This window comes from Jaculus jaculus, chromosome 13 (assembly GCF_020740685.1).
Source record: "Jaculus jaculus isolate mJacJac1 chromosome 13, mJacJac1.mat.Y.cur, whole genome shotgun sequence".
Classification (NCBI taxonomy): domain Eukaryota; kingdom Metazoa; phylum Chordata; class Mammalia; order Rodentia; family Dipodidae; genus Jaculus; species Jaculus jaculus.
In genome coordinates, this window is record NC_059114.1 from 62,777,788 (window position 1) to 62,849,876 (window position 72,089).

Sequence of the window (72,089 nt, forward strand, 5' to 3'; positions counted from 1 at the left end):
TTACTTTCTGAAGTTTTGTGTATACTGTACTTTTTTTTTCCTTTCTTAGCATTTTTTTTCATTGAAAAACATCTTAAGAAACACAGACAACTGGCTTACTAGCAACAAACCAAATGCATTGATTTCATATTTCAAAACTGTTTAATTTATATTCTCTTCCTGGTCTTGCTTTAAAACTGAAAATGATCTTGATGCTCCTTGTCATGGCATAAATTATTCTTGGACCCTCTTCTTCCCACTTGCCTGCCTCACTGGCTTAAGTGCCTTCTGGCACTTGACTCTAAGCCATGATCATACAGCCAGAATTTGTCAAGTAGCCAGTATTTCTCTTCTCCCATTTTGCTAGTAACAGCATCTTCATTTCCATATATGCCACAGACAGAATGAGAACAGCTTAGAGCCAAGCATGCTTCAAAATAACATATGGCAGGCCCATACCATCAATGCACAAAAGTGTACTTGTTGACTCTAATACAGTCCTTGAAATAATTTAGTGCAAATTACCAAAAGGGGTGACTTAAAAGAACTCCGAAGGACAATGTTATTGGGTTAGCATGCAATGAAATGTCCTTGAAATTAGAAATTGTATCTTCTTTCTGTATTCTTTAACACACCTAACATAGCACTTCTTATATTTTAAGAAAAAGAAAAAAATAGGAGGATTTGATGAACTGAATTTATAATAACTGATATGTCATACTCTATTTCATATTTAAAAAGTTATGACTCAAGTCACTTTTTTGTTTTTTTTTAATTTTTAAATTTTTATTAACATTTTCCATGATTATAAAAAAAAATATCCCATGGTAATTCCCTCCCTCCCCACCCCCACACTTTCCCCTTTGAAATTCCATTCTCCATCATATTACCTCCCCATTACAATCATTGTACTTACATATATACAATATCAACCTATTAAGTATCCACCTCCCTTCCTTTCTCTTCCCTTTATGTCTCCTTTTTAACTTACTGGCCTCTGTTACCAAGTATTTTCAAGTCATTTCTAATTTCTTACCAATATACAAGCAAATTACTATGCCAAACTCGTCTTATGAAAACTCACATAGAACCTGAGTTTATATTGATTTCTAGTAAAAATGAATATACTTAAACTTTAAAAAATTAAAAAAATAAACTACTGGGTTTGATTGTTTCACCCCATTTCCCAAACATTTTAACGAACTATTACTTTTATTTACTTTTCAATGATGGGAGTCTGGTTATATTGTGTTTGGAAAAAAAAAAAGAAGTCATTAGTGCATGTACAATTCAAAACAGTCCTCTCTCCTGACAGATCCCATAGTCACAACAAACCTAACACTGCAGGTAGTTCTGTCTGCGGTTGTGCTAGAGGGAGAGTAAATTGATGATTCACTTTAAGGAAAAATAACTAGCTTTAGGCAAAAAATAAATAAATAAATAAATAAATAAAACAAAATTTAGGACAATAAATGAAAGAAGTATATATCATGCCCAGAAATCATTAGTGACTCTGCAAAAAGCTATAAATTCCATACAAGATGGCTAGCCATCTAAGCTTTCATCTAAGCCTTCTTTTTCTGAAGAAGTGTTTGTAAATATAGAACAATGAAATCCCCCAAAACATCAATAGTGTCAAACTGATCAGAACAGATCATCCACATGAAAACTCAGTGGGCATGGTTTAACTGTAATCAGTTACACACTATAGACTGAGCTGGCTACATATTCTATGAGTGACATTCAGAAAAATTAATGTATCTGATAAAGTTTTGAATTTGTGAAAAGAAATCAGCAGAACTGGCCTAGGGAGATTAGCTTAGTGGGTAAAGGCTATTGCTTGCAAAGGCTACCGGTGTGGATTGACTCCCAATAGTCATGTGAATCCAGATGCACAAAGCAGTAAATGTGTCTAGTGTTTGTTTGTAACAGTAGGAGGCCCTGACATGTCGCTCTGTCTCTCATTTTATGTCTCTTACTCCTCTTTCCTTCTCTCTCTCTAGTAAATGTTAACAAAAATAAATCTGCAGAACTGTACGTGAGGTATAAGAAGCAATGATGTCTGGTGATAACAGAGATACACATACATCAATAAGAATCAGAATCACTTTTTCATATTTTATGAGAGAGAAAGAATTGGTGCACTGGGCCTACAGTTACTGCAGTCAAACTCCAGATGCATGTGTCACCTTTGTGCATGTGTGACCTTCTGCTCATACGTCTGGCTTACCTGGAGAGTTGAACATGGGTCTTTAACCTTTGCAGGCAAGAGCTTTCACTACTTAGCTATCACTGCAACCCCAGAATCATTTTTATAGTACTACAAACTTTATCAATAAGGTATTACAAAAAAAATCATAAAAGAATATTGATACATTCTTTTGAATGCTCATGAGTATGATTATGTTCTGGCTTGCAAGAGCACCAGAGTTAAATTTTCTTGGTTAGGTTGAACTCAAATGGGCACTCATGTTGTTGGTAAGAATGCAAAATAAATTGGTGCCATGGAAAATATTGTGTTGTAGTCACCATGAACTAACTCAGCCATAACTTCCATGCCCTAGTTAACAGTCTATCCCCTGAATCATGAACCAAAGTAAGCCTCTTTTCCCTTAAGATGCTACTGTCAGATATTTGATCACGGCCACATAAAAGTAATTAATGCATTCATCTAACAAACAATAACAGCACTCTGCATGTAAAACAAACAACATACCCTACTTGTTACATTTATAGAAAAACAAAAGTATAGAAATTTAAGCAAACATTCATGGTCACATATAACAATACACAATATTAAAGCACAAACTAAAATCATGCTTATAATAAATTTTAACAAATTAATATTACAGTTGCTTTAAATTTGCTCAACTTCATGGTTTCCTTCTACTTCATATGAACTAAAACAAGTAAGTTGAATACAGACAGACAGGCAGCAGCAGCAACAGATTTGCTTGATTCATTTAAGAGCCATTATTTGGCAAAGGCATGGGCATGAGTTTTACCTGAGTACTACTATAAATAACAAAGCTGCATATGACACACAATCACTTGTTTGAAGCTTTATTGCTATAGTAGAGGGAAAGGTGATGAATGCATCTTTAAAGACTATATGCATTTTAATTCCAACACAATATACCAACCCTGGAGAAGTCACCTAGGCCTATTCAGAAAGAGCAGAACTGTCAGAAGCAAAATATTTATGGCATAAGGACAACAGTGAGGCAGACTGTGGCTCACCTCGTGACATTTTAACAGCAGCTCATCATAATTATAGATGTAAAAGGTGCTTGGTCAGTTAATTCTGTAAATTATTGGCAGAAATGCCCCAAATCATTCACCTATCTCTCCCTCTGGTGACCTGATGTTTTATATTTTCTATCTATCATTTTGATAGGCAATCACAAATTCCATTTTAAGCTAAAAATCTTTCTAATTTCCCATAGCCTACCTCATCTTATACACACACACACACACAGAGAGAGAGAAAGAGAGAGAGAGAGAGAACTCCACATCCCAATCACACATCATCTCTGGATTTTTAAAGATGTTAAAAATAATAGCTGCTGAAAGTTGATATTTACACTTTAAGGCATATTAATTATACTTTAAGACATATTAATTTTGGAATTATAGCAATTTTTTAGAACTCTTTGGCCTTCTGTTTGTACTATTCACATAGACCTCTGCCATTGCTGAGAAGTTTTCTCCTTTTTGAAAACATACTCAATGGGCTCTTCTTAACAGGACATGACAACCCATGAGAAGGACCAGAATTATGAAGCTGACACAATCCATGCTGGCCCAAAGCTTCTGAGCAGTAGAAGAGAGAAGGGAAATTAATAATAATCTCGTGCCTTAAACTCACTGGCCTTTCATTGCCAGAGACAGAGGCAGATGAAGCTGGAGCACAGAATCCTAAACTGTACTGAATACATGTGAGAAGCACAGCCAGTGTCCATTTTGAATAAAATGTCTGGGGAAGGTGTACACGATGATGTTCATTTTGTTGAAGTCAAACAAGTTTTCTTATTTCCAATCTTCAGTTGGAAAGGGAAGTTTTTATTGAAAAGGAGGTAACAGACACTGTTACTGCATGTGAAATAATATGCTTCCTGATGCAATGAGTTTGTAGTGATTCAAAAACTTCATTCAATATCTCTGATTTCAAAGTTGATCACTTGAAACATACCTATGGAATCCAATAAAGACAGTCATAAATGCAAATGCTTAATATTTTTTATTATATGATGAAGGTCTTACATAAAAGAGAAAAATAATAAATAATATAATTTATGTAAAGTTACATTAAATAGTATTCAAAATATTATATATATTTGTTAAAATTTGATTCTTTTTTTGATTTTTCATTTGATCTGTATTATTTGACATTGCAGAGAAAGAGAAAACTATGATTTTCAAGGTAGTCAAAAACCAAACAATATTCTAGTCATCAGACCAGGATTCTTTGAAAGTGACTTTTTTTTTTGAAGCTTCATTGCTCTAAGAGGAAAAGGTGATGAATGCATCTTTAAAGACTATATGCATTTTAATTCCAACACAATATACCAACCCAGGAGAAGTCACACAGGGTATCCCCCATGGTAAAGGGTGACTTACTACACTAACACACCTTATAAAGTCAGAAAAATATACAATAATTACCCTTCCAAGCTGTATTCACTCAGATTGATTCCAGTTAATAAAATTGTACTTCTCATCCAAGTTTATTACAGCGAAGTACTTCACTTAACCCAAAATCCAGTTAGTTTCTCCCATTTCTCTCTCTCTCTCTCTTTCTCACCTTAAGCATATGTTGCAAAGTTAATTTCCAAATATGTGTTGCCATTGTCTCTCTGAGTACATTGTGTATTTCCTTCTAGAGTTTTCATCTTCACAAACTCAGCATGTCTAAACTCAAAATCAGCACTATAAAATCAGTGGTTTCACCTGTCTTAATTTCTGTGCTTAATTTCTGTGCTTAATTTCCTTATATCTTGTGCAAAACCCTGTGATTTAGTTTGACCTCTATGTCCTATTACTCTCTAACACTGCTTGCATCCTCCCTGGTCACATGTGCACATTAATCATTTTCTTTTTATTCTAAATTGCACCACTTGCTGCATGTCCTTGTTGAGTAGGTCTGCGGTAATGGCAGCAGTCAGACACATTTCACATAAATGCTCAAAACTACATTAAACTATGGCTTGCAGGTGCCGTCCCCATACTCACCAGTAGCCAAATACTCCCAAAGGCATTATCAATTGCCTATGTCTGTAGGTTTCACATCCTGTCCCATCCTTCTCCAATCAGATTTTGTCCACGCACTCTACTTTATGGTTTCTTCATTTCTGCTGCATTCAAAGTTCATATTTTCCTCCAAATTTTCACTTCTCCTGTGTTCATCCCACAAGAGCACTTAGCCACTCTAAGATGTGACTTCTTAGAAGATGAGAGTTCTTAGAAGTTGTAAGCAATACTGTGTCCTCAAGAAAATCTAAACAAATTATAGATGATATCATTAACAATCCAAGAATGTGGAAGAGGACCTTGCTGGATCCTAAGCAGATGGAGAGACTACAGCATACCAAAATGATTAAGAAGCTGAATTAAATCCCAGAGCCCACACAGTGCTAAGAAATTTAAATTAATTATTTTAATTACATGATCGATACTGTTTTGTCTCCATAGATGAAATGGTAAACATAAAGTTGGAAGAACCATTGCCCACCACCCCATGTTCTAAGAAACACCATTGTCTGCAGGAGAAGAAAGTAACCCTTTGATAGGGTTGCAATGTCATTTACAGTTGAATTTGTTGACTGTTCCAATCTTCAGAATACAGGAAACTTAAAGTGTAGAAGAGAGGGCCATGAAGAACAGAACAGCCTAGAAGTGGTAGGCTGCCCCAGAAGTACACAGGAGGAAGCTGATATACCCTTAGGGCCTTCCAAAGTGAATAGTGATTTTACTATGCACATCTCTTGTTCCAGCCTTGATCATATGCCCCGGGGTCCTTTTTTCCCTGTATTCTTCTCTCCATACCTTCTCTGTCGCTTTTCATGTTGAGATGTTTATAGGTGTTTCTTGTGAAAGGTATTTGAAAAGTGTAAGAATTATGTGCAGAACGAGCTCAGCTCTTCAGAGGAAAGGTGCCATAAAAACTAATACATAAATAATAAATCAACTCAACAGATGTTAGCTTTTCCTGTCAAACAGCAACTTTAAAGTCCTGATTCAGAATCTCTGACAGAATAAATAAACTAAAAGTGAAACTCAATTTGTCTACCTTACCCAAGGACAAAAGATAAAAAACTTGGATCAAAGAGAATTATCTATATATCCTATCAAATGGAATGGGACAAGAAGAACCATTCATATCTTCAAAGCAGCTTTAATAATAAAGAGCAACATGCAGAACACGTCCATTTCTACTTCAATATCTGTGCAGCAAATAGAAATTAATAATTCCACACCATATTAATCTTTTGATGCAATTTTAGCAATAATTTAAAACATGCTTTAAAGCAAATAGACACTGAGTATTAGCCAAGAAATATTCAAATGTAAGTAATGAAGCTGGGTAGAGGGACTCACACCTGCATTCCACCAATTGGGAGGGTACATAGGAGGAGAATTGTAGCTAGTTTGAAGCCAGTGTGTTACCTAGTGAGTTCCTGAGTAGCTTGAGATCCATAAGAAGATCCTATATTAAAAATAAATAAGAGAATGGCTATTCATCCAGGTTACATTTTCTATCAGAATGTGTATTCAACACAACCAGAAAAACTGTGAAATATACTGCCAATCTTGCTGAAGTAATTGTCTCTGCATCACAGTGTTCTCATCCACTGTGCCAAAGCCCCTCACTTTGCTATTCTACATGCATGGTATGGTGTTATATGTGGTGTGTGCACATGTGTGTGTGCAAATGTACATACAACATGCACATGTGTGCTGGGGTCAGAGGAGAACTTCATGTGCCCTTCTCTGTTCATCTGCATACTACCTTGAAATGGGATGTAACCCTCAACTCAGTGCTGGCATTTTTATCATGGTGACCCAATGATTCTGTCATCTTGAATTTTTGTACGTTAAGGAGTGACTTCCTCACCACATATTTACATACTTATATGCATTATGTCATGCACACATTTTTGTAGTGTGTATGTGAGATCCTTGGCAGAAATAGTCAAGAAGGACATGGGCAAAAGCTACAATTTAAAATTAGTATTTTTTGATCTTATAAATTTGTTGCTTAGAATATCATATGTGTGTTAAAATATGTATATTTTAAGAGACAGTAAAAATACAAATTGTCATCCTAAAGGGAAAAGCTTTGACTTTTATGGAATATAGACACTCCCTTATTAAGATATTGCAGACTGGGGATTTCTTCTTGCATATAGGTGAAGAACCACATCTTCTGGTGCCCTATGTAACATTGTAAGCATCAGGAAGCAGCAAACAAAACAAGAGCAAGCACTCACATAACAAGTCAATCCAAAGCAAGTAAAATTATTGCCTAGAGAGGGATTATGGGTAAGCAGACACCTGGGTCCTATTTCAACATATTGCACTATTAAAAAAGTAAGATAAAAACTTTTAAAACCTTCCAGCCAACTTAGTAGAATTTACTCATTAGTTAAACATGTGGACATGTATGAGTTTTAAAATCACTGAAAATTAAAGAGTTGTAGTGATAGTTGGTTTATAGGTAATTTGCATATAAATTGGTATTGCATCTATATCCATTATGGGTAGAGAACATATTAGCCATGAGCTAAAAGTATCGCACAAAAATTTGGAAACACGTTGCAAAGGTTCCCATATTTTAATAGCTGGAAATATTTATTTTCAACACTTACAAATAGAAAATAAATTGAAAACATAGAATTGAACTGACCATACAACATTAGTGAAATAGACTAGACAAAGAGTAGGAAGAAGCAATGATATAATAATTTGATTGAATATTATTAAGCTACATTCTATTCAGAAGAAACTGCAAAGAAAAATTATGACTTCATTAGGTTATTTTATTGTTTGCTTTAATGTCATATAATTATAGATCTATTTTCTTATGTTGAAATCTAAGATAAATAATTAATGAGTTTTTTTTTTTTTTTTTTTGAGGTAGGATTTCACTTTAGCCCAGGCTGACCTGGAATTTACTATGTAGTTTCAGAGTGGCCTCAAACTCATGGTGATCCTCCTATGTCTGCCTTCTGAGCACTGGGATTAAAGGTTTGCACCACCACACCTGGCAGTTAATGAGTTTTAATTAATAAGCATAATGATTTTATATGAAAGGAAAGGATATAAAATATAAGGAAACACTTAAGGTCAATGGGAACTATGTACTATGATAATTTAATTGAAAGTATCAAAATGTATTTGCGTCTATACAAAAGAAAATAAGGTTGAGGAGGGCTGGTGAGATGGGTTAGTGCTTAAGGTACTAGCCTTTGAAGCTTAAGGACCCAAATTTTATTTCCCAGTACCCACGCAAGCCAGATGAATAAGGTTGCGCATATGTCTGGAGTTAGTATGCAGTGGTTAGAAGCTTTGGCAATGTCATTCTCTCTTCTCTCTTCTCCCTCTCTCTCTCTCTCTCTCTCTCTCTCTCTCTCTCTCACTTAAAAACAATAGAAAAAAAAGAGAGATAAATAGGTTTAGGAAGATAGTTCAGTGGATTAAATGCTTTCTACCCAAGCATGTGTATCTGAGTTCAGATCCTGTGTAAAACCGAATGTACTATCACAAGCGTCTGAATACCAGTGCAACTACAGCAAGATGGAAAGTGAAGAGAGGACACTCTGAAAGCTCATAGGCCAGCTAGCTTGGCAAACTCAGTAGCGAGCAAGAAAAGAGCTTGCCTTAAACAAGGCAGAAAGTAAAGCCTAAGGCCTAAAGTAGTCTTCTGGCCTCCAGATGCACATCATGGCACCAGTGTGCCTACAGACATACATTAACACAAGCACGCACACACACACACACACACAGAGAAACACATAAACATAAGCATTGATTTTTGGCTCACTTCACTAAAACAATTCAATAACAATATAATGTAATCATCCAACTCACTGTCCACATTTTCATGGCTTCTTGTGTTTTGACACTAAACAGACTCCATTAGAGATAAAACTGATGTGCTAGCTTTGGCAGCACATATACTAAAATTGGAACAATACAGACATAAAACTGACTCCATGTCAGAACGAAGGCATAAATGGAAAATCACAGTGCCATTTAACGCAAGGAGGCTTTTAAAAATTAATGGAATCGTGGCAAAGGGTCAGAGAGTCCAACATCAAAGGTGATCTTCAGACTGATACTATGTGGACTAAAGCATCTGGAGAAAAATGGCTAAGATTAATTCAGATGCACTAAACGTGGATCACGTAGTACTTTAAATGAAGCCATTACTACATCTGGCCTAACAATTATTACAGCAATGCTGAAATAAGAAACCATCATAGTTATCTCAATTAAACTACATTCTTTAAAGCATGGAGAAAATGCCAGTTAAAAAAGGCACATGAACACATACAGAGAGAGAGAGAGAGAGAGAGAGAGAGAGAGAGAGAGAGAGAGAGAGTAGGAGAGGAAGCAGGAGACATGGTGGTAGAAAACACCAAGTGAAGTGGAGAAATATAGTCTATGAAAAAACTGCAATATATGTGTGACTACAAACGTGTGCATAAGCTTGGCACTCTACTTGACTGGCCAAAACAGAAAGCCCTTAAGTATTTGACTGAAATTTTCTATTGATTCAGAAACAGAGTTCAGAATTCTCTTCATATATATCACCAATATCTTTAATTGCTAATAAACATGGGATGGAAATACAATTATTAAGAAAGCTTTGGGTTAGTAGTGAGATGTGTATTATTTTATATTGTGAAAATTGAGATTTCTAAATTCTAATTAGGAATTTCAGAAAATGTCACAAGATATATCAAATAAATCACTATAAAAATTTTAAAATATTTATGAAATGTTTCAGAGATTATATTTTAAAACTTCATACAGAAAATTCAAGTGGAAAGGTCTCTATAACTATGTGGATGTGTGCTCCTGAAATGGATGCATAAAAAGTTATTTTAATTATGTCATTGAATTACAATTTAATGTCATTATTTAAATTTCACCTTACATATCTAAAGGAACTAAATTATTTTATTATGAAACAGATATTAGCTTGTATGTTAAAGTGTATTTTATTATTAAAAATCTAAATCAAAGCATTTATTAATAATTCTGTTACAAGTTTTTATTCATCTAAGATATAGTTTTTCTACCACATTGTAACCTTGTGACTTCTATGAAAACTGAATTCCGCCTTGATGACTTTCAAATTATTCAAAGTTATCAATAGTAAAATGAACATTTCCCAATAAGGAATCTAATTTAGCTACTGAAGAAAAATAACCCCTAATAAATGCATAAGGGTTTTATAAATTCACAACTTGAAGACAGGTGCAGAATATATCTCAACAGAATAAAGATGTGTGCGTGTGTGTGTGTGTGTGTGTGTGTGTGCATGTGTGTGTGTGTGTGTGTGTGTGTGACAGATCTAGAGCTGCCATTACGCTAAAGTAGGAAAAACTAAAAGAATGTCCTCAAAAGTCAAGAATGAAATAAATTCTTTCTGTGTCTTTCTCCCTCTTTCTCTTTCTCTCTTATCAGAGTGCTCGCAGTCTTATCTAGAGCAGTAAGATAAGAGAACAAAATAAAGGGAATACAAACAGGACAAGAAGAAGTCAAACTATCCCAGTTGGCAGATGACATAAATGACATGAAGCTATATTTAAAAGATCTTAAAGACCCCACAAGAGAAACTCTTAGATCTGAAAAACAATTTGAACAAAGTAGTAGCTTTTCCCTATGCTAATAATAAACTAGCCAAAAACTAAATAAGTAAATAATCCTATTCAATTTTGTGTGTGTGTGTGTGTGTGTGTGTGTGTGTGTGTGTGTGTGTGTGTGTGGTGTGTCCATCCTAAGGAATAAATATAACTGAGGTGAAAAACCTCTATAATAATAAGTGAATTTGAAAAGACGCTAAAAATGAAAAGTTGTACCATGTTTATGGTTTGACAAAATTAATATTATAGGGCTGGAGAGATGGCTTAGCAGTTAAGTCACTTGCCTGCAAAGCCAAAGGAGCCAAGTTCAATTCCCTAGAGCCCTTTTAAGCCAGATACATAAGGTGGCATATGAGTCCGGTGTTTGCGATGGCTAGAGGTGCTGGTACACACATCCCCCCTCTCTTTCACCTGCCCCTCTCTCTCAAATAAATAAGAATGAAAATGCAAATATATTTGAAAAAATAATATTGTAAAAGTACCTAATAGCTATAATCATTCTACAGGTTCAACATAGTCTCCATCCAAATTCCAAGAACATTTTTCACAAAACTAAAAACTAAAATTCATATGAAATTCTAAACATAAATAATGCTGAACATATTATATTTGACAAAGATGTCAAAAATATTCATTAGGAATAAAACAAGAAATGGTTATAGGAAATCTGAATAGCCACATGTAAATTAATGCAACTTCTCCCTCTTTACAAAAGTCAGTTCAAGTTGGGCATGGTGGCACATGCCTTTAATCCCAGCACTCCAGAGGCAAAGGTAGGAGTACTGCCATGAGTTTGAGGCCATCCTGAGACTACATACTGAATCCAGGTCAGCCTGGGCTGGAGCGAGACCCTACCTTGAAAAACCAAAAAAAAAAAAAAAAAAAAAAAAAAAAAAAAAAAAAATCAGATTAAGTCAAATACTGTAATATTACACCTCAAATTTTGACATCTAGAGGAAATTACAGGGAACATAATTCAAAATATACATTAAAGCAGCTACTATTTGGGAAATTAAAAAGTTCTTCAGAGAAAAGGGAACAATCAACAGTGTGAAGAGACAGTCTCCTTTTGCTGCTGCACATCAGACAGAAACTAATGTCCACTATCTTCAAAGAACTCCAAAAATTAGACACCAGAAAAACATAACATTGAAGTAAAAAAAAGGAGCTAATAATTGAGTTGTTTCTCAAAGGAAGTAAATCAAATGGACATAAATATGTTAAAACATGTAAAATTTGTTGAACATCTTTAGCCATTAAGGAAACACAAATTAAAACTTCATTAAACCTCATCCCATTCAGAATGGCTATCATGAAACAAAAATGGTTTTTAAAAAAAATGCTGGTCAGGACACAGTGAAACACAATGCTGCTGGTGAGATTGTAAACTGGTTCAACCATCATGAAATTAGTATACAGTTTGCATGTTCCTTAAAAATCAAAAGCTTCACTTACCGTACAATCCAGCTATAACACTCCTGTGCTATATGTCTAAAAAAAAATCTAAGATAGCATAATGCAGAAATATTTGCATAGGAATGTTTTGTATTAAACCATGCACAATTGCCAAGATACTAAACCATTCTACCAGTCCACCTTCAGATAACTGGATACAAAAATATTCTGATAAACACAATAGAATTTTATTCATCTATAAAGAAGAATGAAAATGGAAAAAAAGATAAAGAAAAATGGATGGAACTGGAGAACACCTTGTTTAATGAATAATTTAGACTCATAAGACAAATATTTCATGTTTTCTCTCCTATGTGAAATCTATACGTGTGTGTGTGTGTGTGTGTGTGTGTGTGTGTGTGTGTGTGTATGTTTATGTGTCCATGCATGTGTTCAGGATGGGAATGTAGAATGGAACCATGAGAGGTGAACAATAGACCTAAAAGGAGTCAGGAATAGATTTGGGTAAAGGAGTATATATGATATACAAACAGAAGGAGAAACTTTTAGGGCAAATAAATAGAGTAGATGAAGGAGAATCACAGTGAGTTTGAGGCCAGCCTGAGACTACAAAGTGAATTCCAGGTCAGCTTAGACTAGAGTGAGACCCTTCCTTGAAAAACCAAATTAGAAATAAAAAACAGTAGCAAAACAACACATACAACCAGGTCCATACACCTCTTCAATTGGAAAGGAGGCTAGTTCCCAGATGGTTGGCCCATATAGTGCTGGAAAGCACTACATGAGCTGCTGGGGGTAAAGGGTCAATGCAGTTTTCAGCAGACCAGGGGCACTGCTATGCAAAAGCAACCAGCCTGACAAGATGTACATACCTGTGCAATGGTGGCATGCAGCCTAGGTGGATAATCAATGGCTTTCTGATTGGCTAAAAGATCTTCCCAGTGTAAAGAAATCCATAGCTGGAACTGGGAACTGAGTCAGAATCCAAGTTTATGGAATCCAATTAGAAGATACCACCAGCTTTAGGACAAAAGAGAGACTACACCCATCAAAATCTCTCTAAATTAGCAATGCTTATTCTCTTAAACCAATGCTGACCTTCCTCTCCACTGAAGAAGCTGTTTCCCCTTTTTCAAGAGGCAGTGAAAACCAAGGACACCAAAATCTATCAAGACAAGAAAAGAAAGCTGACTCCCTGGCAGATGAACCACCCTCACACATCAGCTAGGGCCCAGGTGAAACTACAGAGAAAATTGAGATTAGCAAGAATGCTGCTTTCATGGTGAGCCCAACAACCTGCACTGGGGTGATGGAGACAGATATTGAGGAAACCCAAAATGCACTAAAGTATAAATCCATAAGTTTCTGAGGGCTCAACACTAAAGTAGACTTAAAACACAACCCCCGAAGCTCAAGGGATTTTGTATAAGAGGGAGGGGAAAGTTTCTAAGAGCCACAGAGTAGGAGAGAATATCCAGAGGCATTGTAGCTCCCCTACACAGCGACTGACTGCTGCTCTCACTTCCTTCTAACCCACAACCTCATGGTGAATACCAGCAATCTCACCTAGGTGGGCTTTAATTGGAATGGGGGCAGGGAGGGAGAAAATGATCGTACCAACACTTGATGTGGCCATATAAAGTTTCTACTTAATAAAAACAAAACAAAAAAATGTCAAAATTAAACTCATAACTTTGTCAAATAATTGATTCTTTTTAATTTATAAAACCTATGTGACTAAACAGATCAAATCTAAATTATTTCCAAAATGCAAAGTTGTTGAAAGTGAACACAGGAAGTATACTCCCAGCATTTGGAGTGGAAGTGAGGATTACAGAAGAATGAAACCCAATGTATACTCTCCATACTATGTCCATATGGACAGCATTGTCCATACTTGCTGACCTCAGGATCTGCCTTGGTCTAGGTCCTACTGCCTAATTACTAGAATAAAACAGGTCTAGAATCTTAAAAGTGAGATCCTACTGTCCATGTATGATATGGGAAGAATAGCCTCACCAGCCAGGTTATATTTGATATGTATTATGTTCTAATATAATTAATTTTAATATGTATTTAAAATTTATGTCCTGATGAGCTTTTTACAGCACAGTTGCTAAGATATCACATTCATCTTAATAACTGAAAGAAAAATTCTTTAGGTAAGGGTGCAAATATTTTGATCTCAAGGAAGGTTAGCTAACAAAAACGATATGTAATTGGTCTCAACAATTCATGGTTGTCATATTTTTCTTGACAAATAGCCTAAGGTATTTACGTTCCTTTTTCTTAAAGTTCAATATGAAACATTTCTCACTAATGTGTCAAGATTATTTCACCAGAGAAATGTTTCTTTCTCCAAATAAAAAGAAAAATTCTCAAGAGTAGCTCTTTCTTTCCCTGCTCCGTTTTCATTACATTTTCAAAAGCAGGTGTCATATTTAGAGAGTTGAAGTCATGATGTCATGAGGTGACTGGCAAACATTCAAAGAAGAGTGGTAGGGAAGGAAAAAGCCTGCTCCACCAAGGGTGTCAGCAGCGATCCTGTGAGGCACCGCACTTGCATTCCTTCTGTTCCAAGATGAACCTTGATGAGGAGCTCTGGTACTTACAACCAAACAAAACCTTAACTAATAATCCATCTCAAAGCTATGATGAAGCATTATCTCATCTTTGAAGCACAGGAGTCCTAATATCATTCCTGTATAAAGTACAAATGTATCAGTACTGAAAATTCCTCTGTCCTTTAAATTTTTATTTATTTATTTATTTATTTGAGAGCGACAGACACAGAAAGAAAGACAGATAGAGGGAGAGAGAGAGAATGGTCGCGCCAGGGCTACAAGCCTTGCAAACGAACTCCAGATGCGTGTGCCCCCTTGTGCATCTGGCTAACGTGGGACCTGGGGAACCGAGCCTTGAACCAGGGTCCTTAGGCTTCACAGGCAAGCGCTTAACCGCTAAGCCATCTCTCCAGCCCCTTTCTGTCCTTTAAAATTACCTTAGTGGGGTCATTATTATTCAGGTGATGTGTTCTTATGACAGATGAAGGAGGGCAAAAAAATCATATCAATATAAAAGAGGGACTAGTTAGAAGGAGGAAAGGGTTCAGTGAAAGGGAATGGAGGAGAAAGAACAAGGGGATGGCGAGATTATGAGAAGGCTACATTGTGTATGTGTGTGGAGGTTGACAATAAAAAGTTGTAAAAATAATAATTTAGGGCTGGAGAGATGCCAGCAGTAAGAGATACTTCCTTACAAAGTCTGATGGCCTGGGTTTAATTCCTCAGTTGCCAAGTAAAGCCATATGTATGAAGTGGCACATGTGTCTGCAGTTTATTTACAGTGGCAAGAAGGCCTTGCTTGCCCATAGTGATTCACTCTGTCTCTCTGTCAAATAAATAAAATATTTTAAAATAATAATTTAGAGATTTCTCAAGTATTATTTTGTGTTCTTTTTGGTTTTTGATAACGTGATATTTTAATTTGCAATAAATAAATTGGCACCCACATACATAACCCTAAGTTGATCTTAACTGAATAGGTTCAGGTGTGAGTTTAAGAGAATCTGTTGTGATAAAACATTGTATTAACTGGAATGTGTTCATTTTTAATAAATGGGAAAGTCTCACTCAATGTGGTTCAACTGCTAAGGGAACATACGATGCCAGCACGCATTCCATAGGTAGAGCCTTATCTTAAGCTTCAAGCCCTAGCTCTGCCTCATTCTCTTGGCTTTGCTCTAAGAGCTGCCATTGTCCTTGTCCTGGGAGCATATGGTTGTAAAGTTCCATGTTTCATATATACCAATCCCAGACACCAGTCCAGAAAGCTCCTGTAGATTTTTCATTAGATAAAAGTTCAACACCAGCTCATATAATAATTAGTCTTAGTAGTGGGCAAAGAAACTATAAATAGGATGATTTGGCTGAGAATAATGAAGACTCACACCCAGGGACTTAAAGCAGGACCAACCTACCTTGAAACATATGTATTCATAGGACAATAAACTCGTGGACAAAAGTAAGGCAGCCTTATCAATGAAGAAAAATTAATTTGGAAAGAATAAAGTATTATCACAATCTGAATATACAGCTAAAAGAATAAGGAAAATTTCTGAATGTGGCAATGGCATCAACATGCATTACAAGCCTGTCATGGCAAAGCCATTTTGTTTTTCAGATATTTGTCCTTGTTTTATCAGCTTACTTTTCAAAACAACACAAATTTATTTAATTTCACTGTTCTTAGACTGTGCTTATGAAGCAAAATTTAATAAGGAGAGATACTTATTTATGATTAACCATTTGTTACTGGGCAACTTCATCTTCTAAACAACATAATAATCTATGTATGTTCACAGAAACAGGAGGGGTCACCAGACCTACCTAAGGGGACAAGTGTTAGGGTAGTATGAGTGAAAAGCAGGGTAACTGTCACCTATTCAGTGATGAGAAGTGAGCACACCTACGAAGTTCAGAGAAGTGATCTGGTGGCTAAGCAGAGGTTTGATACCAAAGCAGAAGTTTAGATCAATAGCAAGCACACTGCCTCTGAGCTGTCTTATGAGGATTTTTTGGAAAAAATGCTGGGAAGATCTAGGCTTGTTCAACTCATTCAATATTAAAGAATAACCTATCGTTCAGGGAATATTATATATGTGGTAAGAGATCTAGAAAACAGGGAAATCTTTGGTCATATGCAGATATATTACTTAAGACAATTATGATATTCATAGACTTAAGAATTTCATGGAGAGAAAATTTTGTAATTGTATGTAGTTTAAGTTGAATTGGATTGAATTTGCATAATTATGACAAAATCTGTGGACAAAATCTGTAGTATAGTATTCTCTATAGGACAGATGGAGAAAAAGACACATTCAAGACAAACCAAAGAAAGATTTGTAGGTTTAGAAGATTTGGAGGACTCAGTTTTTAAGGACCCTAACTTGAGACTATTTTGAAAGTGTATATGTTTAGAGGATGCTAGATAATATAGCACTGGAAAGAATAATGGTATTTTCCCATATGAAAGCAGTTAATAAGCAATACAGAGGGCTGGTAAGGAAATTATGGAAGTTGTAACTTATTTGTAATGAGGTGAGGATAGAAAGTGTGAAAAATTAGATAGGTTATTTAGACATACTCTTACTAAATATATGCATGAGACAAGAGATAAATTACTTCATCAAGGGAAATACTAAAATAGGATAAATATGTTTATATGGTGGGGAAGATGCAAGGAAGAAAGAGTGTTAAAAGAATACTGAAAAAAATAAATAGTGATAGGAGTTCTCATAAAAGACAGTGACGGAAATCCAAGCAAAGTTTAATAGACACAGAAAAGAGCAGCCTTCTTTCATCATGATAATCCTTATTTCTGTCTGTTTCAGAGCTGGAAAATACAGGGTGCTGAAATAAGTAAGATGTTATTTGATACATGGTCAACATATGCTTTTTCAATAACTCATTATATGATAGTGATTGAAGCTCTCTTGCACAATTTTAAAAATAGTTTTCAGTGTCCACGAAAACACTCCTATAAAAGAGATATTTTTCTGGGTTTGTATTTAAACAGTGACCTTGTCCAAAGAATTAGTATATGAATGTTTCCTCAGTAATACCATCATCTGCAGGATGACTGTGAAAACGTATTTCATTTGTGAGAAAAAGCAGTATAAATATTCCAGAAACTAGTATGTTGTTCAAAAAGAAAAGCTTTCATTTCATTGAACTCAGAATCATGAAGCTTAAGTATTGTCAATATTTTTGAAATTATGTGCTTCTCAATAAAAAATAGTCAGACAAATGGCTGACTTATAGCCATGAGGGTCAATAAATAGCTAAATCACATTGAGAAGATAGTTATCATAGCATTGAGAGATTAGATTATAAAACTGCAATGCCAAACATTAAATCTTTGTGTTTTAATTCCTTTTTTATGAGTCATAGGTTCGCTATTAGCTCAGCTACCCTTAAACTGCTGTCTTTGTCTCCCAGATGTTTGGGTGACAGGTATGCACTACCTCACCCAGATTTGAACCATTTTAAAGATATTGGAAACTTTAATATACTATACATTTAATATACTATACATTTAGTATTTTATATTAATTTAATATACTATACATTGGTCATATTCCTATCAGATTATTCTCTTTTGTCCCAGCCCCCTCCCTGCACTTATTACCTGTTCACCACTGAGGGTCATCCTTAGTGGGTAAGAGGGTAATTACTGTGCACCAGTTGGGGTTAGTATCAGGAAGGCAATGCCCCACAGTACATCTGCCCACTCTGTGGCTCATACATTTATTCTGACTTCTCTTCTGCTATGTTCCCTGAGCCAAGGACAGTGTGTTAGACATCTACCTTAGTGCTGAGTTCTTGATAGCCTCTTACCTTTTGCTTGATGAGTTGTGAGTCTGCTAGGTGTCTACTGTCATCTCCATAGACATGGTTCTCTGCTATGGGAGAGAACCCTTGTATTTAACTCACCACTTACTCTACAATGTTTTATGGGCTCTTGTGGGTGTGGTGGACATGACACATCCAGTGCTAGGCACTCAGCTTTCTCTTCTTGTTCTTTTGATGAATGCTGGGTCTCCCTGGTATTCCCCACCATCGGTAAAAAGTAAGCTCCCTAGAAAGAGTGTGAGGACTTGAATTAAAGGGGATAAACATATATATTTAGAATGCTTTGGATGGGCATAACCTCTCCATTTAGCCAAAGAGCACGGGAAGCTTCCTTGTAGGATTTTTCAAGCCACAGGCATTTTACTCAGTTTTCAGTACCAGGAATGAACTCCCTCCCAACAAGGGTCCTCCTGTCCAAACAGAGAATAGTTTGTTATCTGCATACCTTATGTGTCACTATTATACTCATGGATACAATTTGTCGAGTCTTTTTTTAAAACAAATTATATGCTTTCATAATGATAAAAATAATAGTATTACTCATTTTACAAAATCATTTCAAGCAAACACTCATGCAAATGAATGTGCGGCACCAGGGCCTATCAAGAATATATCAAGAATTTTATCAGTATTTACATGTATTATAAAATGCATTTGATCTGGTTCAAAATTATTTCTCTCAGCACATAGTAAATTTCCTCACTAGAGATATTCAAAAATCAGCTAGAAAATAAAATTAGCAAACTAGATATTTTATAGAATTCATTGAACTTGAAGGTTTTGGTATTTTCAAGATGTCCAAGGCAATGACAGGAAAGAATACAATAATGATATTTGTTCAAGGTAACTTTTAAGTAAATAAAAGTCTAGTCTCCAGAACACCTACCTGACCAAAGTACACATACTTCAGTTAAAAAAAACCCTCACCATAGGTTCTCCCTCCCTCCCTCCCTCTCTCTCTCTCTCTCTCTCTCTCTCTCTCTCTCTCTCTCTCTCTCTCTCTTTCTGTGTGTGTGTGTGTGTGTATGTGTGTGTGTGTGTGTGTGTATGTATCTGAGGTGTGTGCTATGGCAAATACCACTGAAAAGAACTTAAGTAGCAGGGGCCGATTATTAAAATCAAACTGACAGTTCATTGTGCATCTGGGTGACCTACAGACCAAGAGCCACTGGAAATATGGAAATTCAGCAATGAGTATGTAGTGAGCTCTATGGGACCCATAGACAGAGATAGAATGAGATATGTATTCCAAGTTCATGGTATTTTGATAATGCATCCTTTTGAACATAGCAACAAGAAAGGGAGACCTTTACTAACTCTGCTTTGGAATGTCAGTGTGGTGCTTAAGGGATTCACTGAACTCCTTATCCTGTTGAACTTTTAACCTTCATTGATCTAAAATTCTTGTTTTAAGATAAAAAAGAGAGGGAGATGCCATTTCCTCACAACTTCCTCAAGGAGAAATAGACACGCCATCATAAATTATTGATTCTATGTCTTTTAAAATGAAAAAAAATCATATTTCCCCAATGTGTGTAGCCTTATTATAGTTTATCTTTTCTTCACATGCTAGCTAAGAATTGTCATACTGCAATGAGAGTAAAACTCATACTCAAAAGCAATGGAGCTATAAGGGTGGATCAAAGATATACTGTAATGACAGTTAAGTATGATAAGATTCAAAAGTGTCTGACTCACTCTAATGAAAATGGCCACTTGCACATGGTGCAGCCCTTACGATCTAGTTGCTGGGCAAAACCATCTGACTAAAAGCAGCTAAAAGTACTCATTTCAGTTTATAGTTTCAAGGGTAAGTTTCATCATAGCAGGGAAACTGACAGGGCTGAGCAGGAAGCCTGGCTCACATGTCCAGAGCAGTAGAAAGTAATCTGACTGAGCTATGTGTACTAAGTGGGGACTTCAAGACTCACCCCAGTGAACAGCACCTCCAGCAAGGCTCTGCCTCCCAAAGCCCCTACTAGCTTCCCAAATTTCATACAACTGGGGACCAAGTATGAAGCAAACAAGTGAAGGTATGGGGATTGGGTCAAGTAGGAATAAATCAGTTTCTATATTAAGATGGAACACTTACTTTGCTCCTTTTCCATGAGTTTTAATTTTTGTGTGTAAATTAAGGTATACAATATGATGTTGTAAGATAGACACATTGCAAAATGAAATAATGTAAGACATGCATCATATGTCAGCCACTTCCTACTCAGCCTGTTCATGGATGTCAGCCACAGCTATGAGTTACTCATTTTAGACAAATCTGGAGCCCACTGCATTAATGTCAACTCTAATTTCTCTTTCACTCCCTCATTTTCTTCCCCCACCCAATCCAAGTAATCACTGCTTAAGTTTTTTTTTTCTATTATTTTTTCAAAAATGTTAGTTACAAATTATGTTTCTTCGTGGTATTTCATGCACACTTTGTTTGGGTCAGTCTTCCTCCTCTGATTCCCTTTCCCTACTACCAGCTTCCTGATGCCATTCATGATCCATTTTCTTCCCAACCCTCTTCCATTAAAAGCTCTTTTTCCCTTCTTGTGGGTCTCTATCTAGTTTTATACCCTATACCTACACTGTCCCCCACATAACTACAAATATGTACAAATTAGAAACTAGGGTCTGCATTTCAGAAAAAAGAAGCACAGTATTTATTTTTCTGAGCTTGAATTACCTTATTTGACATATTTTTAGTTCCATCCATTTTCCAAAAAAATTCAAATATATGCCAATGTATATATGTGCCACTTTTTATAGATTCCAAATATAAGTGAGATCATGGAATATTTCTTTCAGCTTGAAATATTTTTTTAGCTTGTTTCACCTAGGCAAAAATGTCTTTCAGTCATATCCTTATGGTGGCAAATGGCAAGATGTCTTCTCTAGCAAAGTGAAATATTTCTCTCTCTCTCTCTCTCTCTCTCTCTTTCTCTCTCTCCCTGTGTGTGTGTGTGTGTATGTGAATTTTCTTTATCCATATATCAACTGTTGGACATAGAAGTTTTATTTTCAATATATTGTTCTTGTGAGTAATGCTGCAATAAGTATGGGAAGCCAGATAGGTTTTTAAAGTGTTGATTTCTTCTTCTGAGCATTTGCCACAAGAGATTATGAGGTCTTACAGTTATTCCATTTGTAAACCCTTTAGAAATCCTCATGCTGTTTCACATAATGACTATACCAATCTACATTTCCACCAATAATATACAAACGCTTTCTTTTCTTTACACTCTCAGCAACACTTGTTATATCCTGTGGGATTTTTTAATGATCTCTACCCTAACACATGTGAGGTGCTGTCCTCCTGTGGTTTTGATTTCTACCTCCTTGATGATTAGTAATATTAAGGCATTTTTTTTCTTTTTTATTATGATTAACAACATATTTTGTAGGAATACATCATGTGTTGGTACTCTATTTTCCCTAGTCCCTGTCCCCATTTCACTGGGGACCCTCCTCAGTGGGGTTGCAGGTATTCCCCATGGATTGGATGCTTTGTGGGAGCAGTAGTAAGTTGGTTTTGTTGAGGTGGAGGGAATGCCTCTGGGCATGATGTCTCATCCTATGGCTCTTAACAATTCCCTGAGCCATGGTGGGTGAGATCTATTGAAGCATATTTTTAACCTCGCAAAACACATATGGTTTTGAATAAGTCAATGTTCTTATTACTACCTCAAATATATAACATACATACATATATATATATATATATATATATATATATATATATATATAGACTTTAAAACAATTCAAAGAATAGAGTGTTTTCAAATTAAAGAATTTCCTAAATCATTTTCATCTTTGATCTCCCTACATAAATGGAGCATGTCTCCTCTACCAAAAGAAGTCTAGAGAAAATACTTGCAAATTACATATTGGTATAGGTGTAGTATTCAGAATATGGAATTTATTTTTAAAAACTGAATATCAAAAAGGTGCCAAAAGATTTACATAGACATTACTCCAGAGAAGATACACACATTTCCAATATCATTAGGACAAAGGGAAATAAAAAACAAAACAACAGTAAAATATAACTGCATAGCCAGGATGAGAGACATGCTTTAACAAGTGAAAACTAACAAGTAATGGCAATGAAGAGAATAAACTAAGTCTTTGGCATTGCTTTATCACATAAAATTGTTTGCCTTCTTTGAAAATGTTTAGCACCTCTTCAGAAGAGTTAAATATAAACAACACACAACCCCATTTTATTTCTGAGCCTGTGCTTAAAATATCTGAAAATTAGGACTCAAGTAAGTATATATTAATATTGCCACTGTTCACAATAACAGAAAGGAAAAAAAAATCACAAATGCCCATCAAAAACATAATAGGTTTTAAAAACAAGGTTTATACATGCAGTGGAATATTATTTAATGCAGATAGAGTGAAGACTGATAGAGTAGGAATGAGTCTTGAAAATATTATGCTAAATGGAAACATCCAAACACAAGAGTCTGCACAGAATCATAAAGTGTACTGATGCTGCCAGTCCCTTCAGCGAAAGGGGAAGGGCGTGAAACTGCGTGAGAACACAGTTTCCTGTTGTGCTAATAAAGTAGGCAAAGGTGAAGTTTGAAGCTGAGAAAGAACAAAATGCATGCCACATACACTACAGAATGGCCAAGTTTCTGCCATGGGAGCTTCCCTTCAAAAAAGAATTTCAGAAGGCACTTCTAAGTGTATTTTGATTCCATTTCCCTCAGTTCCTTAAACACTTTACTTAATTATCTAGCTACATTGCCAAATAATGGGTTCTATTATGGCATTTATATATATACATATATACATACATATATATGTATGTATGTATGTGTGTGTGTATGTATATATATATATATATATATATATATATATATATATATATATATATATCATTGTGTTTACCTACAGTCCTCCCACTACCTTCCCTAAAACCTTCCGCTTCCCTACAACTCTCTGCCTCCTTCCAAATAGGTCCCCTTCTACTTATATTTCCTTACAAGCGTAAATGTGGTATTTTATCTTTCTTACTTCCCATTAATCTCTTCTTTTCCTGTTCTCTCCCTTTAGACTCCTTCTTCCTTTTTTGCTCTCCTTTCTCCTCCTTTCAATCAAACTCTCCTTTCCTTTGGTAACTTTATTAAGATACAATTCACATACAACAAAATTTTCCCACTTAAAGTACAAAGTGGTCTCAGGCACATACACATACTGGTACAACCATTATCATACTATGTTTTAGCGATTTTTCCCAACTCGCTTCTAGTCAGACCTGCTCTCCATTGTGACCACCCACGGTTTGGTTCTAGACAACCATGGCTCTGCTTTTTCTGTCTATAAATCCACTGGTTCTAGACACTACATGTAAAACATATACTGTACTAATGGACTTGTTTCTGAGTTCTCTCCCTGATCATAATGCTTTCAAGGTTCATCCACACTAAGCATGTGCCAATAATGTACTCATTTATGTCTGGATAATAATACATTATATGAACACAATTTTTCTTTATTTACTCACCAATTGATAGACATTTGACTTGTTTTCTATTGTGTTTACTATCAATAATGTTGCTATATACAATTTGTAGATGGACATGCATTTTTATGTCTCCCAAATATACACATTGGAAGTGAATTTGCTAGAATATAGTGTAATTCTGCATTTAACATTTTGAAAAAAAACATAAACATTGTTTTTCTCTGTCCCATCTTCCGTTGCTAATATTTTTATTTTTATTTATGAGAGGGAGAGAGAATGGCTGCACCAGTTTCTCTCATCACTGCAAATGAACTCCAGATGCATGTGCCGCTTTGTACATCCAGTTTTACATGGATACTAGAGAATCAAACCCAGGTCATCAGGCTTTGCAAACAACTACAGTTACCACAGTAACCACTTCTCAACCCTGTCCTACCTTCTTGGTGTGTACATAACCATCCACATTTTGGAACCACAGAATTGGGTATAGAGAAAGGAAAATAATGATTAAGTTGAACTATAAAAAAACTAGTCACATCTCTTAAATCAGCTCATAGAAATTGACACCTAAAACATCTAAGTACAGTTAGTTAGAGTAATGCTTGGGTACACAGACCTAAAATTAATAGTTAATTTAAAACTCTTGAAAGTTATATTTTAGGAAATAAGTATTGTGCCTTTAATTAGATGGAGAAACCATCTTTCAATCTGTAAAGTGAGTTGTACATAGGAAGTAAGGCAGAGGATCTTGGCAAGCTTGAAAGTCCAGGAGGAAAGCTGGACTTTTGACTGAGATAATTTAAAGCAAACAACAAGGAGATGAGAAGTAGCATAGGCATTTTGTTCTTCTGAGTTGAACGATTTAAGGCAGAATCTTGGTCCAACTTTGTACAGCACTTGGAAAGCTACTACTGTACAGAGTGAAGGAAGCAGGTGGCAAGGTTAAATCACAGGTCAACCTGATGATTTAACTGCAGTTTTGAGAAATTACTGGAGTCAGAAAGGACCACAGGCTGCAAAAAGAAAAGATATTAAGCCAGGGCAGGTGGAGGATGCTGGCTCCGAGGCTTGGCAGCTTATACGCTTGCTTAGGAGAATGATGGATAAAAGTCTACATGTTATTAAAAAGCTGATTGGAAAATGTTTACAGTACAATAGAAAATGAACTTTTGTGAAGACTAGCCCTTGCTTCTCTGTTGTGTCCATCTTTTATAAAGAATGATGAGAAAAGTAAAGAAAATCAATTTACTTGATTAAAGAAATTCTCTCCTTCCAGCCTTTCAGAAGGGGTCTGTTTGTCGCCAGTGTCCTCAATGCTAGGGATTACCTGGCACCAGCAGGAAAATATCTTCCACTAAACAGAAGGTTTTTCAAAGACCATTCAGTCAAGCAAATGGCTACCTCATTAACCAAACTGGGAAAGAGTCCAAATGTTTACAAAATAACTGTATTCAATACCTACAGGCACATCCCAAGCCGATTACGTGAGCTTTCATTCCTCTTAGCTGAGTGAAGGGCCTCACAGTGTCCTAGGTGGCTTTTTAGTTTTGTTTTCTGTGCCAGACGAAGCATGACTGACAGTAATAAAGAAAATGATATATTAATTCTCCCCACCAAAGACAAATAAATGAAAAAAGACATGTTCAGATGCCCCATGCCTTCATTGAGGGTGAATACCAAGCTACTGATTTAAATAAATTCACTTAGTCCTCTGTTTAGCTATGCATTCAAGCTGAACCAGTCAGATTTCAAAAGATGTATAATTACCATATCCTGTCTAATTCTAAAAATCACTTTAAATCCATTACACAAGTAATGACTTCAAAAATCCTCATCATGCCTTAAAATCCTCATCATGTTTTATTCATTCTCAAGTCTACTGACTAAATTAGAAATGTAGTTAGCAACTGGTACATAAGAAGGTAAGTAAATAGATATACAGATTTCATATATATGTATATATATGTGTATATGTACATATATATATATATTATATATATATATATATATAATTACATTAGTTATACCTTGATTTGAACAAAAGCTATGGTTTTGGATATTTTTGCCACAATTTATGCAATTAACACAAGACCAGCTTGAGTTGTTTTTTGTCGGGGATCCCCTTCACATCTAATTATAGTCGACCTTTATTTACTTAAGTCTCTGGTCATCTCCTGCTGTTTCATTTTTCCTATTTGTGGGGGGATATTCACTAATCAGAAAATCACACAGGACTTCATATTTTAGGGGATTCTACTCAATTTATGATCAAAACATATCTGCCTTTAGGTTTACATCTTCTGACCTTTGAGTACTGAAGTGCATTTGAGTATAAAGCCTCATTTGTTTGCTGTGGGTGATTGTTAACTTACCATCCCTCCGTGGAAATACATGCAGGTCTGAGGAGTGACCTTCTGTTGAATCTTAGTTCAATGTCAAGTACCTTCCAGGTCACTCTAGAGATATTTTCATAAAACACAGGCAACTGCCCATTCCACTTTTGCATCTGAGTGCAAAATGCATGTGTGTACCAAATCTCAAAACAGCAAACCCTAAGAGGCTAAATCACAGGAGTCGTTCATCACAGCATTAGGTAATTCTTGAGCCTTAGGATGATTGATGTGTTTAATTTAAACTTGCCTGGGTACACAGGATGTGTCCCTGAAGTGGGAATAGGGTGAGGAGGGTGAGATGCAGGAAGACATTTTAATGGAAAGCAGTTTTCTCTTTCATGCATGATTTCTTGCACACATGCTTAAACAAAAACAAAAGCACATGTTAATTATCAGTATATTATATAATTCTATCAAGGACTTTAGGGTTCTACTATAATACCAGTGAGATAAATGCTGCTTAAACTCATATGCCATCAATTGCTCATTATTTATAAGTAATAATGCCTTTCATAGAAAACTCATTACTGTTGCTTATGGCAGTGAACACAATGGCATGTGAATTAGAATCCCACTTATGACAAGCTAAAGACGTTACTCAAGCTACTGGGATTGAATGTGAGTGTGCATCACCTTAATCTTTGTGTTCAAGAAACACTCATGGAAATAAGTGAATTGGAGATACATGGCACAAAATCAGACTAGTATATGAATCCCTGATCTCAAGAATGAAACATTTCTATATTTCAGTGTCATCCAGACATAAGATGTCAATCACAATAGGCAGTTACAGTTATAGTTACAGTTCAAGTTAAGAAATAGGACATGGAAGCATTACTGAATCTCATGGATCTCTTCCTGGTTCTTTTTCAATTTTTTTTCCTCCACAAGTAACTATTATCCTGATTTTGGGATCAATTCCCTTCTTTTCAACTACCCACGAACACATAACTAAATACTATGTTTTAAGATTTTCATACACTTTAAAAATATTTTTTTTTTTTCGAGGTAGGGTCTCACTCTGGTCCAGGCTGACCTGGAATTAACTCTGTCATCTCAGGGTGGCCTTGAACTCATGGCAATCCTCCTACCTCTGCCTCCCGAGTGCTGGGATTAAAGGCGTGCGCCACCACGCCCGGCCACTTTAAAAATATTTTTTTAGTCAATTTTTATCAGCTTTATTTGTCTGATTATGTTTTAAAAGCCTATACATGTTTAATGTATGCTATCTGATGAGTTGGGAGACATGTATTTATACATGATACCATTGTCACATCTAATACGTATATCTGTATCCAGAAAGCATAATTTTTTTAGCTGTGAAACAACACGTGACATAACTTAAGGAAGGCAGGATTCCTTTTGGCTCTCAGTGGGTACTTTCCACTATGGCAAGGGAAGCATGGTGAGTGGAGTAACTCTGTCCATGGTGGAGGGAAGCGTCAGTGGAGCAAGGCTTGCCCACACCTTTGTGCATCAGGAAACAACAAGCTGAGGCCAGAACCACAAGTGGATGGCACCTTCCAGGCCTGCTCACAGGGACCCTCTTCGCTAGCCAGGCCATATCTCAGGAGTTCTACAACCTCCCAATATAGCACCACCACTAGGAAACAGATATTCAAATACATACCTGACTCTGTTGAGGGGACATTTCAAACACAAATCACAACAATATCACTTCCAAACATTTCCCTGTGCCCTTTACTGAATGTTTTCTTTATATGTCAAGGTCATTTAGGAGCTCAGGACATGACTCCACAGATAAAGCATTTGTTGTGCAAACCACAGTTCAGATTCCAAGCACTCACAAAGATGCTGAGTGAGTATGGTGGCCCACTTGTAATACCTGTGCATAGGAGGCAGAAACAAAGCATCCCGGTGGGTGGAGAGGTAGGCTGAATAGCTTGACTGGGTAAATTGTTTGGTGGCTCTGGGTTAAAATAAGAGAGCTTGCCTCAGTAAAATAAAGTGGATAGTGATCATGGAAGACACATGATGATAATTTCTGGCCTCTATACACATGCACTCAGACATATGTGTATGGGTGCCCATAAACATGCCTACATGCATGCACACCACAGAGGAAGACAGAGAGAACATTCCAATGAGATATACCCACTTAAAACTCTAAGCGCACATATCTTCTTGTAAATGATAAGCACTATGGCATATAGCAGATTTATCTTGCTCAGCTTATCTTTCAAACACACTTGCAACAATTCTCTATCTCCTTCACTTCGCCTTCACAACCCTTGGAAACCACCATTCTGTTCTCTGCTTGTGTGCTATTTTACATAGTCCTACAAGTCAAATATGCAGCATTTCCTCTGTGACTTGCTTCTGCCATTTACCATAATATTCTGCAAATTCATTATAGCAAATGGTAGGGTTTCATTCTTGTTCAGAGTGAATAATATTTCACTGTATATATCACATTGTCTTTATGAATTTATCCTGTCAGTAGATACTTGGGTTGTTTGATGGTTAATGTTGACTGTCAACTTGACAAGCTCTAGAATTCCTTTGGGAGACAAGTCTCTAGGCATGTTTTTGATGTAGGAAGACCTCCCACCATGTCTGGGTGGCACCATTCCATGGGCTGGATTCACAGACTGAATACAAAGAAGAAACCAGGTTGGGGTGGTAGCTTAGCAGTTAAATATGCTTGCTTGCAAAGCCTGTCAACCTGGGTTCAATCCTCCAGTATCCACATGAATCCAGATGCTCAGAGTGACACATTTTTCTGGAGGTCATTTGCAATTGAACTCCAAATAAATGCACCAGTTTGTACACTTGTCTCTCTCAAATAAATATTTTTAAAGGAAGAAGAAACCAAACTAAATGCCAATTCTCACCTTCCCATCTCTATGCTTCCTCATTGTGAATACTATGTAACCAATTGCCAAAGATCCTGCCGTCATACATTCCCACCACAATGGACTCTATCCCTTCTTAATAATCCAAAATAAACCCTTTTCTTGAGTTCCTTCTTGCCAGGTACTTGGTCACAACAATTGAAAAAAATAACTAGTGGGGATAGATTTCAATCCTGGCAATTGTGAATAATGCCACAAATGAGCTGGGGAATGCAAACATCTACTTGAGGTATTGATTTCATTTCTTTTGACTACTTAGTTAGAAATAGGACTGCTGGGCTATAGGATGATTCTCAATTTAATATTGTGAGGACCTCCCACGTTCGTAGCTATACTGTTCTTAGTGTTACACTCATTGGATCACACTGCTTCAATTTGGTCATTGTGGTTTCATTTTGCTTTGTTTTTACTCAACATCATGATTTTGTTTATTATTATCATTCTGAACTTATGGTTCATTCACAAAATGTAGAACTACAGACCCTTTGTATTATGAGCTCCAGAATACTAATAAAGGAACGTTCAACCAGACTGATATCATTTTGATACAAGTATAAAGTGTCTGCTAAGGGTGTCCAATCTTTTGAAATTGCTTTATGATGTTGGCATCTCTTAATGTGTTGGGCCACATTCATGCCTATCCAGAGATTCATGCTGTCTGTAGGCCACAGGTTATTAAGATAGAGTCTCAACCAAGTTGTCATATAAAGTTAAGAGTTGGGCTGGAGAGATGGCTTAGTGGTTAAGCGCTTGCCTGTGAAGCCTACGGATCCCAGTTCGTGGCTAGATTCCCCCGGACCCATGTTAGCCAGATGCACAAGGGGGCACACCCATCTGGATTTCCTGTGCAGTGGCTGGAAGCCCTGGCGTGCCCATTCTCTCTTTCTCTCTCTCTGTCACTCTCAAATAAATAAATAAAAATGAACAAAAAAATAAAAATTGAAAGTTACAAAAAAGAAAAAAATGTCTTCAGTCATCCCTACAACCAAACCTGAAACTTGATGAATAAACCACTGAAACTGAGATCAATTTAATTATAAGGTATATAAGTTATGATTTAATTACAAGGTATAAAAGTTACTTTTATTTCTATGACTAAACACCTGAATAAAGCACCTTAAGGAGGTAAAGGTTAATAGTGTCACAGTGTACATTCCATCATGGTGGGAAAGGGACTACAGCAGGAGGCAGGCTGGTCCCATTGCACCCAGACCAGAAAAAGAAAATGAACGGCAAATGGGGCTCTTCTGTAAAAGCTCGAGGTCCAACCACAGTGATGCGCTCACTACCTTCAGCAAGGGTCAGTTTTTTAAAAGTTCCACAACCTTCCCAAACTGTTAGTTACCTGGGACCAAGTGTTCAAACACATGAGCCAATGGGGCATTTCACATTCAAATCACAACATAAAGTATGGTTTTTAAACCATCTTAATTAAGTTTTATTATTCAAGACTCTGATTTGGCTATTCACAGTTGTGTTTTCTTCATTATCAACTTAGTTCAGCTTTAAGCAATATAGGATAAAAACTGTCTTTAAGGTTTTTTGCTTTGTTTTGTTTTGTTTTGTCCTTTTCTTTGATCCAGGACACATACCTCGGGCTTTATATGGAATAAAGTGAAAATCAAATGTTTCAACATATTTGGAATTGTACCCTCTTGAAAATATTGTTAGTTTCAGTTGGCAAAAAAAAAAAAAGAAAAAAAAATCAACCTTGAGCTGGAGACATGACTCAGTGTTAAAAACACTTGCTTATAAAGCCTCTCTGGGTTCAGTTTCCTTGAGCCCACATAAAGCCCAATGCACAGAGTGGCACATGCAGTTAGAGTTTATTTGCAGTGGCAGAAGGCCCTGGCACACCTGATTTCTCTTTCTCTCTCTCTTTTCCTCCTCTCTCTATCTCTCAAGTAAATAAAAATATTAAAAAATGACTTAACCTTGGTTAATCATTCAAAGAAAATCAAAGGAAATGGTATTTAAATCAGGATTGCATTTGGATGCCTCTTCTGTGGAAATGTATGACCTAAATATCTGCCTCCTCCTTGAATGTTATCACTGCCTTCATCACTTAGTGTTCTCTTTCTGGACAATACATACAATAGGCCCAGGAGGCAAAATGGCTCATTCAAAACAGCAATTATACAGACATGCTGCCTTGAATAAACAATGTGCAAAAGAAGAGAGAAATTGAAGTACTCATGATCCCTGAAAGGTAGAAGCAAATAACTTGTGATGATAGCATAATAAGGTATTAGTGAGTGTATTTTCTCCCTCAGTCCTGACCAATTGAGGAATGGATGCTAAACTGATAATTATATGCAGAACTGGCATAGAATGTTGTATTTGTCAGGGTTCTCTAAAGGAACAGAACTGCTAGAATGAATTATTTAAAAAGGGAATTTATTGGATAAGCTTACAGTAGTCCAATAGCAGTTGCAGGCCCGAGAATCACCAAACCTGGTAGCTGCTCAGTCCTCGTGTCCAGAAGCCTCAGCAGTCCCAACCCAGCACTGCAGATGGTGCCAGAAAGCCTGGAGGCTTCTTGAGGAGCCACTGGGTTTTGATCCACGCAGGACTTAAGCTGATGCTGGTCTTCAGTCCACACTGGTCTTTAATCCACGCTGGAAAGTAGCGAGCAGCTACCATAGCCAAGTGAAAGGGAGGAAGGAAGGAACTGTTTTTTACCCAGAGCTTCCTTATATCAAGTCCCCCTCTGAGTGGGGCCTCCAACTCTGGGGGAAGGGCTCACCCTGGGGAAATGACTTCTTCCTTTAGTTGATCCTTCCTAGAAGCAACATGTGGATTACTAAACAGATCAAGTTGACACACCTTACCTATCACAAATGTCATTAAACCTGGTATTATAAAAATGCATTTCCCACTCTTCTGAAAGTTCACATAAATGAGAGGAGACTAGAGACTTCTTATTGAGTTAAATAAAGTGAGACAGGATGTAGACAACTCATTTAATGTATTTAGTAAGGTGACATGGCAGAGTACATTACTAATTTCTGTGACATAAAATGAAACAGAACTGTTTTTGTTCATCTCCAGTGTTTTCCTCATTTGTGGTGAAAGAAAATTTTCTAATTAATTTGCAGCCTAAAATTAACTTCAAAGCCAAGTAATATCTATGCATAGACAGCATAGAATCTCTTTCATTGTGCTGCACCTGCGTCCACTCAAGGAATCTTGCAGGGAAAGGGACGGCCTTTGCTAACATGGCGGGATGCGCTTCACGATTCCTAATGGAGAAAACGTCCTAACAGGCACATTGCTGTCTCAGCAGGCTTCAACAGCTTTGTTGGTACTCTCATTATCACTTCAGCAGCTTTTCTTTTTCCCTGGGTTTTTCTATAGAAAATATGAAGGTTTTTTACATTCATTCACTCAAGTTTACCTCATTTGAACCTATGCATTGTTTAATATCAAAGAGTAGCCACAAACAAAGTGACATATTTTTGACATTAATTGGATATTGCTCGGTCCAAAGAGGTGGGAAAGCACATGCTTATTTCTAAAGGAACAAGTCTAGGAAACCAAAATGTACAGAAACTGGTATTAATTTTCTTCAGGTCATGACCCTTCTTTCTACAGGATGTAGAGGAATTTTCTTCAGTATATCACATGACTATTTAATTTAACCAACATTTACTATAACTCCAGTATCTACCAGAGTAATGGATATGCAGAAGGTTTACAAACTGGTATTCAAAGATGACCATCCATAGTTGTCCTTGCACCTTTCCAGAAACAGAAATGCATTTATGCCTTTCAGAGAGATGTAAGATATCTTAACATCTGTAATTATAAAATAATGTTGGGACTCACAGGAAGGAAGGAGCCTGTACCCAATCGAACATGTAGTTCCAGAAGCTGCAGAAGGGGAAACATTGGCCAAGGCAAAGATGTAAATTTTTGGCATGGTCAAAGATACCATGCAAAAGGCTATTGATAGCAAATGAACACGATTCAAGTGCATGCCACTTTGGCATTTTGATGTTAAACATAAACAGCAGTGGAGAAAGGGTGACACTGATATCATAAGGCATTTCATAGCTGAAGCATTTAAATGAGTAAGGAAAATATGTGAAGTTGTTGACCACCTCATTAAGCAGAAAGATATTAAAAAAAGAAAAGAAAACAAGAGTTCTCAGTTCCTCAGAGTATCAAACTCTAAAATTTGTACAATATCCATTTCATCAGAAGTGGTATAAATTTGTCTCCTAGCTTCAGATGGAAATATGTCTACTGTCAACATTATCAATGTACATTCTTTTTCAAGACAGAAATTCCATAAATAGTTTATAATGTTAATTATAACATTAATTATAAAATTAGAAGATTTTGATAAGTGGAAATCCTGTTCCTGTCAAACTGATTAAATTGTGTTATAAACTACCGTATTGTACAATTAGCAGAAGAGGTTAAGCTCTATGTATATGTTAGTGAAAATGCTATTTGCAAAAAAAAAAAAAAAATAGACCACTGCTTTGACAAAACCATCAAATATGTAAGATAAGCAAGGACTAATGACAAGTCCAGGTGTGCTAATTCAATATAAATACCTTACTTTCACTAGTGTAAGATTTGTAGTTTTAAACTGCACTTATAGCCTTCTATTTTTGATAGCTCTATAACCTCAAAAAATAGCATCCTAGAATCAGAGTAGTTGGAAAATAGATAGCTTGCAAGAAACAGAGAGTATCAGAATACTATTGTAACTTCCCATCCAAAATTATTACATTCCCAGACAATCACTATTTGGCCCATTTGAAATTTCTTGAAGAAATACCATTAGAATGGTTTGTCATTACTGGACTTTACTACATGCTTCATTCAGATAAGAAATCTCTGCCTCTAGAGCATTTAAAGATGAAAATAATGGCAACTGTTGAACATCCGTGGTGGTTTAACTTGGGTGTTCCCTCTCAGTAAACATATGTGTTATGAATATTTGATCCCAAGCTGATGGCAATTTCAGAGGTGGATTCTTGCTGGAGTAGATGTCTTGCTGGGGGTGTACCTTGAGGGATATTAGCCCTTGGATTATCAGTATCACTCTCCTGCTGCTATTATCCATTAGCTGGGTCATGGAGATAATGCCCACCCCCTGATCATGCCACACTTTCCCTGTTTATCAGGAAGATTCCCCATCCAGACTTTAAGCCAAAATAAAAATAAAAATTTTCTTCCCATCAGCTGTTTTTGATCAGATGTTTTATCCAGCAACTAAAATACAATTACAACATGAAAAATGGTGCCAGTAAAGTGGTTCATTGGGTCTAGAAAGCTGACTGTGTGGTCTTTGACATTGTAGAATTGATTTGTGGGAGGAATAAGGAAGTATTTGAAACCTTGGTCTAAGAGACACCTTTTAGTGCTCTAAACAGAGCTTGGTAGACAATTCTCATCAAAGCAACAAACCTAAATGCAGTAAGACTTGTTAACTGTGTAGGCTTGGCTTATAAGGGGAAGAAAGAGCTTTGCCAGTACTGGGATAAAAGTCTTGAGAGGCTAGCTGTGCTCTTCCTGTATCCTAAGAACTGGAACAGGGCTGGATTAACGTAAGCAGAAGGATATGACACAGAAAGAATAAAATTTCAGGCTGAAGATCCTAGCCTACTTCACCTGCAATTGTTTGAAAAGAATATCACCATTGAGATTAGGCCTGTTCTGCAGGTCAGCAGAAGGAATGGTGACTCTTGAAAGTAGGGCCCTGAATGAAAAAGAAGTGTCCTGCGTAACAAAGGTGGTTTTATTACCTCTTGATTAACAAATTTGATAGCATACCTGGTACTATGGAGATAACAAATGCAGGAAAGAAAGGATCATTGATTATACAACAAGTTTTGTTGTTGTTTGGAGATTGCCACTGTATAATGTGAAGCAGGATTGTTTGAGTCCCTGGCCAGGAAACCTGACAAAGCCATGAGGATGAACCACTGGTTGCCTTATAGATGCAGGAACTTTTGGAAGACACCAGGTCTGGGCACAACTATCAAGGAGCACTGCTTGTTTGGGATGGAGTGATCCATGGGCTGTGACATAGGAGGACTGCTACAGGGCCAAAATACAGCCAAACAATGTCACTGTCAGACTGACACTAAGGATCTGCAAAAGCAGGAGTTGTAGGTTAAGTCAGAGTTACAAATGGCCAGAGCACCAGTCCATGTATCTATCAGACCACTAAGTGAATTATCAAAGGGAGAAAAATAGAAGGGGATGAAAACTGATACTACTCTGAAAATGGAAACAAAAGGTGAACAGGAGTGTTGATACTTCAAAATTAAAATAGATTTTTAGTTGAAATCTGGATAAAGAGATAAATAACTGAATGATAATAAGATCAAGTCAACAGGAGAAAATTATAATTGTAGGTATTTATGAGTCACACATGAGGTCAACCAATTATACACAGCAAACATTCTAGTTTCAAAGGAGAGATAAACTTCAGTGCAATATCAGATGGTGACCTCAACATACACATTCTATCAATAGGCAGCTCATCCACATCAAAATAAGTAACAAAGGTATATCATTGTTGAATTGTGGCTCCTCACAATTATTTCTTATACTTTCTTCTCATATACAATTACTCTCTTTCCTTTCTTTTCCTCAACCTTCTTTCTTTTTTTAATTTAAATTTTAATCCTTTTACTTCACAAATTTTAAAATTGCTATTTTGAGCTACAAGTGTTATAGTTCCTTTCTTTTTTGTCCATATTGCTGATGCCAGAGGTAACTGGGTCACATGTGACTTGTTGATATCATAAATAGAAGACTTTAAAAACTGACATGGTAGGGAAACTATAAGCAAGTTTTATTTGACTCAGAGAGATAATGTGCATCCTGGAAAACAAGAAAGTAGGTTTATGAATGAGCAATTACAAGGAGATGACTGAGAAGAAAGTACATTCTTAAGGGATAAAGTCCACAGAGAGGACAGGGCCTTTGGGTTTTGTAAGTACATAGCTCAGTAAGGTTAGAGTTATTTTTCTCATTTTCTTATGTCCTCAGGTATGTCTCATTTTTTTTTTTTTGCATAGAATAGTTTTCTTTAGGTTGTAAACCACAATGCATTATCAACACAGGTGCACTTTTACTATTATGTTACTTATTTTGCACAGCCTCTGGAAGTTCTAGCTCTTTATATTAAAGGATGTTACCAACACTGTCCAGACATGGAAAGCATTTGTTGTCTACCTAAAGAATATCATATAGTTTGCATCGGAAGATGCTATCAACAAAAGCCAGATTATGGCCAGTTCTGGATTATACTGTTGACATAGACTAAATGGTGCCAAGGAAAGAGATGGTCATACAAGTCTCTTTTGGTTCGCTTTCTCCCTGCCAAGTGTTCCCCCCCCCCCAGTGGGTACTTAGTCGTTGTTTATAATTGTGTTTTGCTGCATTCAGATAACTATTTTGTTCTTGAATGACTGTTATTGATGTTGATCATGGTCATAATACTGTTGCCTGCTTTCTCTCTGAGTGATATTAGAGATAGAGACTAGAAGAGGCTAACCCCTAAAACTATATCCAATAAAACTGGAAAAGTTACCCATCCTAACAGACAGACAAACTGGAATGTACAAACAAAAGAAATATGAAAAACTGAGATAATGCCTCCAAAAGTTAAAAACTCTTAAATGAACAAATTTAACTATACAGAAATGGTTGAAAGCCTGTACAAATAATTTAATATTATAACTTTAAAACAAATAAATCCCATGAAATAACATTTAATAAGCAGATGCATAAATAATTGAATTTAAATTTGGAAAATAAATTCAACTTGGGTAAGAAATTCAGCAATACATAGTGATCATGAGGAGAAAAAAAAATCTTGGAAATGAAGAGCTCAACAAAACCAATTTTAAAACATAGGATAGGGCTGGAGAGATTACTAAGTGGTTAGGGCACCTGCTTGCAACATCTGATGACCCAGATTTGATTCCCCAATACTCATATAAATCCAGATACATAAAGTGGCACATGCAGTTGGAGTTTGTTTGCAGTGACTGAAGGCCCTGGTATGCCTCTCTCTATCTCTCTATCTATCTCTCACATGGAAATAAATAAAATGTATTTTAAAAAGAATAACATAAATCTTAAACAATAGAATAGACCATGTATGTAAAAAATAAACTATGCAGGATTAAATAAAATATTTAGAAGTCATTCTATTCTAATACTAATACCAATAAAGCAAAAGTAATGATGTCAATAATAATGACTTGAGAACAGGGCTCAACAGCTGAAGCCAAGAAGCTTTGGTATAAAAGAAAAAAAAAATGAAGCACATGCTAAAGGCATAAAAAAAACCTCTGCAAGGAATTTATAGTGGATAATTTCTCAAATCTAAGAAAAGTTAAAGGTATCCAAGCACAGGAGGCATTTACTACCCAAAATATACATGACCAGAGGAATGTGTCTTCACACAACACTTAAAATTGCAAGAGTACATAACAAAAAATTATATTGCCAGATAAGAGAAAGTGATAAGTTACTTACAAATGTGAACTAGCCGCAATTATATCAATACAACCATAAAAAGCCCTAAAGAAGCTGAGTCCGGTGGCACACGCCTTTAATCGCAGCACTCTGGAGGCAGAAGTAGGAAGATTACCATGAGTTCAAGGCCACCCTGATACTACAGAGTGAATTACAGTTCAGCCTGGGCTAGAGTGAGACCCTACCTCAAAAAAAAAAAAAAAAAAAACCACCCAAAAAAGTCTAAAGACAAGACATTGTGGAATATATTACCAGCCATGACAGTAGATAACTACCATCCATGATTATTGTATCTAGAAAACATGCCCTTGAAATAAGTTGAAAACTAAAGACATCCCAAAAGTTACTCAAAGTGAAGCAATTCATGACTGAACACATTATTTAAAGAAATCCTAGCATATATGGTGAAGAAAGATAGTCACAACCTCAAGATCTCAGAAAATATCACATTTCAGAAGAACAGATCTAAAAATGAGAACTAGGAAAAAAATACTAACACAGTAAGCTAGCAAACAGCTCAAATGAACAAAGAGTACTTAAATCAACCAGGAAAATAGCATAACTCTAAGAATTAGAGTACACCTCTCAGTAATGTAAATAGGCTACACTCTCCAATTATAAGACACAGACAAGCTGTCTGCATTAACAATCAAGATACAACTGTTTGTTGTATGGAGAACACATCCCCTAAGGGTTGAACACAGGCCAAAAGTAAAAACAAGGAATACAAAACTCCAGGAAATCAGAATCTAAAACCAAGCAACATTAGCTCTATTAAATCTGATAAATGGCAATTTTTTTCTACCATCAAAATATAAATGCCAGGCTGGAGAGATGGCTTAGTGGTTAAGCACTTGCCTGTGAAGCCTAAGGACCCCGATTTGAGGCTCGGTTCCCCAGGTCCCATGTTAGCCAGATGCACAAGGGGGCACATGCGTCTGGAGTTCATTTGCAGTGGCTGGAAGCCCTGGCTTGCCCATTCTCTCTCTCTATCTGTCTTTCTCTCTGTGTCTGTCACTCTCAAATAAATAAATAAAAAATGAACAAAAAATATTTTAAAAAAATACAAATGCCATTATATACATGAGTAGAAAATTCATCTAAAATATGAAATCATATAAAGGCTAGAATAGGACAGTAATCCCAAAGGCTTTAAGGATATGTTTCCCTTCGAATCAGCTAATATAGATATTAAGAGAAAATATAAAAATGTCATAAATCCATTCAACTTTTTTTTTTTTTATTTTACATTTTTAAAGGTTGTACTATTATATTTCCTCCCCTCACTTCCCATTCCACTGAGCACCCTTCTCAGTGGGGTTGTTAGTATTCACTGTGGGGTACTAAAGGCCTCAATCAGTCTCTGGGAGACAGGCAAACCTCAGGTAAATCCTCCCTACCCTGTGGCTGTTGCGATTTTTCCATCCCTTCTTCCACTATGATGCCCTGAGCCTTGGAGGGTAAGTTAGAAGTCTGCTATAGTGTTGAATTCTCTGTATCCTCTGGATTTCCGTTTTGATGAGATTTGAGTAACCAGTGTCTGTTACAATCTCCCTGAAAGTGGTTTTCAGGCTAACAGTGAGGGCAGTACTCCTGTTGTAGCTTTCTCTGCAATGACTCCTGGGGCCTGATACGTGTTTTAGAAGGGACCTGTCTTGTGGAAGGTATATGGCCATCTTGTTCTAATGATGTGTCCTGGATCTCCTGAGTATTCAATGCCATGTATAAGATAAAACAGAGCCGGGCGTGGTGGCGCACACCTTTAATCCCAGCACTCGGGAGGCAGAGGTAGGAGCATTGCCATGAGTTCAAGGCCACCCTGAGATGACAGAGTTAATTCCAGGTCAGCCTGGACCAGAGTGAGACCCTACCTTGAAAAACCAAAAAAAAAAAAAAAAAAAAAAGATAAAACAGGTTCTTGGACAAAAAGTGAGAGAAGCTTAAATTAAAGGGGATAAGCATAATTATTTGAGAGACCTTTCAATGTCTGTACTTATCCTATTAGTCAAAGAGAAGTGGAGGTTCCCTCTCAAGTCTATGAGTTTCCTAACTATGGGATTCTGACTTAGTTCCCAGTACCATATATGGGTCTTCCCTCATTGAGTAGGTCTTATGTCCAAGCCAGGAACAAGTGGTTAGCAGTCTAGACTGTGCCACTACTGTACTCTTGTCTGGTTGGTTGATTTTGCATCATGTAGGCTCTTCTGCTTGTTGGTGATCATTTTCTGCCAGCAGCACCCACATCCCTTTCCAGTGCCATGAGGGACACCAGGACTAGACTGGTTCCCTCTCATTTCGGGCCTGATCTCTTGATGTCCTGCGAGCACAGCCTATAATATAGTCAACTTTAAAGAAAATTTGATCTAGGCATTTTGCATGTGTTTGTGCCAATATTTAATTAGAAAATCCTGAGACCTGGAAGATAAAGTTTCCATTTCTTAAGAGAAAGGGTGAGTATAATTTACCTATACAGACACAAAACCCAGACACGTATACACAGTCCTGCTTACATACACAATGCTTACTTACATACACAAATAGCTAGATATGGGTGAAAGTATGAGATTTGAAGTGAGAAAAATAGGTCAAACTAGGCTAGAGAGATGGTTTAGTGGTTAAGGCATTTGCTTGCAAACCAAAGGACCCAGGTTCAACCCCCAGGATCCACATAAGCCAGATGCAGGAGGGGATGCAAGCATCTGGAGTTCGTTTGCAGTGGCTGGAGGCCCTGGCATGCCCATTCTCTCTCTCTTTCTCTCTCTCTCTAATAAACAAATTAAATTAAATATTTTTAAGAATAGGTCAAACTGCTAAAACTAGAAAAATCTCTTAACAACAAAGAATGGATCCTTTATTTCAGCTGGTAATGTTCACCTTCCTCATGGAAAAAGAACAGATGGCTATGTGAGGCATGGATATTCAGCTATACACACACAGGGGATTTTGACAAACAGATCCAACTGGAGCTATTGTTGTAGATATTATTGCACAGTACAACAGAGTTCTACATCTTTCCTCCTGGTTTCAGCCAAAACATTATTGTTCATTTAGTTTTATAATGGCAACTGGCAATCTGCCCTGTAGTGATTGAGAATGTTCTCTATAAATATCTTTGCTTTCAAGGCCAGTTGACAAGTCTGCAATGTTTTGTACTTTGATTTCAATGTTGATTTGAGTTATCAATCATGCATTTTATGATTGAAAAATGAAGATATTGTAGCTTTGTTCTTTTGTTTTACTGTGAAGAGAGCAACAGGGTTTGTATAGTCTATAATTTGGAAGAGAATCAACATCATTGGCTAGTATTCCAACACACAGAAAATGTGATTAACATTACTCCAGGGAAACAACATACTTATTTTCATACTTAACCAAGTTTGTAGCTACTGAAAAGTACAGGTTACAAAATCCTAAATTCCTGCTTACTTTGTTGAACTAATGCCTCCTCTACCCAAGCCCTCACACCCTTACCTGAAATTCCAGTTAGCCTCTCTACTTTTTTTTTTGAAGGAGAAATCAGCTTTTATTTACATATTTGAAGAGAAAGAGGAAGAGAGAGAACAAGGACCTCCAGCCACTGCAAACGAACTCCAGATGCATGCGCCCCCTTGTGCATCTGGCTAACATGGGACATGGAGAGTCTAACAGTGATCCTTTGACTTTGCAAGCAAATATTTTAACTGCTAAGCCATCTCTTTAGCCCAGTCTCTCTAGTTTTTGATCCAAGTTGCATATATTGTCACTATCTTTCTGTTCATTGACTGACATATGTATAATGTTATAGAATATTTCAGCAAGTGGAAAGGCTGAATAAGAATCTGGATTAAGTCATGAAGAAATTCTACATCTGAACAGATGCCTTTAAAAGTAGCAGTGCTTGGTAGATGGCTTAGCAGTTAATGATGCTTGCTAACAAGGCCTGGTAACCTAGGTTAAATTGCCCAGCCATCCACAGAAAGCCAGACCTTCCTGGCACCTATACTCAACCACACATATAGACAGACACACACACACACACACATACACAAAGAGAGAGAGAGAGAGTGTGTGTGTGTGTGTGTGTGTACTAGAGCTGGGAAGATGTCTCAGTGGGTAAGAGTGCTTGCTATAGAAGCGTGAGAACCTGTGTTTGATCTCCAGCACCGAGGTTTAAAAAAAGCCAGGTGTGGCCAGGCACACCTGTAACCCCATATCTGAGGGTGGCAAAGACAAGGAAAGTGCTGGGACTCACTGGTCTGATCAAAATTGATACCTCCAGGTTCAGTGAGAGACTTTCTTTCCAGAAAAAAAAGGAGAGAAGTATGGTAGGGGAGGACATTAGATGTTCTCCTCCAGCTTCTATACATGTAAGAATGGAGTACATATACTTGCACACAAAAGTGCATACATTACACACACACCTTATGTTTGCAGCCTACACACACACACACATCACACAAAAAATAAAATGTATGCTCTATTGAAAGTTAGAAATTCAGTAAACTACTCTTTCATCTATTTCACTAAAAATAAAGAGGCACTATAGATATTCCTCTAGGCTTCCTTCCATCAACACCAACTTGGAAAGCTTTAGTCTTAAATATTCTTCACTTGCTCTTTTAGAATGCTCAAGAAACAAAGGTTTTCCTCAGCATCTTTGCTATGTTACTTCCATTATCAAAATAAATCAAGTTGTATTAGAAATGGGAGAGTGGCTTTTTTTTTTTTCTTTTCTGCAGAATATATAATTGAGGATTAGTTTAAAATCCCTGCATGTTAATGTCTAGGTCATTAGAACTCAAGTCACTGATTCAACACTTGGATAAAAGTGTTATCAAGATATCAGTAAAATTAAACTCCTTATCATCACAATGGAAAACGATCATATGAAAAACGGTAAGGATGGGCAAGCCAAATAATAGTGAGTCGTATGCCAGAAAGCAACTTCCCAGCATGCCACAGGACAAAGACCCACTCAATTCCTGTCTTCTTCTCTCTGCAGTTTCTTCCCATGATCATGCCTTGCTTTAATTCTTAATCCCATTCCATCTACTTAGTATCTTAATCTTCTACAATTTATATTAAGGAAATAAATTCTGCTTGATTTACTTTCAGCTTTCTTCCTCTACATCATCATAAAATTTTATCACCTACATTTGTCACTTGAAAAGTTACTATTTAAACATATCTACGATATTGATTTTCTCACTATGTTACTTCTGTGGTTTTATATATATAATTTAAAACTGTCACTATCTGTAAGTATTTTTTTACATAAATATTTAGTGTAGTTGAATTCATAGTGAGAGAAATAACAACTTCAAATAAAAGATTGCTTGAAAAGTGTCAACTAACTATCTTTTAGAGGCCATTTTTGCTTAGATGTTCATGTAGTTTCCCACAATAATTTGATTTTGGTCATTATGTTCTTGTAAACACTTGGACCTTCTTTATCTTTATTTTTTCCTTTTTTATTGGCTTACGAATTCAACAGAGTGCTAACATTTATATCTGAGAAGTGTCTGAGGATATACTTCTATGAATGGACATAAATCATATTTGTCCAAAGTGTTATCTCGGGAAATGATTTTAATAATCATGTGGATAGGATAACTTATTTTTAGCCTCATTTTCTTTTTTATTTTATTTTATTTTTATTTATTTTTAATTTTTCATAATTAACAACTTCCATGACTGTATGCAATATTCCATAGTGGGCATATGAATAGAGATAATCTTGGCACAGATGTACATTATGTAAGGACTCAGCAATATGGAATTCTAATCACCAGGGTTGATATAAATGGTGCCACTAAAGTATGTCATGAGCAAAGACCAACATTGGGTCTCTCCTATGACGGTATGACTCGGGCTTCTCCTTTACCTACATTGTAATAGGTGACTTAGATTGTGACATTTCTGTTATATAATGAAAAGAATTTTATTATTGGCATGGCCTCTGGGTATCAGCTTTGTCTTCTCTGAATACAATTATTTTGTCAAAACTATCATCCAAGAACTTAACAAGTGGGGTATCTATCACTGTGATACCACAGAGCATGGATTCTGAAGGAGAATATTCACAACTGAAGATATACATCAGGTCGCCTGTGTTCACAAAAATCACTGATTACACCATGTTTACCGCCACCGTGAAGGAAGTGGCTTGACAGTAAATGACTCATTCTTTCAAGATCCAATTACAGCACCAAATTGGGCAAAATCTTGCGATGAGGGAAAGATTCTCCAGAAGGCTCAGAACAAATAAGCCTTTGAATCAAATGAAAGGTAGGGCATCTCCCATGATCAGGATTTATAGGTTCAGGTATGGAGAGGTAGGAAAAGGAAGGTAATTTGGACACTATTACCATGAATCACTCATGAAAAAAATGTTTACTCACATCTCCATTAGATGGTGCTCTGCTGGCTCAGATATCTTTCCAAAGAGAAAATTCTATACCTTGACACACAAATGATTATGTTTACCTTGAAATTAAGACTGCCTCTCAGTCAATTTCATATCTTAATGCCTTCTCTAATTAATAAGCAAAGAAGAGACCACTATGCTGGCTGGGGTAGTTGATCCTGAACTTGGACGGCTGTAGCTCGATAGCACCACAGTGGTGGGGAAAGAGTTCAATTGGACTGTAGGAGATCCTCAGAACTTCTCTTAGTCTTCTCATGCCATGTGATTAAGGTCCATGAGTATCTTTAAAACCCAATCAAAGAAGCACTATTAAGAGCTCAGACTCTTTGCCCTACTAATTAAAGAGTCTTGACATGTTCAAGTATTTGCTAAGAGCAAAGGAAATTGGCAGTGGATGATGACAAATTATAGAAATGAAGGCTACAATAATCATGAATATGTCTTCCTTATCAATATCTGTTTATATATATGCTAAGCAAGTATCTTTTCTTCAGTATTTTAGCATATTATGAAAAATAAGATATATTTATTTGATATGATTATATTCAAGTACAACTAATTTAATATCATCATATTTAGGGTATGTCATATCAAAATTGTAAGTAAATATGACCTAGCTCCTCTTCAACAGAAAAAGTTGATATATTTTTCAAATACACTTAAGACAGTTTTATTACATTAGAAATCAATATGACTTTGTTATTATCTTATAGACTAACATAATTAGCCTGAATATGCTAATCATTTCATAATATCTACATAAATGAAGGCATTTCATATATTACATAATTTTATTTTTCAATTATTCCTCAATTATGATGTGGGAATAAAGTCTTCTAGCTCCCCAACCAGTAAGCAGAAGTATATCCATGCACTACAATATTTATACTTTCATGCTTATACAAAGTCAAGTAGCCCAGCTACAAGAAATAGATTCTACTTCCTTCAATGGGATAGCATAATTAAATACATTTTATTACTCTGTGTTAAAATATTGTTTTTCTCAAATCTTTAATCATGATGTTTGGTTTACATCAGTTTTTGAAGTTTATTTCAATGATACTACTCTTCAATCTTAAATTCCTTGCTTGAAAATTCTCCACCTTAGATTCCTAAGTTTCTTTTAGGCAGGAAAATATATCCCAGTAGGTATCAGTCAAATAGACAATATCACTGAAGCATTTCTCAACTAGCTAAGACATTTTGATGCATCTCATTTACCAACCTCAGTGAATAAAACATCTTAGAAATATTTTCTTCAGGTCAGAGGGTAGATTTAGCATAACATTTAGACAAATTTTGATATAATTAGATCATAAGGTTATTTGGGCTTCCTATTACTTTAGTTTCATGTGATATGAGTGCTGTTTGCTAAATTATGACCCATTGAGAATGGGAAATAATTGAGAAAGAGACCTTGGCTCATTTGAAAGGAAAGCATGGAGGCTTTTGACAGTGTAAGATAATATAATTATTAGTAGGCTAAAGTTCAGTGGAAAGATGCAACAGTTGTACTCAGGGAAAAGATAGCTGCATATGCATTTTATATTGTTAGATAAAGACTATGCATTTCAATATGTGGTCCATTCTATTTTGAACCATCTATAAATAATAGTAACTAAATCATTTGAAATCACATACAATTTAGAAAAAATAACTGTTTTGTAAACTGGAAAGATGTCTTAACAGTTAAGGCTTTTGCCTGCAAAGCCTAAGGACTCAAGTTTGATTCCCTAGTGACGACATAAGCCAGATGCACATGTGTCTGGAGTTTGGTTGCAGTGGCTGGAAGCCTTGTCACAACCATATTCAGTCTCTCTCTCTCTCTCTCTCTCTCTCTCTCTCTCTCTCTCTTAAATAAATAAATAAATAAATAAAATATTTTCTTAATAACTGTTTCGTATGGATCTCAATAACTAAACTTTTAGAAAGTCTATAAAAATATCAGGTATGCTATATGTAATCGATATAATACAGAATAAAAAAGAAAAAAATTTGGAATGTTTAATATAACTAGTTACATAGTGAATTCAATGCAGCTATATATGAGTACAGTTAGACACATCTAGATCAAAATTTCTACTCTTCCACAATAGCTAGATAACCATGTGCAAAATATTTAGCTTCCTGCTTAAGGGTTCTGATTTAAAAATTGGGTCAACAATATTGATCTTTAACCAAGATTAAACAGGAAAATACATATAGAACAGTTCAGAGCTTATACAGGGTAAAAACTAAATAAATAAATGGCTGTGAATTTAGCAGTAATTCTTGACAATATGGATGGTAGAATTAGAATTTCCAAGAGACTTTTAAATAAAAGACCCTTATAAAAAAAGTTAAAATCATACTGTGAAATCCAAGTTAGAGAAGACACTGGGAGCTTTTAGTCTTTCCTTTGTTCTCACTCATCTTGCCATTTTCTAGCTTGAAAAATAATTTGTTAACTTTTTAAGAAGCTCCTCTCACTCACTCTAAGGAATTGAAATTGTGTACTTATCTGTCTTAAACTTTCAGTGAAGTATATTTGAGGATTACATACAGATCACATAGGGAAACTGGGCAATTCACTGTGTTCCAGTTACGCAGTCAATGTCTAGCATGGAGAAGTTGATACCAGCACCCATCACACGGTCAGAATTTGTTCCACAGGCCAGTCAGGAACTCATGAGGCCAACAAACATGCTTTCTGGTAACTCGGCTAGCGCATAGTAAACACATGATGACATCAAATACACACAATAGGTATTTGGAAATAACATTCTATATGCTGCTTTTTACATGTAAGACGATTTTTTTTAATTAAAAAGATCATTATTTGAATCATTTATTATGTAAGGGACTTCTAAATGGTGACATTTTTGGTTCTGTCATTCCTTCTATATCCATCAACTCAAATTCCTTTTTTTTTATTAGCATTTTCCTTGATTATTAAAAAATCCCATGTTAATTCCCTCTCTCCCCCCACATACTTTCTCCTTTGAAATTCCATTCTCCATCATATTACCTCCCCATCACAATCATTGTACTTACATATATACAATATCAACCTATTAAGTACCCTCCTCCCTTCCTTTCTCTTCTCTTCATGTCTCCTTTTTAACTTACTGGCCTCTGCTACTAAGTATTTTCATTCTCACGCAGAAGCCCAGTCATCTGTAGCTAGGACCCACATATAAGAGAGAACATGTGGCATTTGGCTTTCTGGGACTGGGTTACCTCACTTAGTATAATCCTTTCCAGGTCCATCCATTTTTCTGCAAATTTCGTAACTTCATTTTTCTTTACCGCTGAGTAGAACTCCATTGTATAAATGTGCCACATCTTCATTATCCACTCATCAGTTGAGGGACATCTAGGCTGGTTCCATTTCCCAGCTTTTATAAATTGAGCAGCAATAAACATGGTTGAGCACGTACTTCTAAGGAAATGAGATGAGTCCTTATGATATATGCCTATGAGTGCTATAGCTGGGTCGTATGGTAGATCAATCTTTAGCTGTTTTAGGAACCTCCACACTGATTTCCACAATGGCTGGACCAGATTGCATTCCCACCAGCAGTGTAGAAGGGTTCCTCTTGTAAGATGATTTTGTGGAAGAAATAAGAAATGTCACATTTTAGTTGCCATACTAGTAGGAAGAAAAAAACTTCTAAATTAAGCCAAGCATGGTGGCACATACCTTTAATCCCAGCACTTGGGAGGCAGATAGGAGGATCACTGGGAGTTCAAGGCCACCCTGAGACTACATAGTGAATCCCAAGTCAGCCTGAGCTAGAGTGAAACCCTACCTCAAGAAAACAAACAACAACAACAACAAAAAAAAAAAATTAAATTACCAAAGTCTAGGAAAGAATAAGATAAGCTTGACTTTATATGAGCAGGAAAATATCAAGTGCTATTATATTATAAAACAGATTTTTAAAACGTGGGCAAAGTTTGGTTATGAAGGCACTAGTCTTTCTTACATGAACTTCCTAATGCAAAGCCTTCTGATGAGATGGAGCATGAGTTCTTACTATAAAATGATGGCCCTCAATAAAATCATTAAGTAACAGCAAAGCAGAAGAACGAAGTTATTATAAGGTCCTAGTTTTGAAAATTACTAAAAACTACAAACACCAAGAAATGAGAAGGAGAAGTTTGGTTCCAAAAACCATCATGTTCTTCATTCTTTAGTGGCACTTATTTTATAATGTGGATGCTAAATGAACCATTGCCAAAAGGTACAATTTTTAATAAAAAATAAAACAATGACCTCCAGCTGCAGACATGTTCACCTTATAACCCAAAGCCAATGCTTGAAAACAACATGAATGCAATGCCTTTTGGCAGTGAAATTTGAGTTATCTGCATTTCTGTTTGCAGTAGTTAACTGGTTGAACACGGAGCCCTCTTAGCTCTATCATGAAAACATCATTTTAATAAATCCTGTGTTTGCCCGACAGATTGCATTTACCTGACTGAAATCCATTTGGAGGTACTTACCCTAAGCAGAATAGTGATTATTTGTATGAAAATAGAAGAAATATTCTCATCTAAAGAGATTTAATTATAACAAAATCACTTTCCCTTTCAGTATTGTCCAACCCTAAGTATCTATACTTCCCAGAATATACTAACCAATGTTTTAATTTCATTTTGCTGATTCTGTGGCCACTATTGAATGCATTTGGCCTCAGATGAAATAGGAACAAATGAGATGAAAGTGTACTCTATACTATTAAAACTGTTTGAAAAAAAAAAAGTAAGGGCTCAGAACACCTGAAGACGTAGGTAGTGTTTTCAATATCCTCTTGCAGGAATCTGTTGCTTTGCCCTGTTTCCTTAGTTGACTTTCTGTTGCCTCTTTCACACTGATTCTTACATTGCTTTCATTTTCTTAAAACCTTTGTCACTATTATTCCTTCCTTTCACATCTATTCTCATGTTTACTCTTGTGTTTTTGTACCTCAATTCCTTACCTGATGCTGCAGCTCATTTAGAGGCAGCTCTACATCCCTGACCTTGTTATTGGATGGACCATATTCTTTCATGCTCCTATGTTGAAATCTCAACATTGCTAGACAGAAGAAAAGTGGAGTCCAACCTGAAACTTTTCAGATAAAAGTGGAGGTTCTTTAATCATGTCAAGAAGCAAAGAATTAATAATAGCTCTCTATTTTTATTACATTGGCACAAAAGGGAAAAATAAAATCACCATGTGCAATAACAAGCCATTTCTACTATGAAAGAAACCTCACTCACTGCTTGCTACTTGAAGATATACATGGGGTGAGAACCTGGGTTTTCATGAGGAAGACCATTTCACCCAACAGAGACATGGAGTCCACATGCAATATTTCCTTAGGACTTTCCTAAGCCATAAGGCTAAAGAAAATTACACTTACTAGTGCCATTACTTAGCAAAATGTACTATGATTTGTGTCCAACTTTTACTAATACTATGTTTCTTAATCTTTTTCTTTTGTCTTTTTGGTATATGTATGTGATGTGAATTTCCATCATGCATAACTGCAGGCACGTGTTTGCACGTGTGGAGGTCAGAGGCCAACTTCTGGGTGTTGGTCCTCACCTCACTGGGATCTCTTGTTCACTGCAGCTTTCATCAGGCTATCCGCTCCCAAGCTTCTAGTGGATTCTCCCATGTCCACTTCCTTTCTCTTCATAGGTGTGGCTGGGATTGCAAATGCCTACCATAGCATCCTGCTTTTGACAGGGCTGTTGGGGACCTGAACTCTGATAGTCACACTTCTGTAGCAAGTGTCATCTTCCTAGCCCAACCTTCCTAATCATAATGATAATAGTATGAGGAGAACAAGGGCTCTATTTTCCACTTTATATAAAACTAAAGGTTTCAAGAAACTAATTCTTCTAAATTCTCAAAATTCTAATTGATTTTTTTATGTGAAAATCTATTTCACAAGACAATGAAGTTAAAGACATTATTTTTTTTTATTTTGAGTTAATCAAACACACAACTCTTAAAAATTTCAAATAAGGGCTGGAGAGATGGCTTAGCGGTTAAGCGCTTGCCTGTGAAGCCTAAGGACCCCGGTTCAAGGCTCAATTCCCCAGGACCCACGTTAGCCAGATGCACAAGAGGGCACAAGCGTCTGGAGTTCGCTTGCAATGGCTGGAGGCCCTAGTGTGCCCATTCTCTCTCTCTCTGTCTGTTGCTCTCAAATAAATAAATAAACAACAAAAACTTTTTTAAAAAAAATTTCAAGTAAAACTGTCTTCTCTTAGGCTTCATGGATAAGGAAAAAGGATGTCCAGGACAGGAAGTAAAAAAGTGTGCTTTGTGTTGAATTTAAGTAAGCAATTTCCCATATCCCTTTACATCAGTGAGTGGAAGTGATTTTGAATATAGCTACAATATAGTACTTCCTGCTGTCAGTATCATGTTTTCTACAGTGTCCATAAACATAACATATAAAATGTATACTACAATAGCACCACTCTGTTTCGGTTTTAGGTTATTTCACATGGATCAGAACGTTGTTATAAGAAAGATGTTGAAGAATTAGGAAGCCCACAAGACATGAAGTAAAAGTACAATCTAGTTAGTAACTTTGATTCCTTTACTGGGCTTTACCCTACAAGCTCCACGTATCAATTCAGAGGTATTTGCTCAACCATGTTTACAGCTGCTCAATTCATAATAGCTAAGAATTAGAATCAACCCAGATGTTCATCATTGGATGAATGTATAACCAAGATTTGGGATACCTACACGATGAAATTCTACTCAGCAGTAAGAAAAAAAATGATACAATGAAATTTGCTGAAAAATGGTTTTACTTGGAACAGATCATTCTAAGTGACCTCATACAATCACAGAAATACAACTGTCACATGGCCTCACTCATCTGTGGTTCCTAACCTGGATCAGCCTGAGTTGCTGACATACCTGAATGGCACCTCATGGCTTGGACTATAGGGAGGGTAGGGCTTGTGGGAAGGGGAAGGGCGGGAGAAAACATAAAACCAAACCCAAACTGAACTAGTACCATAGAATCCTATATCCTGAAAGTTAGACTAAAATGTGGGACCCTCAAGAGGACTCTAGGGGAACACCTGAATCAAAGGACCCTGGAGAGGGTGAGACGAAGCCTAACGTGAAATTTTTCTTATTTATCTTTTTTCTCTGTCTTTATCTTTCCCCTTGGTTCTGGCCTGTAATCCCCTGTATCAGGATGTGGTTTATATACACAATAGCTGTTACCTGGAGAGATGTATCTCCCAAAGAAACAAAACAGACTTTTGTCAGAGCACTTGATTACCCACCAGAGGTTAATGTTAAGACCCTACTGCTAAAAACACCATATGCTGTCAGCACAGACCCTGAAGAGACCTGGTCAGAATCCAGAAAAGGGCCAGTCCCCAGACAATTAGCCCATCTAGAGCAGGAAGGTGCTACATGAGCTACTCCAGGAAAGTGGCCAACATCTGTCCAATAAACTCAAAGTCTAAGTGACTCAGAAGCAAGCAAGCGGACATGATGCTTACACAAGGGCAATAGTGGCACCTAGCCATGGTGGGTAACCAATGGCTCTGGGATTGGCTAACAGGTCTGTTCAGTGGAAAGGAAACCATATCTGGAAAATAAGTCAGAATCACATCCACATAATAATTCTGCTTTTTATTTTCAAGCTTCCACTAATCTCAGCCTTTAAGAAAGTATATACCCTTCAGAGTCTCTCCAAATTAGTAATGGTTATCCTATTTAACCTGTGATAACTTCACTCTCCATTGGAGAGTCTGCTTCTCTTTTCTCAGACAAGAGCTGAACCTAAGGAAATAAATGATCCAGTGCACTCCACACTGGCTCCAGCTAAAACCACAGAGGAACTGGGGAAATGAGCAAAAGAATTGCTTTCTTAGTGAATCTGATGTCAGCACAAGGGTGAAGGTAATAGACACTAAGGACACTCAGCACCTACCAAACCAGAAATCCAGAGGCTCCTAAATGCCCATCACTGAAGTAGATTTAAAATGCACCCAACATGGCTCAGGGAATTTTGGGGAAGTGGGGGCATAAAGTTTGTTAGAGCCACAAGTTGGAACATTTTGCACAGAGACATTGCCTCTCCCCCATAAATGACTGCTGCCCCCATAATGCATGACACACAATCCCCATGGGGTTGACCTGCAACCCCAATGAGGAAGGCCTCCTCAGAAAATGGACAGGGTGGAGGGAAAGGGTGGTACCGATATGTGTTGTTTACACTAAATATGTCCACATATAATAAAAATAAATTTAATAAAGAAAAATAAAGACACCAGATATCTATCTCTGGCCTCCACATGCATGTACACCTGTATGCATGTTCACCTGCACACACACACATACAAGCACACACATATGAACATACATGCACAAATGCCATACACACATAAGTGATATAGGATTTTACCAAGTTATGTCAGGTGTCTGACAGTGAAGACAAGACTATGAAATACTTGTGACATTGATGTGCACCTGAGAATTAAAAGAGTTTGAAATTAAGAAAAGATAAAGTAATACTTGGCAGAAATTTTAATTTCTTCTGAATATATAATTGTTCCCTTAACTTGATATTGATGGAGGCTGGTGAGATGGTTAAATAGGCTTGTTTGCCAAGCCTGATGTGCCAGGTTTGATTCTCCAGTACTCACATAAAGCCATACACACACAAAGAGGTACAAGCATCTGGAGTTCATTTGCAGCAGAAAGAGGCCTTGGAACACCCATTCATCCATTTATTCTCTCTGTCTCATAAATAAATATTAAATCAACATTAATGGAGGGCAAAATAATTAATTTGAATTGCATCTCAAATTTGTTGACATACACCTCAGCTGTTGGCTATATTTTTTTTATGTATGCTACTTACAATTGTATCTAATACTTGAGTCTTACAATGATTAAACTCAAACATGGATATTAAATGGCCAGTCCAATCAAAGCTCTTTCTCACCCTCATAAGCCAAACCTCACAGTCTGTAGTTCTTACTGCATTCAATCCTTTCAACTCTGACCAGAATAGTCCATCCAGCTGCACTGCAAGGCATCTCTTATGCCAAAGTTTCAAATCCTGTTCTCTCATTCATAGAAAGAACATATAGTGAGCATTTGTATTTCATAGAACATTTCTTTGTTGTTGTTGTTTTTATTTTTTTTATTTATTTATTTTTTTTTTGCATTTTTGAGATAAGATCTCACTCTAGCCCAGGCTGACCTGGATGCAATTCACTTTAATCTTAGGCTGACCTCACATTCACAGTGATCCCATACCTATATGTCCTACCTATACCTCCTGAGTGGCGGTATTAATGGTGTGTGTGCCACCATGTCTGGCTCTAAGAACATTTCTAAATATGAAAAAGAAATCAGTGCACAAACTGGAAAAATTCCTTCTTATATAACTTAATTCACCAATGAGAGGAAACATAAATTTATTAAGTAGATACATGATGTCAGGTAGGAATAAGATGAAGTAAGACAGCAGAAAGATAATAGCAATGATAAAGATTTATTGAGTAAATGAATGATATCTAGTGTATATAATATTAATGACAGTGGAAAGAAATGTACATTTTTGCACATTACTGGTATCTTTAAAGAGAACTTTACCAAAATGTAAATTTGCATATTCTTTGACTCACTAAATGTACTCTGACGTAATTACAAATATATCTATGCATAACTCAGATGTGTATACAAATTTATTTTTATAGTCACATTTGTATTAAAAGGAAGAAAACGCCTACAAGCAACTTTCATGTTTCCTAATAGGCAATTTGATAAAAAGATGTGAATAGCCATAGAAACAAAGATTGCATGTAGACTTTGTTAACAACGAATGTAGTAAATTTTCTATGCTAACCAGAAACAATTTTCTAACATTTAAAGCACATGTCAGAACCATTTCTGTGCATTGCCTGACTGGTAGAGAAGAGTTGCAGCCATGTTTCTATACATGCCCAGAATAATTCTGTCTGGACGCACAGGGTGACTTCTGGGGAGTAGCATGGGAGTCTTGAGAGAGAAAAAGACTCTTTTTCTTCACAATTTAATTTTTTACTGCATACATTGGTACTTTTTCAAAGAAATAAAAAAAGTGGTAAACACAGAAGCACACACTGTTCATTTATTTTGAAATACTGAAATTTCTTCATGCATTAGTTTAGTGATCAAAATCAACATTGAATGTGTCCTATGAGAATGGGCAATGTAAATGCATTATGCCAACAAATCCTCTTTGGGTGCTAAATTATATTGTCTGGATGACTAGAGTAATCACATTAAAAGGGTAATTAGCAAATTGTTTCTTCAAATTGTGATCACAAACAAACCAGTGTCATCATTAAATAATAGCACGGCTTCAGGATATGGCGCGTGTGTATAATGTGTGCTATGGTTGTATTTGTCTCGTGATGAATACTTTAAAAGAAACGGTTACTCATCCACGGCTGCTCGGTGAGAACTCCTAATTCTCCCAAATTTTCCATTTTCTAGATGTGAACCAGAGCCAATATACATACAGCAATCACCAATCCTCACTCCAGCAGAGCTGCTCTGCTGGGGAAAGAGCAATTCCTTGACAGCGACAGTGTGTCACTGTACAACGGAATGTACAGAGACAGGCCAAACAAATGCTCTAAAGCTGTTTTGACAATACACATTATTTCTCCACTGTTATACTACAAGCTGATTAACAACAAATGACTTGAGTGATTTGGAATCAGATAAACTTGACATGCTTCTCTAGTAGCATGGCACTACAATGACTTATTTCGTTGCAGGTGGTAATAAAGCCTACATGATAACACAAACTAATTTCACCTTGAGTTTATCCCATGTCTGATGCACTGTGGAAATTCTGTACTGTTTTTCCTTACTTCTTTAGCAGGACCCATGAGAAGAAATTGCTTCAGCTTAAAAGGATTATACAGAAGATTATCTGATCATTTGAATATCCTTTGCAAGACATGAATTAAATGGTAAAGAATATCTAGGCAATTTTTGTATCTTGTGAATGAGTTTGATTTAAAGGTAATTTTGTTCGGGGGTTTAAGATACTGAGAAGCAAACACCTTGACAGGATTACATGCCATTGCGATAGTGGCATGCAGCCTCAGTGGGTAACCAATAGCTTTCTGCCTGGCTAAGAACTGTGCTCAGTGGAAGGGAACCCATATCCGGAATTGGGAACCAGGTCAGAATCCTTTAGAGACAAAGATTATGCTCTCCAATGTCAAGCACCCGCTAGTCTTTGGCTAAAAGAGGGGTTACATCCATCAAATTATCTCTCAATTGATAACTTTCCATTTAAACTATGCTCACTTCACTCTACAATGGAGAATCTGTTTTTCTTTTTCAGAAGGTAGTGAGACCTGAGGAGATAAACTACCCTTTATACTTCAGCCAAGCCCCATCTGAAACCACAGAGGAATTACAGAGATGAGCAAGAATGCAGCTTCCATAGTGAGCCTAACAATCAGTGCTAGGGTGAAGGAGACAGACACAGAGGATACTAAATACCTACTAAAGAGGAGATCCAGAGGCCCCAAAGAGCTCATCACTGAAGTACACTTAAAACACACCTAGCACAGCTCAGGGAATTATAAGAGCCACAGGTTGGGACATCATACCCAGAGGCATTGCCTTCCCCCAACAATTTACTACTGCTCCCACAACACATAACCCATAATCCCATGAGGAATACCTGCAATCCCGCTGAGGAGGGCCTCCTGCAGAATGGGGGCAGGGACAAGGGAAAGGATGGTACCAACACATGAGGTATCCATACTAAATTTGTTTGCAATAATAATGATAATAATAAAAACTATTAGCTAAATACAGACACAGAATAAAACACCTTAAAATTTAAAAAAATAGACTGATGAACCATTATACAGAAATTTAACAATAAGCATATAAAGAATAATGATTATCTTAATGAAAGTGCTCTAATTTGAGAGGGAAACAATATTATTGGAATTCACTATAGAACATTTTTCAAAACCTGAGAGTACAGTATAGAAATATATGTTAAGAAATATGCTGTGTAATATAAATACTCTTTGGTACAAAAACTGATTATTTGTCATCCATATTACCCTTTACACTTATCTAAAATATGTTCAGCGATTTTAACAACATAGGTAAATCCTAATTGGCTTTGTATTACTAATTATAGTTGACAATGTTTATGCATATTACCTGCAACTATGCTAGTCTCTAAGATTTATAACTCTGTTTCCTTTGCTTATGTTATGTTTACTGTTTGTAGGCTTAACATTAATCATAATCTTTAAACATTCTTTATTGACTAGTGAGTACTAAGTTACATTTAGATAAGAAATTCTGGTGAGTGTGCTGCCGTTCAAGAGTAAGGAAACTACAGATAACAACTATGTGGTACACATTCAAAAAGCCACATGAAAGTATTTTTTTAATTTGTTGTTTGTTGTTTTTCATTTTTCTAGGTAGGTTCTCATTCGAGCCCAGGCTAACCTGGAATTCACTATGTAGTCTCAGGGTGGCCTCAAAATCAAGGTGATCCTCCTACCTCTGCCTTCAGAGTGCTGGAATTAAAGGCATGTGCCACAATGCCTGGCTTAAATATTTTCATTTATTTATTTGCAACCAGAAAGAGATAGAAGAGATGTGGACAGAGAGAATGAGTGTATCAGGGCCTCCAGCCACTGCAAACAAACTCCAGACAGGTGTATCAATTTGTGCATCTGGCTTTATGAGGGTACTGGGAAATTGAACCTAAACTCTTAGGCTTTGAAAGTAAGGGTCTTAACCACTGAGCAATCTCTGTATGATAAAGTATGTTTAATGTTTTCTGCATAAAGAATTTTTGAATTCCTAGGGCTATATATATTAATCTATAAACATTATACATTGTGTACATGTACTAAAACATCATATATTATCTTAACATGAACAACTTGTGTTTTTACATGTGAGTTGACATATATTTGGAAAAATTGTAGAGAGACTCTTACTACCATTAGTTGCAGATACCATGCTTCAATTACATAGAACAGTTGCTATTGGCTAACTCTCTTAATATTTCACATACTTGGACCAGAGACCCTATCTTGGCAAGAGAGAACAGAAAGCTGGAGTAGAGAAACAATTACAGAAACCATAAGGCAGAGCTCTAAGGAGTCTCATGCAGAATGCCAGAGCATAGCGATCTCAAAAAATGTTTGGACAGCTGTAAAAGGCCAAGATTGGGGTGGGGGTGGGGCAGCTCAGACAAGCAAAGCAGCATATCAAGTAGTAAGAACATGGCTAGTTTTCTAGCAATCTTACTATCTACACCAGTCTGTTAAATAGGTTCTGAATATAGTAAGTCCCATCTCCTAAAGACTTCCCTGCATTCATAAGGGTTGTAAGATGACAGGAAATTAAATTAACATTCTAGAAGAGCATATGTGTTGCTAAAGAAGCCAGATATTTATCAAATGACTGAAAGGATATATATATATATATACAGTCTTAAATTTTTTGAATCATGTTTAACATTGCAGCTTGACAGGATAGCATGGAAGAATGGGTATTAATAGACTCAGATTCCCATGGCCCTAGACCCAGATGACATGTTCTATATCAAACATGGCTGTTTATTTATTTTTATTTATTTATTTGAGAGCGACAGACAGAGAGAGAAAGAGGGAGAGAGAGAGAATGGGCACGCCAGGGCTTCCAGCCACTGCAAATGAACTCCAGACGTGTGCGCCTCCTTGTGCATATGGCTAACGTGGGTCTTGGGGAATCAATCCTTGAACCTGGGTCCTAAGGCTTCACAGGCAAGCGCTTAACCACTGAGCCCTCTCTCCAGCCCATGGTTGCTAATACAATATGGTTCCAAGTTACATCAAATCTAACTAAGTAACTAAGTAACTAAGTGTTAATATATACCTCTAATTTTGAGTGGGGTGGAGTCTGCATCTGGGTGGGGCACATAAATTGATGCTTCTTGAAGAAGATGAAAAATATTAGAGGTCAAGGAATAAGGAAAATTTAAATGTTACATCACTTTCTAGAACTCATAGCCAGGCAAAATGTGACTTTAGTACATCTTTTAAAAATTATCTTTTGCTAATCCATTTACTCAACTTTATAATCAAACCAAATAAATTTCATATTGTTTTTATATCTTCATATCTTAGTTGGATTTGTTTCCCTAATATATTTCTATGTCTGGCGTGCCCTCCCACACCTCCCTGTCCCCTAATAGTGTGTTCAGATCAAAGCTATTTCTGAAGACCTTGTCCAAAATTGCCAATCAGATTATCATAGAGTTTGAAATATATATACTTCAACTTACAATCTTTGCTTTATAATTTATCACTTCATGCCTAATATACTTTTTTTAAAAAATTGTATTTAGGTTCCCCTCAATTCTATAGCCCTTGAGGAAATATAACCTAATGGTAATGAACTTATTTTTATAAGCTTTATGCTTAACATAGAACTTCATAAAAATACTTAGCAATTATCAGCCTTACCATATCAAGAAACTAGTCACATGTTTAGTCAGGCTGACATATTAACAGAAGTAATGGATTGCTTACTATCATAATTATGAGGTGTGCTGCTATTTTCATCATATATAGCCAAGATAGCAAAGGGAAAATAATGTTAAATCATTTTTCTTAAAGAATAAATTTAACCCTACTAAGATTTTCAATTAATTTTAATGTATGTTTAGAATATTTGTCAGGGTGCTGACTGTACAAGATTTTGATTCAGCACTGTCTCTGCTGCTTTTTGTTGCTATCTCCTTAATGTTTCCATTTGGCAAGTACTGAAAATGACTAGGGAATCATAAAGTTATGGATATACTCAGGCAGTTTATAACAGAAGTCATAGACATTGCAAATCAATAGCACTTATCTGGAATCATTCATTGCACACCTAACAAATACTGTTTGGGAGAGCTCTGAAAACAAAGGTCATCCCTTCAAGCTGCAGACCAAGGTACTCACCCTTGGGGGTTATTTGAAGGCACACTGTCAAGGATGGTGTGATCCAGGCAGCATACATGCATTTTATTACATCAGCTTTCCATATTTTTGTGCATTTTGATTTTCTTTCAAATGCATATTTCCCCCAGCGGAGAACTGATACTCCTAGACCTTTAAACATGATGAAATCCTAGTGCTAAAATCTCAGCCATCTTTAGCTACTCGGCAGCACAAGCTGTCGCATATGGGTAAAGATCAAGAGTGCTGCTATGAGAAATTAAAATTCTGAGTCGATATTACCTGGTGTGGAAGCGTCATACAAGGGGGATCCTAGTAAATGATATGTTAGTGACATTATTTCTCAATGTTCATTTCATGATCTCAGTTATGGGTAATTTCTTTTGGAAATAAAGGCTTTTTTGATCTTTTTTTTTTTTTTTACAAACTAAGCAGTAAGAGCATTGTGAGTTTACAGGAGGTAGTAAATCTAAACTTTTGTTGTTAGCTTCCAGATTTAACAGCCTAGGCTGTGACAAAAATCACCTTTGTTGCCTTGCAACTCTGTGTAAATGGCAGTTTCTTAAGCCATTTGGGGCATGTAAATGGCAAGAGGACAGGAATGCTAACAAAGTAGCAATACTCCAATCCACGGAAAGCCTTGCTTGGTCCTGCGAGAGCAAAGTGTCTTTATGCCATAGCAGACCAATCTCCAACCTCAGGTGATTCCACAAAACCCCCGCTGGGCACCACAGGAGAAGAAAGAGAATGTGGGAGTGTTACATGTGGAACAAGAAAGTTGCGATTAAGAATGAGCACATTCATAACACTAGAATAGAAAGAGATTTAACTTTTTTAGAGGCCTAATCTTCTCACAAGAGATGTCAACTGAAATATTTAAATCTCTTTCATGAGTCAGAGAATAATAGACATTTCCGAAAAGAAATTGTCCCTACATTATCATGGGACGCTGACTGCATTTACCAGTGTGCAAGTTTTATTGCTGATCAAAGAATATGATGTCAGTGGTAAAATGATAAATGTTCCAGATTAGAAACCGAGCTTGCTATTCTATAGAAGGTTTGCATACAGAAGAAAGTTCATACCTCTCTGGCCTTTTAGTTATTTATTTTGAAAATGTTTAATCTTTCCATACCCCTGTTCTTTATGATTTCTGCCAGTCTACCTGTACAGATATTGGGTGGTTGTCTCCACCTTTTCGGGGAATAGGAATAAACATGATCATATGATAAAGATAGAACAACCAGCAGTTTGGGAAAGCTAAGGAGAAAAACAAAAGTGTGGAGAAAAATCTCTAAGCCATCTGCAAATAATGATATCCTCAAATGTGTGCTGTGCCTAGAGAGTCACTTGTAATAAACAAAATGTTGTCAAATTAAAAGAATGTCACTTCTAAAATTAGGTTTCAAAAAATGACTGGGACTTCAACTTCTGTCTGCCTTATTATGAGTTACTCTTGGTAGAGTCAATATTCTAGAAACCTAGTGTCTTTGACTATAAACCAGTAAAGACCTGAAGCCTATGAACAGTGGCAAATTTAGAAAGAGATACTCTAAATAGATGCCTCACCTTTGAAGTCTGCAGCCCTGGCAAACATCCTAATTCCCACATGTATTTGTATACATTATAACCTGTGATACAATGCCACTTTCTTATGTTAATCTGTTAAGTATTGAGGTAATGAGTTTCACAGGATATCAATTATTTTCTCCTTTCCAGGACAAACTACCTAACCAGAAGCAGCTTAAGGAAGAAAAAAGTTTGTTTTTGGCTTAAGACTTTGAAGAGAAGTGTCCATTATGGCTGGAAGGCCTGAGCAGAAAGCCTGTATCAAGTATTCACATCAGCAGTGAAGAAATAGAGTAACACCCATTGGGACTGGACTATAAAACCTCAAATCCTTCACTTAGTGACCCACCTCCTCCAGAAAGACTCCACCTTTTAAAGGCTCTGCAACCTTCTCAAACAGTGCTACCAATGGAGGTATTAAGTATTCAAACACACGAGCCTATGAGGAACATTTCACATTCAAACCCCGACACATAGCCACGGATAGCTAATACAGAAGATATGAAAGGGTTATCCAGAAAATTAACTAAATAGGCAAGAATTATTTCCAGCAATACTCCATGGATTGATCATAAAAATGATGACCTCACCGTGCCCGACACTACCTACACAAGACCATCATAACAGGAGGAAAAGATCATGACATCAAAATAAAATACAGACTGATTGAGAGGGAGAGGAGATATGATGGATTTTCAAAGGGAAAGTGGAGGAAGGGAGGGAATTACCATGGGATATTGTTTATGATTATGGAAGTTGTCAATAAAAATTATAAAAACTATATTAATATGAGTTTATTACCACATACAAAGAAGGGTATTAACTTTTATTTACTTATTTATTTTGGAAAGAGCGAGTGAAAGAGAGAGAGAGACAGGAGAGAGAGAGAATTGGCCTGCCAGGGCCTCAGCTACTGCAATCAAACTCCAGACACTTGGCGCCACCTAGTGGGCATGAGTGAGCTTGCATTTGCCTCACCTTTGTGCATCTGGCTAACATGGGATCTGGGGAGTAGAACACGGGTCCTCAGGCTTCGCACGCAAGTGTTTTAACTGCTAAACCATCTCTCCAGCCCCAGAGAAGGGTATTTAAATAGGTTTGGGCTTCAGAGGACAAGAAATGAAAGCTGGGCAAAGAAGCTCAAGTGTTTGCAAGGAAATCAATAGTTATTAACTGTGGGATTAAATTTGAGCATGAGGTGTAATTTGTATTGAAGTTGTAATAAGAAAACAGAAAAAAATTAAAAGACAGGGCTGGAGAGATGTCTTAACAGTTAAGATGCTTGTCTGTGAAGCCTAAAGACCCAGTTTCCATTCTCTAGAACTCACGAAAGCCAGTTGCACAAGGTGGCACATGTGTCTGGAGTTTGTTTACAGTGGCTAGAGGCCCTGGCATGCTCATTTCCTCTCTCTCATTAAATAAATAAATAATAAACTTAAAAAATTAAAGACAGATGTTAGTTTCTTGGTGTTAGAATATGTTTCAATTCAAAGCCCCAAAGGAAGAAAAAAAAAAAAAAGACAGGTTTGGTGCTCACAATCCAGAAAACTTAAAATTGAGATTATTTACATGGTACAAGGGTGGCAAGGGCAATAGTTTAACCAAGGAAGTTCACATCTGAGTGTGTGAAGGACAACGTTCTTACTGAAGACATCTAGAGCTGGTCTGCCCAGGGTAGAGTAGACATTAGTTTATAAAGGAAATGATCAGCAACCAAGTTTAAAAAGTATGTTTTTAGTGAGCCATTCAGTTGTTAGTAGATAACTGCATCTGTGATGGCTAGGAGATTGTTTTATACATGACAAGAGAGAATAAAATTTGAATTTTTCAGGGATGTGAGTCACACTACGCAAAAATACCATGAAAGATTTTTCTGAAAACATTAGTAATGATTATTCTAAAATTTTATCACTGAAATAGTTTGGGGAAAAGTGATGAGTAGTTTCCAAGTGTGCATAGTTTCCTCCAAGAAGTCTTCCTTTCAATGCTTAAATTGGGGGAAATTGTCCTTAACTAGCACCTAATATTTTCCTGGTTAGAAAATTTACCCCAGGGCTGGGTAAGGACTGCACTGTGATTGATTATACTCTAAACCTTGGCACTGCAAGTAGTCTGTGTGTTACATTTCAGTTGTATTTTTGGCACTGGGCAATACCAATACAATATTATATGAGTCATAAATACTGAATATAGGAACACACCCTTATCTTTTCAAATCATTTTAAAGACAAATGTGCAGTATAGTTTAGTATCTTTGATAGCTGTGGTAGACACTATTCTAAGTCCTCTACACATGATTACTTATTTAATTCTAAAATGCCCAGTATCATGACTGAACCCACTATAGCAGATGGAGTACCACGAGGTGAAAAGGACTATACAATGTCAAATGGTGAGGTACTAGGACAACTAGGATGCAAATCCAGCCATTTAGAGTGGAAACGTTTCACTCATTAAAGTAAGCATACATGACAGTGAAAACCATTCTTTGGATGGTCCAACACACATTACTTTTGGCCCATTAGATAATAAAAATGTTATGAATACGAAAAGAATGGAAAAAAAAATAGTAGAAACACTCCATTGACTTCAACCACCACTGATGAGGCCTTTTATAATGCAAACGACCTCAAAGTTGCATGAAAAGCTAAGACACTAGGTAAGAATACTAACATTTCCAGCATCATCAATCAACTGATAACGAGTCAGCCAGCTAGAAGCAATCATTGACAACATTTCCAAAATTGATCATTTCAATATCATAGGGAACATAAACGAGAAAGACATGCCCAATGATATTTCACTGCTATTGAACATAATTTTGATGGAAATGAGGTTAAAATGAAATAAAACAGGCTACATTCACAGTCAAATGAAAAAAAAAAAAGCTATCAACCTAATGTTATTTGCCTTAGATTACTTCAGCAAGATGAATTACACATTTTAATGTTATTTTAAAATATAACATTTTACTCATCCTTTTAAACTGTCAGATATGCTTTTAAATAGAAATTTTGCATCTCTTCATAAAGCTGTATCAAGTCACATAGAATATTTTAATATCATGTAAGTAGTACTTAATTGTCTTTTTCTCATGCTCACATTATTACCCATGACTTTTTGGAGACTGTAGCTGTCTAATAAAACAAAGGGAGAATGGTTTTCACTATTCTAACTTCTCTTCTTCTAGGACTAGGACTTAAAAACAGATATGAGAGACAAACATACTAGTGATTGTAGTGTCGTTATGATGTCTGATAAAATAACACTAAAACCTACTATTGTACATGATTTTGAGTTAACAGATTACAGGGAAATTGTGCAAAGTAGAACTGACTAAAATTGTCTGGGGTCATGGGAAACATCACTGTGCACAAGGAAAAAAATGAAAAGCGTGGCTTACTCTTCAGGACCGTAAACTTCTGCATGAGAAAGCTTGTTTATGTCACTATTGAGCTACTTCACTGCAGAACTAAACCCAGTATTGCATGCATTTAACTGTATGGGCAAATGAGTGATCTACTGGCAGTCATTTATCATAAAATGGCACATCTGTAGAATATTTTTTTAAATGACAGATTCATTTGTTAACATAGGACCCTACACATAAAGCACATTAATAAATGTATAAATATTGAAAAAAGAGATAATGAAAGAAATTCATAATACATTTTTAAGATGCAAAACTGTACTATTATATCAGATATATAAGATATATTTTAACAATAATGTTAATAAACACAACATATTTAAGTTTAGACATATACAATTTCAATCAAGAAATGATAACATTTATTTATTTATTTATTTATTTATTTATTTATTTATTTATTTGAGAGCTTCAGACAGAGAGATAAAGAGGCAGAGAGAGAGGGGAGAATGGGCATGCCAGAGCCTCCAGCCACTGCCAATGAACTCCAGACACATGTGCCCCTTGTGCATCTGGCTAACGTGGGTCCTAGTTAATCGAGCCTCGAACCGGGGTCCTTATTCTTCACAGGCCAGCGCTTAACTGCTAAGCCATCTCTCCAGCCCAAGAAATGATAACATTTTTAATATTGAATATGACCTTGAATAGTTGCACTCCCATGTGGTCCCATGAGCTACTTTGATATATCCCTCAACAGCCTTTGCATAACATATAGTCATTCCCATTTGTGATTTCTGTCTAGATAACTTAAGGAAAAGTAATATGACATGGGTTAGAAAAGCAAAGCTTTTTACAGTGATTTGTATGTCTCATAATATGTGACTAAATATGTACAAACTTGGTAGAGAGATGCCTATATATTCCTGTGTTGATTGCAATTCTATTCAGAGTAACCAAGATAGATCAAGTGAAGCAAAGACAGAAAACAGGTACCAAATGGAATACTATAAAAATAACAAAATCCTATTATGTGTGACAATGGAGACACCACAGGAAATCACTGTGTTAACTAAAATAAATTAGATAGAGAAAGGCAAGTGCTACATGATACTACTCATATTTGGAACATAAAACATTTATATTACAGAAATTGAGAGTGCAATGGTGTTTTCTTGTTTTCTTTACCTTTTTCTTGTCTGAGGTAGGCTCTCACTCTAGCCCAGGCTGATGTGGAACTCACAATGATCCTCGTACCTCTGCTACCTGAGTGCTGGGATTAAAGGCGTGCACCACCAACCACATCAGCTTGGAATAGTGGAAATCATGTTTGATCATTGCAAGCTGGCAGGAGGAAGGAGTTCTAGTATAGTACTACATAGTGCTATGGCCATGTTGTGTACTATATATCACCATAAATTAGAAGAAAGGATTTTGAATATTTTACTGTAAATTAGTAACAAATATATGAGGAGATATATATATGTGTATATATATATACATATATATACACATTGTGTGATCATATAATGTACAAATGAATTGAAATATATACCAGTAATTAAACAAATTTTTGTGTTTGTATATATAACTTACCATATATATATATTTTTAAAGCAGAAAATAAGCTATAGCCAATATGCTTTAGGCAGTCTATTCAAAGAAATTAAAATATAACTATAGTTAACCAGTCTAATCTAATTTTGTAAGAATGGACTTCTTTCCTAAATATGTAGCTGGACTCAGTATTAAGCCCAATCTCAATTTTTCAAGTCTGTTTTGCAATTTAATATGTTATTTTCCTGTAACATGAGATCACTGACCAGTCACAAAGTTGTTTCCACCATATATCAAACACTAAATTATACCAATTACAACACTAATTTCTTGCAACTGAGTTTTGAAGTATCTAACTAGATGTGATTGCATAGATATATAGTCTTATTAGTTAAAAGCTCATGCTGATTTCTCTTTGAAATATTGTCTTTCTATTTATTAGTGGCTATATAAATAATCATCCTGAAAATAGTATAATATGCATCTCATTGTATGCATAGGGAAACTCAGAAATAAACATTTTGAGTTTATTAAAAAAAAAACTCATGAAATTTGAGTCAAGTAGATTGTCAGCTGCAAAAGTAAATATTGAAACACATGCCATGAGGTTAAGTATTTGATCTCCATTCTGATTCTTTTTGCCAAACTGGTACCTCACAATACAATTCTCCTAACAAATAGATGCATATCTAGAGTGCTTAAGCTATTATCTATTCATTATTTACACTAGAGAGGTGATTCTGTTTTTAGGAAACCATTTTCATCAGTTCTTTTACACTTCAGTGATTCTTTTTGAGGCATTGTGACATGTTTATAACTTGTCACTATAGGATTAGTACAATAGTACAAACACAATGAGTTTGCAAACAAAAAACATCAAGACACAAGTGATATGAAAGTGTATGAGCCATCAGCTACCCACCTAACATTACATCATCTCATATAGATATATTAACATATAGTCAGTTTAAAATTAATTTAAAAATAATTTTAATTTAAAAATTAATTTTAAATGTTTAAAAATTTCTGATTGATCATAATTGTTCTGCTTTTCAAGTTTGCACTGGTCTGCTGGAACCAGCGTATTGACTCAGCATTCCTCAGATATCACAAAGGATAACAGCCCAGTATACTTTTAGGACCGAGGCTCTAAAATTTTCAAAATTCTTTTGTCCATGTATCCTCCATTTTATAATACAGTCTTCCCACAGTTACCTGGGAAGTGCACAATTGTATATTTTGGTCATTTTATAAATGTTCATTTTTAATATGTGCACAACATTCCTAATTCATATGTACTATTCACTTTAACATTTCATAACTCTCTTGCTGGGCAGTATACCCTTTTCTTGACAGCTCATTTGAAAAACTATTGATATTGAACCCTCTTGGATTATTACTTAGGTCTATTTCAAGTATTTAGAAGAATACTTTATCAGTGACTCAATTACCTATTGTGAACCATTCAGTATTTTTACAACCTCACAGCATACTTTTTGAATAATGCATATTTAGTCATATCACCTGTTTTCTGTTCTGAAAGAATGGTTCATTCCAAGTCAGTGTGTACTGATTTTGTTTCTGGGCAGTGGGTGATACTAAACCAACACTGAAGTTCTCATTGTATGTATCTAAATTCATTGCATGTGGAGTGGGCTAATCAGATGAGCAGAAAAAAATTAAAGCAGTTACACTAAACTAGAAGCATCACAATAGAAGAAAAAAGGGCAAAATAATTGATGTTCTATTGTTAATGAAACTTTTCTTGAGATTATAAAAATTCTGATTTCCTTACACACATTCCAAAGCTCAGTGATTAAGTTTCAAACTCAGGACAAGCTTCCTGCTCATATCTCGACCTCCCCAGTGCTGGGACTTCAGATGTGCACCACCATATTGTAAGCACAGTGATATTTTTACATGAGATGAGAAACTATTTTCTCTTGGAAAAGTGCTTTTCATGGCCTCAGGTGCTCTCTACTCAGTTCTGTAGATACCTCATCTTCTTTCTGCTCAGACACTCCCTGGTGAGACCCTTCAGGGAAAACACAAAGGTCATAAAGTTGTACATAATGGGATGTGTTAGTTCATTTTTCCTTGATTGATTGCTTGTGTGATGTGATTTTTTTTTTTACTTTAAAGACATTACTTTCAATCAAGTCTGTCTGATATTTCAGTAGTCAAAAGGCAACCCTTTAAACCAGCCTGTCTTTACTGCCAGGCAAACAAATCTAATTTATGAATCTTTAGTAAGTTATAAAACCTACTGGGCCATTGCTGGGTCCCTCCTGATGGTAACTTGGTATGCTGTCCATGAGACCATGAACAAAACACATTTAGAATTCTTCTTTCAACTTCCCAGTGGCTTTTCTAATTCTGAAAATAAATGTAATTTTTTAACAGCCAAACTATTTGGGAGTAAGACACAAGAATAACCATGGCATTAATTATCTGGGGTAACAAACAAATCTATGCTAGAGTATAGCAAGATTAACTGATCATCTGGCACATAATCTTGTTCAAAAAACAGTTTTTCAAAAGAATTTACTACGGATAGATGACAGGGAGATATAAATTTAAGATAGATAAATGGAGCTCCTTCTCAGTACCACAGCATCACTGAAACAAGTCTACAGCCACAGTGATAAAATATGCCCTGGGCACACTTACTTTTTACCGACCAATATTATTATTGTGTAATCTAATTCTCAATCCATTTTCTAGATTTATATATGTGTGAAGTTATACCAGGTTAACACATTCCAAGACACAGGAATCAGATTCCTTATCAACTGAAGATTTTTAACCTAATATCCAGACACATATTTAAGGATTCATTTTAAGCATTGAACATTGTATTAAATGATCAACATGTACTATGAAAAAAAGCATAATGGTTTTTCCTGCAATTTTTATTTCAGGATATTTTATCCAAAAACCCCTACTTTTATCAAATTTGCTTTTATTTATAAAATTAACACAGAAAGCCTTCACAGTTTCTATCATAGTCACTGAGAAGTAGCTGAACTGTTGGGGGGGGAGCTAAACAGATATGTTGTATTGATTAAATTATCTTCTAAATACTTATGAGTATTATCATATATTACTATGTGTTGCTAATGCTCCCACACTGGATTGGAGAATCTTTTCTTCATGAGTAGTAGCAACCACCGAGAAGACTCAGACCCTTCAAAGTGTGCAGAGAAGAAGTAACAGTTAAATGATCAGCATTAAACAAGATACCTATGTCCCACTCCACCATGGTTGAGGGAACATGATGAAAGAGGTGTCAGGAAGAATATAAGAGCCAGAGTGTGCAATAAGTGCCTTAAAATGTTGTATTCCACACATATGGTGGCTGTCATATTTATGCAGTGGTGGACGTTAGTTACCTACCAGTATTGAGGCCATCATCATGTTATCATAAATAATGAAGAAAGCAAGAAGAAAAAAGGGAGGTAGAGAAAGAGATAGAAAGAAAAATGGGTATCAAAATAGTAAGGGAGCCGGGCGTGGTGGCTCATGCATTTGGGAGGCAGAGATAAGAGGATCACCATGAGTTCAAGGCCACCCTGAGAATCCATAGTGAATTCCAGGCCAGCCTGGGCCAGAGCGAGACCCTACCTCAAAAAAACAACAACAAAAAATAGTAAGGGACAGGTGGGAGGCAGAAAAGGGTACGGTATAAGAGGCATGAGGGGAATGAGAGCAAGCAAGAAGGAAGGGAGACTGTAATCACCATCCATTTTGAACATATCAAAAAGTTACAATAAAAACATGCGTTTTTAAAAAGGTAGCTGATGGGCTGGAGAGATGGCTTAAAGATTAAGGCATTTGCCTGAGAAGCCAAAGGACCTGGGTTCAATTCCCCAGGACCCATGTAAGCCAGATGCTCAAGGGGCACATGCGTCTGGAGGCCCTGGCATGCCCTTTCTCTATTTTTCTCTCTTCTATCTCTCTTTGCTTGCAAACAAATCAATAAAAATTAAAAATAAACAAGACAACTGATGACACTGCTTATGATTTCAAATTATTAACTGTAGTGATTATAGAAGAAAATAGTAATAACTTAATTATCTCCAGTTTCAATGAATCCACTAAACAAGTTAAGTTGTTTTTCTGTCCATTCTTCATCTTAGGGATTTAAAATTATATTCATTGAGCTGGAGAGATGACTTATTGGTTAAGCTTCTTGCATGTGAAGCCTAAGGACCCAGGTTCGATTCCCCAGGACCCACGTAAGCCAGATGCACATGCATCTGGAGTTTGTTTGCAGTGGCTAGAGGCCCTGGCATGTCCATTCTCACTCTATCTCTCTGTCCTTCTCTCTGTCTCTAATAAATAAATAAATAAATCAGATAAAAAGATTTAAAATTATATTCATTGACCTAGGAATGCATTAAATGAGTAGCATGTTCTCAGACAACCCCCCAAAATGAACAAACTGGCTACAAGCATACTGTATATATAAATAAGTATGGAATAAGATGTGACAAACTTAGAAAATAAAGCAGTGAGGGAAAAATGGATGCTAATTACTTTGTTTTCCAACCATAAGTGGTTTCTTTTAAATCAATTACACTCTAGGGAATTCTATCCATACATGATGATGATATGGTCTGTGATGTGTGTGCGCTTGAAGCCCTCTGAACTATAGGAAGTAGGAATGTCGAAGATGGGTCAATAAGGATTAATGGCTATGTCTAGGTTCTGAACACAGACCTGTATCACAGAAGAAAAAAAATAAAATTCTAAAATGCAGGCATTTAATTTTTCTATCTTCACCTTCATTTCCCAACCCCAGCTCAAGGAAGGAAAATGTTATAAGAGCATTAGCAGAAATGAATCATTCATCAGCGAGCACTGTCTTCCAGACGTCTGTGTGTGTTGGCAGCTGCCGATAGCACCTCTGCTTGGCACTTCTGAAGGGACGCTGTCCAGCGAGCCTACTTGGTATTCAGAGCAGAGCAGCCTTTGAAGAACTTGATGGCTGTTTTTCATCCTCAATCCAGAGGACCTAAACTTTCTGGCAGACATTTACTTTTATCTTTTCTGTCTACTGTGGACTCCTGCAATTACCACAGTGTACAAGGCAAAAGAAAATGTAGTCTTTTGCTTGTTTCACCTGAATTTATTTGCTTCCATTTCAACTTAGTGCCCGACTAGAATTGTTCATTTTGGCTGGCATATTTACTCTGTCATTGTCTCTCTTTTTTCTCTCTTTCTTTGCATTCCCAACAAATGTTTTATACTTTGATTACTAGCACTTACATAACTAAAAACCATTCTATTGCTGACCGAGGAAACAAGAGCAGATTTAGGAACCATCTATTGTATCAAACAATTAAAAGAACAACAGCAGACCAGTAACCTGCCAACAAATGCCATTTCATTACTCTGAGCACAAGCAAAATTAAGTATATTTATTTGTCCAGCTTTGGAGAACATACGGGTGTTTCCAAGAGTTCAGAAGTCAAGAGCACACAAGCAGTAATCAGCCACAGGATGAGATAATCTTTCTAGGGTTTGGTTTCTTTTTTTCCTGTGTCAACAATAATTGTGATTCATTTTATGAATAAAATAACGCTATTTTTACAAAGTTTTGTTCTACAATGAGGGAGAAAATTGTTCTTCCCTGAGAATTGGTATATACTGTAGCCTAAGAACAATCAGACAACTAGCAGCCACACTCATAACTCAGAAATGGAAATGTTTCCATTTTGTACTGCCAAGGAGCAAGACTGAAGGTCAAATATGTCAATAAAACTCATTAGAGATGCCAGATCATGCAAGGTCCCTGAGTAAAATTGCACTCATTTACAATTTAAGTTCCTTAATGAAAATTTAATTTACTTTCTAATTTTGTCACATATTGGTTCTATTCCTCTTGAAGAATATTCAACATGATTTTATACTATAAATTACACTACAAATGCAGTGTATATGTCACATTTTGTGTTCATAGAAATGTAAAAACCACAAAAAAAGTATTTTATAAATATCAGTCCAAAACTTGGGGCATGATAATAGCAACCAGTAACGTCATTTTCAACCTTCACAGAGGTATGAGAGAAATTAGCCATTTCTACAGAACTTCAGGTCTCTCTTCAGACAGTGCCTAATAAGACACCAGGCTGTCTAATGCATCATAAGCATATTTCTACATTCGGAAAGGCTCTATCTTCTAGATTTCCATCAGCTTGGGACCAAGCATTCATAGCACATGCGTTTATGGGGGTATCTGATTCAAAC